At 45.3% G+C, this 69,892-nt stretch overlaps 25 non-coding genes across 25 annotated transcripts; 22 read left to right on the plus strand and 3 right to left on the minus strand.

Moving 5' to 3' along the window:
• Nucleotides 1-18,979: 18,979 nt before the first annotated feature.
• Trnat-agu (transfer RNA threonine (anticodon AGU)) lies at nt 18,980-19,053 on the plus strand. Its single transcript has one exon. It is a non-coding gene; the product is annotated as a tRNA-Thr (tRNA).
• Nucleotides 19,054-19,140: 87 nt separating this feature from the next.
• On the plus strand, nt 19,141-19,214 carry Trnat-agu (transfer RNA threonine (anticodon AGU)). The gene has a single exon. It is a non-coding gene; the product is annotated as a tRNA-Thr (tRNA).
• Nucleotides 19,215-19,295: 81 nt separating this feature from the next.
• Nucleotides 19,296-19,369, plus strand: Trnat-agu (transfer RNA threonine (anticodon AGU)). Its single transcript has one exon. It is a non-coding gene; the product is annotated as a tRNA-Thr (tRNA).
• An 87-nt stretch (nt 19,370-19,456) lies between these two features.
• Trnat-agu (transfer RNA threonine (anticodon AGU)) lies at nt 19,457-19,530 on the plus strand. The gene has a single exon. It is a non-coding gene; the product is annotated as a tRNA-Thr (tRNA).
• Nucleotides 19,531-19,617: 87 nt separating this feature from the next.
• Trnat-agu (transfer RNA threonine (anticodon AGU)) lies at nt 19,618-19,691 on the plus strand. The gene has a single exon. It is a non-coding gene; the product is annotated as a tRNA-Thr (tRNA).
• Nucleotides 19,692-19,772: 81 nt separating this feature from the next.
• On the plus strand, nt 19,773-19,846 carry Trnat-agu (transfer RNA threonine (anticodon AGU)). Its single transcript has one exon. It is a non-coding gene; the product is annotated as a tRNA-Thr (tRNA).
• An 81-nt stretch (nt 19,847-19,927) lies between these two features.
• On the plus strand, nt 19,928-20,001 carry Trnat-agu (transfer RNA threonine (anticodon AGU)). The gene has a single exon. It is a non-coding gene; the product is annotated as a tRNA-Thr (tRNA).
• A 230-nt stretch (nt 20,002-20,231) lies between these two features.
• Trnat-agu (transfer RNA threonine (anticodon AGU)) lies at nt 20,232-20,305 on the plus strand. Its single transcript has one exon. It is a non-coding gene; the product is annotated as a tRNA-Thr (tRNA).
• Nucleotides 20,306-20,386: 81 nt separating this feature from the next.
• Trnat-agu (transfer RNA threonine (anticodon AGU)) lies at nt 20,387-20,460 on the plus strand. Its single transcript has one exon. It is a non-coding gene; the product is annotated as a tRNA-Thr (tRNA).
• Nucleotides 20,461-20,541: 81 nt separating this feature from the next.
• Trnat-agu (transfer RNA threonine (anticodon AGU)) lies at nt 20,542-20,615 on the plus strand. The gene has a single exon. It is a non-coding gene; the product is annotated as a tRNA-Thr (tRNA).
• Nucleotides 20,616-20,702: 87 nt separating this feature from the next.
• On the plus strand, nt 20,703-20,776 carry Trnat-agu (transfer RNA threonine (anticodon AGU)). The gene has a single exon. It is a non-coding gene; the product is annotated as a tRNA-Thr (tRNA).
• An 87-nt stretch (nt 20,777-20,863) lies between these two features.
• Nucleotides 20,864-20,937, plus strand: Trnat-agu (transfer RNA threonine (anticodon AGU)). The gene has a single exon. It is a non-coding gene; the product is annotated as a tRNA-Thr (tRNA).
• An 87-nt stretch (nt 20,938-21,024) lies between these two features.
• On the plus strand, nt 21,025-21,098 carry Trnat-agu (transfer RNA threonine (anticodon AGU)). Its single transcript has one exon. It is a non-coding gene; the product is annotated as a tRNA-Thr (tRNA).
• An 81-nt stretch (nt 21,099-21,179) lies between these two features.
• Nucleotides 21,180-21,253, plus strand: Trnat-agu (transfer RNA threonine (anticodon AGU)). The gene has a single exon. It is a non-coding gene; the product is annotated as a tRNA-Thr (tRNA).
• Nucleotides 21,254-21,334: 81 nt separating this feature from the next.
• On the plus strand, nt 21,335-21,408 carry Trnat-agu (transfer RNA threonine (anticodon AGU)). Its single transcript has one exon. It is a non-coding gene; the product is annotated as a tRNA-Thr (tRNA).
• An 81-nt stretch (nt 21,409-21,489) lies between these two features.
• On the plus strand, nt 21,490-21,563 carry Trnat-agu (transfer RNA threonine (anticodon AGU)). The gene has a single exon. It is a non-coding gene; the product is annotated as a tRNA-Thr (tRNA).
• Nucleotides 21,564-21,644: 81 nt separating this feature from the next.
• On the plus strand, nt 21,645-21,718 carry Trnat-agu (transfer RNA threonine (anticodon AGU)). The gene has a single exon. It is a non-coding gene; the product is annotated as a tRNA-Thr (tRNA).
• An 81-nt stretch (nt 21,719-21,799) lies between these two features.
• On the plus strand, nt 21,800-21,873 carry Trnat-agu (transfer RNA threonine (anticodon AGU)). Its single transcript has one exon. It is a non-coding gene; the product is annotated as a tRNA-Thr (tRNA).
• An 81-nt stretch (nt 21,874-21,954) lies between these two features.
• Trnat-agu (transfer RNA threonine (anticodon AGU)) lies at nt 21,955-22,028 on the plus strand. The gene has a single exon. It is a non-coding gene; the product is annotated as a tRNA-Thr (tRNA).
• An 81-nt stretch (nt 22,029-22,109) lies between these two features.
• Nucleotides 22,110-22,183, plus strand: Trnat-agu (transfer RNA threonine (anticodon AGU)). Its single transcript has one exon. It is a non-coding gene; the product is annotated as a tRNA-Thr (tRNA).
• Nucleotides 22,184-24,843: 2,660 nt separating this feature from the next.
• Trnay-gua (transfer RNA tyrosine (anticodon GUA)) lies at nt 24,844-24,935 on the minus strand. Its single transcript is given in 2 exon segments — nt 24,844-24,879; nt 24,899-24,935. It is a non-coding gene; the product is annotated as a tRNA-Tyr (tRNA).
• Nucleotides 24,936-38,852: 13,917 nt separating this feature from the next.
• On the minus strand, nt 38,853-38,944 carry Trnay-gua (transfer RNA tyrosine (anticodon GUA)). The gene is given in 2 exon segments: nt 38,853-38,888; nt 38,908-38,944. It is a non-coding gene; the product is annotated as a tRNA-Tyr (tRNA).
• Nucleotides 38,945-45,418: 6,474 nt separating this feature from the next.
• On the plus strand, nt 45,419-45,510 carry Trnay-gua (transfer RNA tyrosine (anticodon GUA)). The gene is given in 2 exon segments: nt 45,419-45,455; nt 45,475-45,510. It is a non-coding gene; the product is annotated as a tRNA-Tyr (tRNA).
• A 3,321-nt stretch (nt 45,511-48,831) lies between these two features.
• On the minus strand, nt 48,832-48,905 carry Trnat-agu (transfer RNA threonine (anticodon AGU)). The gene has a single exon. It is a non-coding gene; the product is annotated as a tRNA-Thr (tRNA).
• Nucleotides 48,906-55,546: 6,641 nt separating this feature from the next.
• Trnat-agu (transfer RNA threonine (anticodon AGU)) lies at nt 55,547-55,620 on the plus strand. Its single transcript has one exon. It is a non-coding gene; the product is annotated as a tRNA-Thr (tRNA).
• Nucleotides 55,621-69,892: the final 14,272 nt, after the last annotated feature.

A 69,892-nucleotide genomic window follows, 5' to 3' on the forward strand; every position in this document is an offset into this window, starting at 1 on the left:
CTCATACCGGCGTGAAAAGTACCTTTAGATAGCGCAACTCACGTATGTGTATTCTGCGAGCGTGTGCTGTTTGAGCAGTTTTGGTTATTTTTGCCGCGAGCTGCAAGTGTCGGCAGTGCGTTCTCAGCTGTTCGAAGACCATCATATGTCGCATATTTTTGTTACATACGTCGATGTCAGAGTTCCAAGGGTATTTTAGCGTGCACCTGTACAAGCTCGTGCATTTATTGCGCGTGTAGGTGCTGTTGCGATCTACACGCAGGGTCAGCGGCACCTCTGAGCAGTTAGACGAATATTTGCGTGATGAGCACTTACGCGCGCTGAAGCACGACATACAGTGCTTCTGAATTAGTCATAGTCAGTATTTAATTGCTTTTATACTCGGAGACTAGCTACCTTTTACTAAGTAACCTTTATTCTTCCGTATCACGCCGCCGTTAAAATGTATGTCGAAGGCGTCCACCAAGGTTTCCTCGCACGATGTCCATTAATTCGCGAGTGACATGTCTCCCTTAAAATAGAAAAGATAATACTGTTGCGCCTCTGTATTGCGAACGTCCGCGTGTAGTTGGCACTACTCCTGAAGAGATTGTGCAGTACCTATTAAAAAAAAGGCATTGTTGTATGCCTTAGTGAAACAGCTGTTCTGCAGAAAATAAGGTGTCATTTTAATTACGATATTTTTGTCACGGCAGGACACAACTTGACTTTTTCGTGATTCAGGATTACACATAGCACGAACATGAGTGCAGCAGATAAATAAAAACTGAAAAAAGTGGGTGCCATGTGCACTCCTACTACCTCGTGTACCTGTAGTTGATTCCAAATCTACAAATTATGCGACCATTGATAAATGGTCAATCCATCAATGTTCGATCACAGTTGATCTGTTTTCGTTTACTGCCAGTCGCTTATTTGCACGATGTTTTGCAAGAATCATCGGTTAAACCCATCTGGTAACGCAAGCATTACCTGTAGCATGCAGTGGTTCTCAAGAAAGGGGGGGGGTCAGCGAAGCCATTTTTGGGGGTCCGCGAAACGCATCTTCGAAGAAAAAAGAAAATACTCCTGTTTTTGAAGAAACAGTATGTCCAATGACAGCGGCCCCCACTATTTTTTGTTTTGCTTCACCGCATAACGGTTATGCATTGCGGCGGAGCTGACTTATGCTTTTCATGAGATGGCTGTAAAGCTTTTACTGCAATTTTCTACCACATGTGCTTTTCCAGGCTTGCATATTTGAAGAGAAAGCGTAGCGAGAAACGGCTGAAATGTGGCAGCAGATCGCACAACTTAGTGACAAGCTGTTGAGATTGAATTGGCGTGGCACTTTAGTTTGACCATTCTTTGCCACGGAGAAACGCAAGGCACCTATTTCACGTTGCATGTTGTGCTAATTTGTAAGCCCTCCCCCTCCCCCCCCCCTTCCTTACTTCTCACTGCAAGGGGTCCCTCATCACTTCCACCAGTCCACAAGGGGTTTCCAAAACATCCATGGCTGAGAACCACGACCTGTATATCAGAGCCTGAACAATTTCTTTTACATGTACAAGGACTTTTTTGTTTGAATTCATTACAAATTCTTAAAACTTCAAATGATACAATAAATGCTGGTTGTAGCACTTTATTAGAATCAAAACAATAACATTCACAATGTCAATGTAAATTATACATTTTCATCTACCACAGAACCTATGCTCATTATTGAACAGATTAAACAACATACACAATGCAACCTGAGCACTAATTCACAGCAGTAAAATATTATGAAAGTATAGTTCGAAAATTCATCACAAAGCAAGACACATACACTTCGAAATGCCAGTATGCAAGTACAATCCAAAGACATGGCATGCACAGCAGTGGCGTAGCCAGGGGGGCACACCGGGCCTCCCTCGCCCCCCCCCCCCCCCCTCGGAATTTTTTTTGCTATGGCATACAGAGCCCAAAATGACAACTGAACACATCTGCCTGCCCGGCTCCCACTTCAAATCAAGGATACGACCCCCCCCCCCCCGAAAAAAATTTCTGCCTATGCCCCTGATGCACAGAGAACTTGGTGTCTGCTTACACATGAAGGCAACTCGATAAGTAATAAAGGCTTGCAACACTTAGGCATGGTGGTGTACCATTTTTCTTATATATTGCATTAGTTTGCCCTCAGGCATGAAAATATGTTACGCATGATTGTGCAGTTCAATGTTTTGCATAAAGACCTGTGGTGTCGACCATAGATCCATCTGCCAAGGTTTGTAAACACAGCCGCCTTTATTCACATATTTTTAAGAAATAATGTAAATTTATAAAGTTAAGCTTGGGAACATGGCATTATTTCGCAATCCTATTCACCCGTATTATTATGCATAAATAGTAGACCAAGGGTTACAATATTTACATGCCAGCTAGTGCCATGAAATGCGACCGGAAAATTGGTTCCTCGTCACCTTCAACAGCTCAATTTATGGCTCATGCAGAAGTGCCACATTGAAAATGAATCCGCAAATACCGTGACAGGAAAGTTACCTCGGAGTTAGGCAATAACATGCTTTGAATTAAAAATTGCCCATCAATACTGGTGGTGGCTTGGCACATTAGGGCCAAGGACTGGACATGCCATGAGGTTGAATAAAAATTGAACAGGGAATAAATAACGGCTGTAAAGCAGTCAAGAACCATGATTAGTAAATTAAACGAGTTTACATTCAGCATCTTTTCAAGCTATGTAAAATTTTCAAATGCACACTGTTATTGGAAAGTTTGGACTCAGCACCGTGCATAACACAGTGCAGCAGTCCAAGTGCTGACAATCCTAAATACTGAGAGATGTACAAGATCATCAGTATAGTATACTGTAAGGCACAGGAGTGTTCACAGAAGAGACCGTCTTGTAGACAAACAGGTGGGCCAGAACTGTTGCTACTTTGCCAAAAGTGTTCAGTCTTCCTGAAAAAGATATCAAGCAAAGAAGTCCATTAAGCTTTCTGCATCCATACAAAATACCCACTTGTCTTCTCTTACTGCAGACTTTTCCGAAAAAAACAGAAAAATATAAAATTAAGAAGCTGCCAAGTATTTTCTTGTGAGATATGCAATAAGTGTGCAGCACACTTTCATTCTTGTAATATCTAGAAAGACGCAGCATTATAATACAGAAAGACGAGGCTCAATTGCTTGTCCATGTTTTGCTGCCATGTTTTTATACACCTAGCAAAAGAACAAGGTACAATAGCTAGTGTGCAGTGTTGCTTGTTGTTTTGTGGAGGCAACTCCTATTACAAAATAATTCATTTATCCTCAAAACTTAGTGCATGTTCTCCCAAATAAATTATTTAAACTCTTAGGCTAGACGGGACAAAATATAGATATATAGTACTTATGAGGCGTGCCACAGTGGACAGCCTCGATTTTTTAGTTTACATTTAAATATAAAACTCTGTTTATGCCAAAGCAACATCTACATGTTGTCCTTCTCACAGCACTTCGGACTAAACCAGCTGTGCACATAGCACCTGCCTGTAAGCACTGCACCATCCTGCTTCTGCCAACTATGAAATGCGTGGATACTGAAAATTTTATATGCTGCTTACTGCTTGCTGTTACCTTAAATCTCCCCTAGCCAACACAAACTAGACAAGCAATTAATATAACTATCAAGTGGAAATGAATGTAAAAATTTTCCTAACAGTGATAACTTAAATCACAAGGCGCATGCAGCCCATCCTATGTTAGTCCTGTTGCGACTCACAACAGGACTAACATTTGTGTCGCAAATTGTGAACGGTTTTGCAACTACCGAACACAAAAATAAAGTTAAACACCATAATAACAATGCGCTAGTGAGCTTCAATGTATATCGATGTATATGCCACTTCATTGTAAAGGTAATGCATCACAATACTGATCGTTTGAAGCAAAACGGGAATGTGAACTAGTTGGCGGGTAATAGGCGAGGTTCAAGTTTAGGCAATAAAGCTTTCAGTTGTGAGTAAGCGCTCTTGATGTGCACTTTCTTGTCCTTGTCTTCTTACATTGCCGTTATATAAGTACTGACCATTTCGCCAGGAACACTATGAATCCCTCACAATACAGTCAATATCATTCTACAGGTGTCTATTATCGAGGCACTCCACTGTAAATTCAATATAGTGTTATAGGCGTGACAGAGTGCAGGTGCAGATTCTGCATACTGTATCGGATGATTGAGATAAGAGCTACCATGACACTGGACTCAAAATAGAGATACTCTCAATGTTTCCAATGTATCAATATCTTGCTTCATTAAACACTGATATGCATTGCACAATTCAGAAATGGATTCTATTTGATCACTCTCTCCTAACGAGATTACTGCTACCAACTCAGGTTCTGTGAAGCATCCAGATGAGCTTCAAGAGTTCTTACCAAGCTGCTGGTGTCCACAGCTGCATAGCGTTGCATGTGCCATCTTGGGCAGCATCTGCAAAGAAAAAAAAAAAGTACAGATTTTTTGCAGTGACTCACTATTTCATGCTGCACTAAACAGCTGTAAAGCACACCAATACCTAATCCAGATAACCGGCATAAATTCAGTTAGACGTCCATGGATGTAACAATTTTTTAACTCTAAGTTTATTATCCTAATGCACTCGAACACCAAGAACTAATTCAGTACATAATACAAAACTGGCAGTGTAGATAAAGCGTTTTTTTTAATCTCAGGGAAAACAGATTCCAGAGCTTTTTCATTGCTGCTCCCGTTTGATGTTAACACTGAAAGTGCTGCTGTGCTTCTTACGCAAAAGTGAGCTTAGAGACAGACTTTACGAGGCATCATACTCTTCTTTCCTGCTTTGTTCTTTTTCTGTAAAGTTTCTTTTGTATTATCCTTTATTCCTCGTACCTTCTTCCTTTGCACAGCATGGCCAGCCAGTTTGAGAAGTGGCTAACCTGCCTGTCTTCCCATCTATTTCTTTCTTTCCTTCTTTCATTTTAAGTCTTGCAGCATTTACAAATATACACACCAAGTTCAGTAGTGTAGTGTTGCCAACTGCACAAACATTCATAACCTACAGCCAACCACAAATTTCACTGCCTGTGCGAGACTAGAAAGCAAATACTTGTGGTTTCAAGTTGACTCCACACCTACCATTTCGTCAAAAACACAGCATTTGAGTTTCTGATAAATTAAGTTGTTTGCCGTGTATCATGCTAATGAAAGCTCAAAACAAAGCATGATACAGCAAGGAGTAGGTGCACAACAGCACATCCTTTGAGAATTTGCGATAGAGTCATCTGGTGACCTGCGTGCCATTGTCTACTGCTTCTGGTGCTGCACTAAACACAATATTCACATTCATCAAGAACCATGAAGGTAGGAAGCTTACATATGACTTAAAGAAGTAAACCATAAGAAATGACGAAAGGTGTTCTGTTCTTGCTGAACATTAGTTTTTTTTTAACTGTGATAATGTTTAATGGCTGCTTAGCCTTGCTTCAAAGCTTCATAATAGTCTTATGAGAGCCACATTTTTTTAATTATTGTCCCTCTGCCATCAGTATTGCATTGAGCTGACTTGCACTGATGTGACTGAATAAGCCTGGCACAGCTCGCACATCTTCAACTCGATGAGAATATCCACATGAAATTCAGGAAAGTTCAAGATGTCACTAATTATGTCACAAAATTGTCACGAATTAAGTGACAATATCGTAAAATGCACGTGCTTCACCATAAACGCTGTCACTTAGCAGACAACGTTCACATAATGTGGCCATAATCATATCTCTGCAGCATAATTTATTCGTTCTAGTCCAACCTAATGACGTTATTACCCTACATATGGTATGCTGTTTCTTTTTTTTGTCTTAGAGACGAACAAAGTGCGCAATGCAAAACTGTTATCGAAAAGTATTCCCACTTACTAATATTAGGGAGTTTTGGAAAAGCGTACGCCAGGCCCGTAGCCACCGGGGAAGGGGGGGGAGCGAAATTCTGATGGAGGGGGGTGTTTTACCGAAAATGAATTATGAAAATAGGCATTTTTCTAAAAAAGTGAAGGGCGCAACGAAGGGCACCGGAAGTTTCGCCCATCTGTTTTCTTTAACGTGCACTAACATCGCAGAGTACACAGGCGTTTAGCGTTTCGCCTCCACCAGGGGCGCAGCCAAGGGGGGGGGGGGGGTTCAACCCCCCCCCCCCGAAATATTTCAATTTTGCTTGCGTATATAGGCACGCACACATACAAACGCACGCACGAACATACATAAAGTATGGTTGAACCCCCCCCCCCTCCCCCGGAAAAAAATTCTGGCTACGCCCCTGGCCTCCACCAAAATGCTACCGCCGCGGCCGAGATCGAAGCCGCGACTTTCGGGTCGGCAGCCGAGCACCGCAACCATCGTACAACCGTGGCTGACAACTACAATAACTGAATCAACTGAAAACAAAAGTTAGCCTTAATGCACACATGACGGAGTGATAACCGCGGCCTCTCGCTTGTTTATATTTTCTGAAAGCACGCTGCCGCATTCACGCTTTATGGCAAGCAAAGAAATTGTATAGCACAAATTGTCTTCATTGAGGCGTACCCGCTCTTCGATAGACTGGCCGTGCGAAGCGTGTGCCTTACAAAAGCTTTTTGAAACGTGCATCAGGCATCACACGTATGTGCGCGTAATGCTTTTCCATTCTGCTTTTTATTGTACTTTCCACGCGACACACTGTGCAGCACTGCACACGTGAGCGACGCGAAACTGAGAACACAGAAGCACCACTTACCGTTCGCATTTCCGACTGTGCCTAACCAGGTGCTGGCCGAACACGAATACACGAAGGTGCAAGCACGCTTGAGTCTTCTGACCATCATGAAACCAACACGAACACGCTCACAGTACGCGATGTTGCACTGCCATCGCTAAATGCCGTTCACGTCCAGCGTTGAGATCAGAGTCGCGCACACACAGGACACGGGCACGCACAGCCGACACAGCTGAGCAATTCGGAAACTTCGATGACCGGGCAACGGGAGAAAATGGCGAAGGCAGCGACGGGCGACGGCGAGACTTCGACTTGAGCACGCACGCTTCTCCTCTCCTGGTGCGCGCGCGTGTGTGTGTGTGTGTGTCTGTTTTTTTTTTATTTTGTCTTTCCTCGCTCGCGCCTGCGTGCCTGCGTCGTAAGGTTGCGTTATCGTGTTTCTCTCGGCGGCTCATGTAACAGCCCTCCCGTTTAGCGGCTGCTTGAAGGAAGTCGCGTTTATATATATCTTTTTTTTTTTTGGACGCGATAGCGTCAAAGAGCTCGTCTCGCAGAAATTTCGGTGTCGGCGGCGTCGGCGTCATTGGTTCTGAGCGAAAAAGCAGCGTTGGTTGGTCGTGAGCGAAAAGTCGAGGTAGATACAAAGAGACAGAGGGCGTTTGCACTTTGGCTTCCCTTGCGGCACTGTGTATACGTCTCCATCGAGAAGCGCAGGCAAGCTAGCGATTGAGAAGGCGATAGTGTGTGTGTGTGTGTGTGTGTGTGTGTGTACGAATACCGCTGTCGCGTTTTAAAGGCGAAACTAAGAGTCCCCCCCCTTTTTCTTCCTTTTTTTTTCTCGTGCTTTCTCCACAGCATTTTATTGCGTACGCTGCGGCGTGCCGTCTCTAGTCAGTTAATAACTAGGACCTGACTCAGAGTGTGCGTACGTGTGAGTATAATCGCGTACATTTAATCGCGTACATTTATGATCGCAGATTCTTTGTGCATGTCAGCGGTTTTCGTCGCGATAAGTTGACGAGGAATCTATCGCCGTCACTTCTTCGATTGAGCTACTGCCAAACATATTAGACTGCACGAACTTTTCTTTACAGCTCGTTATATTTGGAGAGTTGCAAGACTAAAACAAGCTCTGAGACAAGCTTTTATATGGCAAGAGAGTAAAACAACCTTTTACTCTCTCGTGAGATGCGGGAGTGAAAACAGGCATTTTACTCTCTTTCGCCAGGAGGAGTGAAATGCCTTTTCACTCCCCCTGGCCAAAAGAGAGTAAAGCGCCTCCCTGAGAGAGAGTATAATGAGACCTGTGGGAGTAACACAGCTCTATAACTCTCACTGCAGGAGTTTCAGTTTTTAGAGTGTTGTTACAGTTGTTATGCTTATACTTGTCCGTTATGACGGAGAACGCACGCAGGTTTCACGAACCTGTGTGTATGTGTAGGAGCGGTTCATGACAGTTCTTGACCAAGGTCATCATCACCGTGATCAGTGAGCCCCAGCAGCTGGACCTGACTTGTTAATCGGATCCGTTCGTCATCGCGGCTACGAGAGGTCTAACTGCAGCGAAGTGCGAGGTATAGTACAGCTGGTGGAAATCCTGGATGCCTCTTACGATGAAATGATCTATGATGCCTCCTGTCCTTGATGTGGCAGCGAGGCCTTTTGATACCCTGTCCACATCCAAGGCGTCTTTCACGCAGTATAAGGACCAGGAAATGTTGGGTCTTAATAAATCAATGTTGAATTCAATGGTAATGATGACAGGCCTGGTTATCTCTTATAGGAAGCATTGATCCCGGTTTTTGCGTAATCCACGTGGTCCACGTTGCGGACCACGTGGACGAGTGGATGGTAGTTGAGCGTATTCCAGGGGCGTTCTGTCTTCAGCTTCCTCGCTTTCCTTGCGTCCGCAGCGGTGGTGTAGCGGTTACGGTGCGCGGCTGCAGGCCCAAAGATCACGGGTTCGATCCCGGCCGTGGCGGTCGATATTCGATGGAGGCAAAACGCTAGATGTCCGTGTACTGTGCGATCTCGGTACATAATAAATAATACCAAATGGTCAAAGTTTTCGGAGCCCTTCGCTACGGCGTCTCTCATAATCATATCGTTGGTTTGGGACATAAAACCCCAACAATGATTATTAGTTTCACTTTCCTTGCGCGTTAATGTGTGTGTCTTCGTGGTTACTGTGTTGGTTGAGACTCTGTATCACATGTGGCTCATACCCGCATAACATGAACTCTGGTATGCGGGTATGTGCCACACGTGACTGAGAGAAAGGGTTTCATGACGTATGCGACAGGTATTTTGCGTTATTCATGCCATGTCTAGTGAACCGTGTTCGTCATACACTGATCCCCTGCTACGCCAATTTGGGTATAGAAGTTATGGAGACGACCAAGAGAGCACCCAGACGTAGGCGGCTAGATAGATAGATAGATACGTAGATAGAAACGGCCAAAGTGCCTGAGGTTCGCCAAGAAATGCTTCACATTTAATAGCTCGCCGTTTTTTCGCCAGCGCGTACATGGCGTGTGGTCATTCTACTTCCGGACGCGCCAGCGAACGGTCGAATGATGAACGGCTCCGATGGAGCGGCGATAGCGGCCCGTGCCGGCCGCGGTAACAGGATGGCTGTCGAATAAGATAACGCTTACGAGATTATGCTGCCTAATCTGACCACTGGCCGTGTTGTTCTCAGCACGTTGTTTTTGCACGGAGACGTGCGTGAGCGGCCCTACAAGGCCGAAGACTTTCGAGACGCCCTCACCGTGGCTGGTGTGCTCCCTGACGTCGTGGCGTTAGGGGCGTACCAGATCAACCACATCTGGGCGGTGACCCTGAAATCCGGTGAAGCCACGAAGAAATTAGCAGTGGTTAAGGAGCTGAAGGTCAAAGGCAGCCGGTGCGTGGTTTTCGACCCTGAGGACCAGCAGGTCAAATTGCGCCTGCATTGGATGCTTCACGGAGTCCAAGAGGACGACATCCGGACCGCTTTCGCTGCCTTCGGGAACGTCACTGAGGTTACCCGAAAGCTTGGCGCGTACAAGGCATGCGAGAGAAGGGCTCCACCAAGAGGACCGTATTGTTGAAGCTGAAGCCGGGAGTAAAGGTCGACGACCTGCCCCACCAGGTTCGTGTCGCCGGCGAGTTGGCCCTCATGGTGGTGCCCGGCCGGGCAATGCAGTGCCTGCGCTGCGACGGCACGGTACATGTTCGCCGGGACTGCAGGGTGCCTCGGTGTTCGAAGTGCCGGCGTTATGGACACACGGACTCGGACTGCGTCCGTACCTGCGCGTCGGTGACCGGGTGGCCAAAGATCGACGACAACGAAGAGCTCATGGATGTCGCCGAGGCGGAGGAGGCAGCGAGGGGGACCGAGGAGGCAGGAAAGCGGGCGGGGTCGCAGGACACGATGGCGCCTTCCGGCAGTGACGCCCCGAAGGCGGATTGTCCTGTGGTCCAGCAAAGTGCAGGTGACGCGTCTGGGTCAACGGGCAACGAGCCGTCATCACAGGTCCTGCATGCAGCGTCGTCAGGAGGCGACACCGGCAAAGGTGTCGTTCCAGCACAGCAAAGGGCGGCGGTAGACTCGGCTGCGTCAACCGAGACGGTTGGGAAAGCGACCGACAGTCAACCAGCGGCCAAGGTCGCCGACATTAAGACCTCGATAGAGACACAGCCGGAAAAGAGTGGCGTGCACACGCCTACCAATGCCGCCGCCGCGTCAAAGCGTCCCCACCCCGAGACCAGCAACCACAGCACCCAACCGACGGCGCCTGGCATCGAGGAACCCCCGGTAAAGACAGCCCAAGTACGGCGGTCGACTCCGCGACCGCGCCCGAACGTGTCTTCCGACAAGCGCGGCGGCAACGCGGAGCCCGTAGGGCCAGTCCAAGTACCGGCGCCGGATGGCAGCGCCGGCGATGGCATCGTCTAGCCACGTGCTAGACGCGAGAGGTAGGCACCATGCTATTGGTTCCTTTTCCTGTCGTTAAAATGGCGCCTATGTACCTGTTAAAAGTCGCGACGATAAACGTTAAAGGGCTGGCAGGGAAAAGAAACAAAGCCAGCTTTACCGACTTGTAACCGAACGAGAGATAGACGTGCTGGCAGTTCAGGAAAACAAAAGTCGATGGAGAAGAGATCGGCAGCATGGTGCAACGTTTCGCGTCTAGATTTTTTGTTGTAGTCAGTCACGCAGTGGGCACATCGGCTGAATGCTTACTTTTTGTTAAAAAATTGCCGGGGCTTCAGGTGAATGCTCACTTTTCCTGTGCGTCGGGCCGGTGTGCGTTTCTTGACTTCTTGATGTACAACACCGAGTCGCGTATTGTGTACAGGCGCGTGCAAAAGTATACGGACCACGGGATCGCGTGGCAGAATGCATCGACGCGCCATCTACCGACGCTGTGCCTGCTGTCGAGAGCACCACTGAAGCAGCGGTGCGCATGCGCGTCCCTACATATCAGATGGCCTCTCATGTCGCTCTGTCTGACGTGGTTATGGCGCACGTAGACAAAACGTCAACTGGGTGTCGCTTTCGTTGCTCCATCTAATCTGCGCCGTTGTTTTATGAAGCGGCGGCCGCGGGGCCGGCTCAATTGCGCCGTGCGCGCGTCGCTTTTTACACCGGTCAATCAGCCTAACTAAGCATCGTAGAACCTAGTGAAACCAAGCATACCTGTTTAAGTTTCTCAACCCAGCTCGTCTTTGTCGCTTTAAGCCATGTTAAGCTTAGATGTGCCTACTTAAGCCAAAGTAAGTGTAGCCGAGGCGGCTGTTCAACATATATGTGTGCGTATAAAAGTTATACAAATCTTTATCTTTAGCGGCATTTTGTAACGTTTCACTCAGTAAAAAAAATTACGCCACAGTCACCTTCCCACCGCATGCTTCGCATCACATGGACTCCCATGGTACGTGGGATCTGCCGAATTTTTTTGTTTGTACATTGAAAGTTTATGCCTGAAAATAATTAATGACATTAGAATCAGTGGTTTTCAGTTACAGGCAGTCGAAGTAAAGCTGCTTGCATATGCAGATGATGTAGCTATTTTTGCAAAGGATCAACATAGTACCAAACAGGCTGTTGAAACGGTGCGTGACTTCAGCAAAAATACAGGGAGTGGTGTTAACCAGTCGAAGTGCCTAGGGCTCTGGCATGGATCGTGGCCAAAGAAGCCAGACTAATGTGCCTTGGGCGATGATCCCGGGCAAGAACCTGGGCGTCCCGCTCGACGGTTATCGCGACAGCAATCAGTATTGGGAGCGGCAGGCCAAAGACACACAAGAGAAAGCGGAGAAGTGGAAAGGAGCCGCCTTAGCGATCTTTGCTCGAGCCACCGTTTGCAACCTGATTTTTTATAAGCAAGCTCTGGTATGTAATGCAGGTACTGCATTGTTCTCGGACTAATGTGCAGAAGTTCCATAGGATTTTTGCCATATTTGTCTGGGCTTCTGAGTGGGAACGGTGCAGCCGTACCAACTTGTTTCGACGGGTAAAACGACGGGCCACTTGTTTTTACAGCAGCTTGTCAACCGGTTTTTGTTTTTTAGAGATATCACCGATCCTTTCCTGCGCACGCTATGTCAATTGAGATTGGGTAGACTTCTGCCTGAGTATGTTGTGTCAACCGAAGATTGCGTAGGAGGGATCGGTGGCTTTTATAGAGAAATAGTGTGTAGTGTAAGATTCCTTACTGTACGATTTTCGAGAGAGTACCTGCCCACTGTGAGACGGAAGGAACTTTACTTTGCACTATGTGATGTTGTCTTCCCAGTGCCGTTGTACAGGTCACTGTACAGTGGAAGCCCTGGTAGCAATGTCTTAAAGAGGGTTAAAAGAATGCATGTGCAGCCGGGAACTAAAACCTTTTTCTTTAAACTACATACAGGTACATTGCCGGTTAAACCTTTTTTAGAGAAACACGGATGCTTTATGCCATGGGGCACAAACTGTTTAATTTGTAAGCAGCCAGAAACTATAGATCATGTTTTCCTACATTCTTGGGAAGGGGTTTATTTTTGGGATGTTTTGCAAAGAACTATTAGGAAAGAATTGCCACTGAATCCGTACAACATTCGGTACTTGAATGTAATTTCCGAAGATCTACCATTTGACGCAGTCATGCTCATGGGTCTCCACTCTTTGTGGCGATCGAGAATGGCAGGCTACCACTTCGATAAAGATGCGCGGCCTGCACGAGCCTACTTCAGAGAAAACATTCATTGGTTTCTGGAGATACAAAAAGCTGCACCCGAACCATCCTACTGGCTCTCAAGAGTAGAGGCGCTGGTGCTTTTGCAAAAATTTTAACCTAATGATACCAGCAACATGCTGGTTGACTACCATTACCACATGTTCAGTGCACATTGAGTGTTTCTACAACCAGTGTTTTTGTGTTCTATCTGTACCAAAGCCAGGTAATAAAAAAAAAAACATGGCGTGTTTTTGAGTTGTCTAACGCAGGGCGCTGGGGAGCGAGGGGTCGCTGTTTCGAATCCCCGGTCGGGTGTTGCGGAATATTTTCTTCTGCTTTATTTTCCTTCGTGGCTTTTCTATATATAAACACACGCGTATACCTATACGGGACATGAAGGCGACGGCTCAGTGACGTTCTTACGGGGTTTTAATTACTCCAGCTGCCTTGACCCCACGCTTTGTTCAAACGATATTGCATGTGGAATAACATGGAGAACAGACATTGAAACAAGGGGTAGTGATCATTTCCCTATCCTAATACAGCATCCTAGACTACGCTTTTCGACTTACAGGAGTTCAGCAAAGATAACCAATTGGCAGGCATTTAGATATCACCTAACAAGTCAAGCTGATACTGTCACTGATACGGACACTCTGTTATCACTTATTGAGGACAAATTAAAAGTGTGTACAAAGTTTGTTAAAATTCCTGATGGTTACGCTGGGGTAGACTCTGAATACGAGAGACTTAGAGCAATACGCCGCAGAGCTTACCCCAGAATGCCACCCAGAATGCCAAATTACCCAGAATGCCAAAAAAACGCATGATCGTATGAGTCGGCAACTGGAACGACTAGGCGCAAAGCGCTGGAGGGAATTCTGTACTTGACTTACCCCCCTCACCCAAGAGTCAAAATTATGTAGTGTCTTGCGCCCTCTAAGTGGGTCAGTAACACACGAACAGCCGTTCAGGGCTCTGGCTTTGCTGCAAAATGTATCGGAAACGACCGTGGCAAATGAGTTTTGCCAGCTTATTACACGCCCAAGTGCAGCAGTGAGTACACCAGAGTACATAAAATCTGTAGAACAAGTCAAAGCACCGATCGCATTGGCTCTCCGCACACCTCATCATGACCTAGATCAGGAGTTTTCGCTAGAAGAATTAAAGAACGCGCTGGTATCGTGCCGTCAGAGGACAGCAGCTGGGCCGGATGGGGTCACATATGCTGCTCTGAGAAATCTGGGCCCGGTGGCCACAAATACCTTGTTAAAAGTACTAAATGATGCATGGGTACTTGAATGTCTTCCTCCTTCTTGGAAAGTTGCACCAGTCGTTCCGGTACTAAAACCTGGTAAAAGTCTCTTATCTATAGATTCCTTCCGTCCCGTTAGTCTGACTAGCTGCTTATGCAAACTTATGGAAAAGATGATTGACGCTAGGCTTCAACGGTGGACAGAATGCACGAGCGTACTCCCAGAAAATATGGCAGGTTTCTGAAGACGTCGGTGCACGATGGATGTCATTTTAGATCGTGTTACACATGTAGATCACGGGAGAAGTTGTGGAGAAATCACCATAGCAGTGTTGCTAGACATAAAGAGGGCATTTGACACAACAAGCCACATACATGTTCTGCATGGGTTAACTCAGTTGGGCATAGTTGGACGAACGCTGAGGTGGATCTCAGAATTCTTGGAAGACAGGAAAATTTTTATTTAAACAGCTGATGGCAAAAGCAAACAGCATAAAGTGAATCAAGGTGTTCCCCAAGGTAGCGTCCTCAGCCCATTTATGTTTAATTGTGTTATGGCTGAACTGTCACACATATTGCCCGCAACTTTGAATTATTCCATTTATGCTGACGATTTGTGCATATGGGCAACGGACTCGAGTATTCAAGTTGTTCAGCATACGCTACAAGCAGGCCTAACAGCAATTAATGAGTTTTTGAAAAGCAGAGGAATGATTCTCTCACATGACAAAACAGCTGTACTACCTTTTACGAGGAAGTTCCTCAAAAGATTTAAGCTCGAGATAGACTCCCACCGTTTACAACTTGTGCGACAGCACAAGTTTTTGGGGTTATTTTGGACAGGAGGCTGTCATGGGCTCCGCAAATAAAAGCATTAGAAGAGAAAGTCAATTCCTTAGTCATCGTTATTCGTCGATTTGCCGGAGTGAGATGGGGCAGTTCCAGTTCTTCTTTAATGCGAATTCATTCAGCAATAATTAGACAAAGAATTGCATACTCTGCTCCAGTACTATACGGTATATCTCGTAATTTGGAAGAAACTGTCCAAAGAATGATGGAAGCCTTCGCATATGTCTTGGCGTACCGCGCGCATCTTCTAGCGCCTTGGTCATTGCGGAGCCCCGTCAACCAACTTTCCAAGCGCTTAGATTTACGGAAACCTGTAGGCATTACCTTCGATTGGCGTCACAACACGCTAATAATCCTCTTTGCCGAGCGGTTCAGGAAAGAACCGCTGCCCGTAACCATGCAGATATAATGCAATGTAAAAATTTACTATCTCCTCATGAATACTGGTCGGCGTGCACAACTCACCCCCCGTGGCGACTTGCTATTCCAGAAATTATCACATCGATTCCGGGGATAACTCGAAAGTGTGCCATGCCCGTTATTGCAATAAAACAATTTACTTTAGCCCATCTTTACACACGTTACGCTGATCGTATTAGCGTTTACACTGCTGGGTCATGTCGAAAACAAAGCTCTACGTCAGCTTTCTATATACCTGAATACCAAGAGAGAAAAGCTTTTCGGCTCTGTCACTTTACGACGTCCACAACAGCAGAACTATTCGCTATACTTTCTGCTTTACGCTACATATGTAGAAAAACAGGGCCACTTAGCTGGGTAATTTTCAGTGACTCGCAATCATCATTAGTGTGTATCAAAGACATCAACTTCGACAAAACATATAACAAATAACATATGAAATTCGGAAGACATACGCCATAGCAAAAGAGTTACATCATGATATCGTTTTCCAGTGGATCCCAAGTCGCTGTGAAATCACCGGAAATGTCACAGCTGATTGTTTAGCACATAAAGCGCATCAAGATGGCGATTTATCCCTATTACCTCTCGCGGCGAGTGATGCACGATGTTTCTTGAACAAACTCTGTGGTCGATTATCCAAAGAGACTTGGTTCGCGAATGGAGCTCAAAACTCTCAACTATATACAATCGATCCTGGAATGGAATTTCAAATTCCGGTTAAAATTAGCCGTTCTGTAGAAACAGCAATTCACAGACTTCGTCTAGGCACTGCCTACACTAAGAGCTTCCTATATAGGATAAGAAAAAATAACTGCGCTACATGTACTTGTGAAGAGGCAGAAGAAGACATAGAACACCTCCTTCTACACTGCAAAAATTATGCTGTTCCCCGTAAAAATTCTTACAAACACTAAACAGATTGGACAGACGGCCGCTATCATTAGCAAGAGTATTGGGTCCATGGCCAACTGAAACTCTTCAAAACATTGCTGCACGCGCCCTAGTACAGTATTTAGAAGAGTCGGGAATATCAAAAAGATATGGATTCACATTTGCAATTATTCTTCAGATTGAGATACTTCTAGTCACATGTTTCGCGTTGCCTCTTGTGATTCAAGACAGCTGTGTTTAAAATGTCTTTAAACTGTGGGCAATGCCCAGTGACTTTTATGTGATGTGATGGCACTATGCAGAGGACTGTGGCACTGTGGGTTGAACTCTTCGGCAAAGTGCAAACGATTCTTGTGTGTCTTGTGTGTGGACATTGTTGTCATCACGTGTACATTACGCATGACGTGTGAACATTCCTTTTAAATGGACATTGCCGTGAGTGAGTGTACTTTTATTTATAAGTTCGTGACGCTAATTAATAAGTAAGGGAAGAGGAGTAGCCGGAGCCATGTATAGGCACCAACCTCTCCTTAAACACATTTAATAAAAAAAAAGGCGACGGCAAAAATCCGCCGATACTGTCCTTATAATTGCTATCGTAATAATAAGACGCAAGTTCAAACAATTGATCCGAGCACAAGATTTCGGCTAGGATGGTCAGCAGAGTGTTGAAAATAGTGGCCTTGCGTCTCAACAAATAGTCGATGGCCTGACCGACGAGTGGACGTAAGTTAGGTCCTGAAATTAGATTTTGTTGTTATCCCATGGTCATTTAGAATGTCCCATTTGGGGAGGATGGTGGTGGCGTCTTTTTGCCGTATTCTCCGTTTGGCAACATACATTGGAAACATGCTTTCTTGCGACGTCATTTCCGTGACAATTACGTCACTGAAGTGATGGTGGACCCCGGCATAAAACACTTTCGTGTTAAAAAGAGAACTTAACGTAATAGTATACGTTCATAGTTTGTCGAAGGACATAGAGAAAGTTGCCAAACAGCAGCAAGCCAACGTCGTGTTTTTCGTTGCTGTAAAATAGCCTATTACAACAGTCATAGGGCGTCAACACATCCAGCTATCCATCTTCCGTCATCATAGCTCCCGAGTAAAACACTCCTGAAAAAATTACGCGGTCAGGCATAAAGCTTTGTTAGTGAGAAGAAGAAGGATGAGAACTTGACGTAATAGTATACGTTCATAGTTTGTCGAATGACCTAGAGAAGGTTGCCAAACAGCAGCAAGTCAACCTCGTGTTTTTTGCTCCTTGTAGACTGTCGAAGCGTTGCAATGCTACGAAAACTCGGAAGCGCCAGCTATACACTACGAATCACGTGTCAAAATTAGGTAAATGTAACTCTCATGTCTTTTATGAAATACCGTTCAGTTGTGGGAGAGTAAACAATGGAGAAACCGGACGATGTGTTAATGATAGAGCAAGAGACCAGCAAAAGCAATCTGAAAAACGGGCGCAACTGCCATTCAGTCCCGTGCTGTAATGAATGCGCCTGTACGTACGTTCAGTGACGCTAGGTTCTTCAGGCATGTAGAAAGCAAGAAGAAAGAAAAAAAAGGACGCGGGAATCGTAGAAACCTCTATCACAGCCAAAGCAGAACATGAATGTGTCAAGGTAGAGTCACCCAGACTCACTAATCATCAGATAAATTTCTGCATAAACACATCTACGTATCGGCGGTGCGCATGTACTTCAATTTGTTTATTTATTGTTGGCGTATTTTCACATGGCATCGGCTGGTGTTCCTTCTGTAAGATTTTAAGTTGGCAGTTCAGCGCTCGACAAGTTGTGTATGAGAAAAATGTGTTTGAAACGTGATTTGTTCACGACCGCATATTTTCAATCTAAACCCTACGCATTCGATTTCAGACTCTTCCCCATCAGGTGACGCAACAGAAGAAAAAAAAATACATCAGTGCTTTCTATTTGTCTAGCACATAAAATGCCACTGTGTTTTGAGAGTTAACGTCATGAACCACACCGTGCATTTATCGCTTGCACCTAAAAGACTCAGGCTCATATGTTTGCTTTTCTCGTCACTGCATTTCTCCGAACAGAAGACAATCGCTCTTAAATAAGATGATACGAACGTGAGAGATAATACCTCCTGGTATGTCATTATCATACAATTAAATAACTTCTGTGCAGAATATTTCACTAGGACGCCGCTATTGTAAGAAACATTCCATTGCAGAAATACTACGAGGAGAAATAGATGTGCCGAAAGTCATTATATTGAGATCCGACACCCAGTTACACCGTCGCGTTGTCCTTGCAAGCACTCGCTTCGTATTCCAGCCACTCATTCAGCGCGCCAAGCACGCTGCCTGTTCATACGTGACTAGGTTTTCGATGCTCAATGTACTTCGACCGATAGCGGAGGAGTCTCCATGCGTTAATCGCCGCATGCTGCTCGCGACCGATACCAACGCTGAAAAGCCTCACTTCGTCGGCGCCGTGGCTTAGTTGGTTCAAGCGCCGGTCTAGTGAACAGCAAATTGTGAGTTCGAATCTCACCGATGCCTCGCGACATTTGTTTTGCCTTTTTTTATGTGGCTCACAGCAACTTACGCCGAATGCTGTTACCTTTGAAAAGGCGCACTTCAGGTGGCGCCGTGGCTTAGTTGGTTAAAGCGCCTGTCTAGTAAACAGGAGATCGTGAGTTCGAATCTCACCGGTGCCTCGCGACATTTCTTTTCCTTTTTGTTTTGATGTGGCTCACAGCACCTTACGCTGAATGATGTTACCTTTGAAAAGGAGCACTTCAGCCGGCGCCGTGGCTTAGTTGGTTAAAGCGCCTGTCTAGTAAACAGGAGATCGTGAGTTCGATTCTCACCGGTGCCTCGCGACGTTACTTTTTGTTTTTATGTGGCTCACAGCACCTTACGCCGAATGCTGTTACCTTTGAAAAGGCGCACTTCAGCTGGCGCCGTGGCTTAGTTGGTTAAAGCGCCTGTCTAGTAAACAGGAGATCGTGAGTTCGAATCTCACCGGTGCCTCGCGACATTTCTTTTCCTTTTTGTTTTTTTGTGGCTCACAGCACCTTACTCTGAATGATGTTACCTTTGAAAAGGAGCACTTCAGCCGGCGCCGTGGCTTAGTTGGTTAAAGCGCCTGTCTAGTAAACAGGAGATCGTGAGTTCGAATCTCACCGGTGCCTCGCGACATTTCTTTTCCTTTTTGTTTTTATGTGGCTCACAGCACCTTACGCTGAATGATGTTACCTTTGAAAAGGAGCACTTCAGCTGGCGCCGTGGCTTAGTTGGTTAAAGCGCCTGTCTAGTAAACAGGAGATCGTGAGTTGGAATCTCACCGGTGCCTCGCGACATTTCCTTTTGTTTTTATGTGGCTCACAGCACCTTACGCCCAATGATGTTACCTTTGAAAAGGAGCACTTCAGCCGGCGCCGTGGCTTAGTTGGTTAAAGCGCCTGTCTAGTAAACAGGAGATCGTGAGTTCGAATCTCACCGGTGCCTCGCGACATTTCCTTTTGTTTTTATGTGGCTCACAGCACGTTACGCCCAATGATGTTACCTTTGAAAAGGAGCACTTCAGCCGGCGCCGTGGCTTAGTTGGTTAAAGCGCCTGTCTAGTAAACAGGAGATCGTGAGTTCGAATCTCACCGGTGCCTCGCGACATTTCCTTTTGTTTTTATGTGGCGCACAGCACCTTACGCCTAATGATGTTACCTTTGAAAAGGAGCACTTCAGCCGACGCTTAGTTGGTTAAAGCGCCTGTCTAGTAAACAGGAGATCGTGAGTTGGAATCTCACCGGTGCCTCGCGACATTTCCTTTTGTTTTTATGTGGCGCACAGCACCTTACGCCCAATGATGTTACCTTTGAAAAGGAGCACTTCAGCCGGCGCCGTGGCTTAGTTGGTTAAAGCGCCTGTCTAGTAAACAGGAGATCGTGAGTTCGAATCTCACCGGTGCCTCGCGACATTTCCTTTTGTTTTTATGTGGCTCACAGCACCTTACGCCCAATGATGTTACCTTTGAAAAGGAGCACTTCAGCCGGCGCCGTGGCTTAGTTGGTTAAAGCGCCTGTCTAGTAAACAGGAGATCGTGAGTTCGAATCTCACCGGTGCCTCGCGACGTTACTTTTTGTTTTTATGTGGCTCACAGCACCTTACGCCGAATGCTGTTACCTTTGAAAAGGCGCACTTCAGCTGGCGCCGTGGCTTAGTTGGTTAAAGCGCCTGTCTAGTAAACAGGAGATCGTGAGTTCGAATCTCACCGGTGCCTCGCGACATTTCTTTTCCTTTTTGTTTTTTTGTGGCTCACAGCACCTTACTCTGAATGATGTTACCTTTGAAAAGGAGCACTTCAGCCGGCGCCGTGGCTTAGTTGGTTAAAGCGCCTGTCTAGTAAACAGGAGATCGTGAGTTCGAATCTCACCGGTGCCTCGCGACATTTCTTTTCCTTTTTGTTTTTATGTGGCTCACAGCACCTTACGCTGAATGATGTTACCTTTGAAAAGGAGCACTTCAGCCGGCGCCGTGGCTTAGTTGGTTAAAGCGCCTGTCTAGTAAACAGGAGATCGTGAGTTCGAATCTCACCGGTGCCTCGCGACATTTCTTTTCCTTTTTGTTTTTATGTGGCTCACAGCACCTTACTCTGAATGATGTTACCTTTGAAAAGGAGCACTTCAGCCGGCGCCGTGGCTTAGTTGGTTAAAGCGCCTGTCTAGTAAACAGGAGATCGTGAGTTCGAATCTCACCGGTGCCTCGCGACATTTCCTTTTGTTTTTATGTGGCTCACAGCACGTTACGCCCAATGATGTTACCTTTGAAAAGGAGCACTTCAGCCGGCGCCGTGGCTTAGTTGGTTAAAGCGCCTGTCTAGTAAACAGGAGATCGTGAGTTCGAATCTCACCGGTGCCTCGCGACATTTCCTTTTGTTTTTATGTGGCGCACAGCACCTTACGCCTAATGATGTTACCTTTGAAAAGGAGCACTTCAGCCGACGCCGTGGCTTAGTTGGTTAAAGCGCCTGTCTAGTAAACAGGAGATCGTGAGTTGGAATCTCACCGGTGCCTCGCGACATTTCCTTTTGTTTTTATGTGGCGCACAGCACCTTACGCCCAATGATGTTACCTTTGAAAAGGAGCACTTCAGCCGGCGCCGTGGCTTAGTTGGTTAAAGCGCCTGTCTAGTAAACAGGAGATCGTGAGTTCGAATCTCACCGGTGCCTCGCGACATTTCCTTTTGTTTTTATGTGGCTCACAGCACCTTACGCCCAATGATGTTACCTTTGAAAAGGAGCACTTCAGCCGGCGCCGTGGCTTAGTTGGTTAAAGCGCCTGTCTAGTAAACAGGAGATCGTGAGTTCGAATCTCACCGGTGCCTCGCGACATTTCCTTTTGTTTTTATGTGGCTCACAGCACCTTACGCCTAATGATGTTACCTTTGAAAAGGAGCACTTCAGCCGGCGCCGTGGCTTAGTTGGTTAAAGCGCCTGTCTAGTAAACAGGAGATCGTGAGTTGGAATGTCACCGGTGCCTCGCGACATTTCCGTTTGTTTTTATGTGGCTCACAGCACCTTACGCCCAATGATGTTACCTTTGAAAAGGAGCACTTCAGCCGGCGCCGTGGCTTAGTTGGTTAAAGCGCGTGTCTAGTAAACAGGAGATCGTGAGCTCGAATCTCACCGGTGCCTCGCGACATTTCCTTTTGTTTTTATGTGGCTCACAGCACCTTACGCCCAATGATGTTACCTTTGAAAAGGAGCACTTCAGCCGGCGCCGTGGCTTAGTTGGTTAAAGCGCCTGTCTAGTAAACAGGAGGTCGTGAGTTCGAATCTCACCGGTGCCTCGCGACATTTCTTTTGCCCTTTTATTTGATTGCAGCACATTACTGCAAATGATGGTACCGCTGGAAAATGATCCTCACGCCGTCGCCGAGGCTTACTTGGTTCCAGACTTGGCAGTAATGAAATACTTTTTTTGCTCTAACGAAAAATATAATGAAATAATCTTGTGGTCTCGAAACTGAGTAAATAACTGAATGATTTGACACGAGTAATTTCAGAAATTACTCATCACTCTCTCAATGACCCATGAATAAGACATAGCATGTGAGCTTCCCTTTTGGCATAAGAAATTGACAAAAAGGTAATGAACAGCAACAACTAGGTAATCTGAGTGTGAAACCTCAAGCGTGGGAAGTTGATCAAAGATCTCGGAAATTTAAATGTCCATGCGGTGTAAGTAACGTGTTCATAAATTAGGTTAGTGCATCAATGATGAACTTCCGTTGAGGTAATTTGAAGGTAATATCAATACTTCTCAAAAGTAATAGTAATACAAAGTGCTTCTTTTCGGCCAGCTGCAGTTTGTAACGTAATACATTTTTAATATTTCAGAAAAGCCCGGCCACGGAGGTCAAGTGGTTATGGCGCTAGACTGCTGTCCCGAAGGTCGCGGGATCGAATCCAGGCCGCGGCGGCCGCATTTTCGATGGAGGCGAAAATGCTTGTGACGAGTTGGCCTAGATTTAGGTGCACGTTAAAGAACCCCAGGTGGTCTAAATTTCCGGAGCCCTCCACTATGGCGTTTCTCATAATCATATCGTGGTTTTGGGACGTTAAACCGTAGATATCCATATTTGAGAAAAATAAATACCAATGTAAATAAATAATTTCAGGAGCAACTTGCCATCGGTGGTTCCTTCAATGAGCATCCGAATTTTGAGCGTGTCGGGCAAAGGATGGCTTGGCTTGTGAATGTGGTGATATGCCCGTGATAAAACGGCCATAACAAATGTCGGAAAGATCCCAAGAATGCCGTTTCACAATGCGATTACTGAGGGAATGGCGGGCAGCGACTCGGTTCACTCATTGGACAGCTGAGGTTGTAGGCGTCACCCAAGGCAACATTGTCTCCGAAGGTAATAGTCTCTAAATGTGACTTTTTATTAAACAGCGAAGCTGTTTTCCAAGTCGTTCCTTGTGAGTCGATCGCAGAAAACTATGATCACCTATATGGGTATGTGCCATCTTGAGGCTACCTGAGAAGGAACACAGTGAGAGAGAGAGAGAGAGAGAGAAAGAGAGAGAGAGGCAGGGGGATTAACCAGAATTGTAGCATCCGGTTTGCTACCCTACACTAAAGGGAGGGGGAAAGGGAAAGAAAGATGGAAAGGACAGCGGAGAGAAGAGCAGGGGCGCGATAAAAAAAAAGGTATAAACAAAAGGAAGCTGTAGAGCGGGAGTACTACAGCCTATTCAATAGGCCACTGGCACGCAAACAGAGAGACGGAAAGAGGGATGTAACGAAAAAGGCATATTCCTGCCGAAAAAAAAATCGTCACGAGGTGTGATTCGAAGGTGAGCAATTTGATCCGAAGGTGAGCAACTGAAGTTTATTTCAAGAAACACTTCCAATATATATGCATTAACGTAACACGTGGTACGCGAAGCCGAGTAAAATATGGCAACAACCATCTAATTGAAGCCTAGGTATGCTATCTGTTTGTCACCAAGTGCCAGGGAGGGTTCCGCAATGCAATATTTACCTGTCCTTCAGGCTTCAGTCTCCTGGCATGTTGTCTGATCCCTGTGTAAATACAACCTCGGTATCGGCAAAGCTTGCGCAGCAACCATATTCGCGGCAGTGCTTTGTTATGTTCGAGTGTGAAACGCTTCATATATTTCTCTGGTGCTCACGAAGACGTGTGTTCACTCATCGCCCTGTTTGGCCAACATAGGTAGCACCGCACGTAGAGGAATTCGATATACTTGTCTCAAAGCGAAAAATCCGTCCTAGACTGCTACTGGCTGACTGGTTCGGATGAATTGGTACCCACAAAGTGTCAGGTCTGTCGGGTTTTTATGCCGAGCGTTTCTGTGTAACTTGTCATTAGTCAGTAAAATTTGGATTGTTCAGGTCTTATTGAACAATGCAGTCACGCTTTCTGTGCCACGGTGCGCTAGGTTTGGTTATCACCATTGAAATCCAATGTTAAATATCTGAAATTACGTGCAATTTTTGACGGCATACAGCAGTGCCGTGAAATTTTTAATTGGAAAGTTGATAGAGAGTTTCTATTAATAAGGCATTCTAGTGTTATATTGAGCCAGGAGATAGTATACCTGTTTTGACGTAGAGTGTGTGTGCAAGAAGGCTACGGGCGGCTGACTCTCATAACATTCTTATAAAGAACTTGCACTGCCTAAAAAAATAATAAGGAAGTCCTGTACGCTCAAGCGCAACAGGCTAACTTTTGAAAGAACGTGGGAAGGGATTCTTCATCCTTGCACCTAGTTTTACAATACTTCGCGAAATTCGGTTGACATTAATATCAGGAACAAATAGATGTTTCCATTTGAAGGTTGTGGGAAGGTTCGGAAAGGAACGGTTATGCATGTGTAACTTTTTCGTAATATTTCTTTTGAAAAGTTTTGAGCTCGGGTGAAATAGCACAGATCAATAATGAAGGACCACAAAAATAAAGCAAAAAAGGAACAAAAAAACTCCGTCGAGCCGGATTCGAACCAGCGACCTATGGATGTCCGCATGTGTCACACCTCTACAGTCCACCGCTCTACCAACTGAGCTATCGACGGAACGCATTCACGAAGGCGGCAAGCTTGATATCGAGGGTTCCCCGCGCCGCGTGACCTACTTTACTGAGGCGTGCCACGCGCCCACTGTAAAACTGGTTCAGCCGCTCAGCCTGATGCTCGGCGCGCGTGCATCTTTGTTTGCACTGCGTCTTTCTCTTAGATGATAGAATATGCTGGCTAATATGACAAATATGGCCCCATGATATCCGACCGCCAAGTTTAGTTGCGGTTTGAATGATTACGCATGCAAGACACTGCAGTGAGCACTGGCGCAAAGCTCCTCCCCGATGTGCCGCGGAAGTTGCCTTCGGCGTTTCATCTGACTACGGGTCGAAGGCATACGTAACGATGACAACGGTTACCCTTTTGCTACCGGCTGGCGATAGCAAGCAATGACTGCTTGCCACATGAAGGAAGAACATGCGCCGATCCTCACCGTCTTGCATGTGTAATCGTGCAAATCGCATTTAAACTTTGCAGCGAGATATCTTGGGGCGCAGACATCCTAGAAGAATTCTTCCAAGTGGAACTGTGTAGAAACACGACTGCCTCCAACTTTTCAATACAAATATGCCCACTTGCTGCACTTATTAAAAGGAAGGCAGGAAGAAACCAGCGGATAGACAGGGAGGTTAGCTAGTTCTTTGACCGGCTGGCTACCTTGTGCTGGGGGAAGGAGTAAGGTGGATAAAAGATGATAGAAGAGAGATGTTTCAAAAAAAGGAGAGCAAGGAAAAAAAAGGAGAGGAAAAAAAAAGGAAACGAGAATATGACACTGCTTAGAGTCTGTCTCTAAGACCAGTTGTCCGCAAGAAAACTTATTAAAAAGTTGTTAGTTAATTGGGCAGCTGACAGCGATAATTATTGCCTCACTTTGTATCCTCCTGGATACGTAACTTATCTGCAAAGATGGCTTTCACGATCTTCCCAGTGCTGAATAATAACAAAACCATAAAGCTTAACCTTTAATACTCGGTAAACCTGTAGTGTGTTTGTTCTTTATGTAGGATGTTCATCAATATTTAGGCATGACAACTTTCTCGAAATAAATGGGCAGCCATGTGCGGCGGCGTTTCGTAAGTTACATGCCTCTGATGCTGTGCCATTTTCACTAATAGACCTTTCTCATATATATTTAGCGAAATCACTTCATGTCCACATTAATCCACTCTTCGGTTCTTTTATATCGTTTTGTCGTCGGTGAAAGTCGCGAAGCGCATGCAGGCTAAAATTGTATGCCTAGGAGGCATGCATGCATTACTGGAATTTTATCTGCTGTTTAAGGGTTAACAAAAGGTGATATTCATGAGGCAAGCGATACGAGGGCAGCGACGGCGTTCACAATCAATATTCTGATACAGAGCTTGAAATACCATGCGTGGTGACCGTCGCATTGCATCGCATAGCATAGGAATGTAAGATTACATGAGTATGGCGTAGCCCCTGCCGCGGTGTTCTAGTGGTTACGGTGACCGACTGCTGACCGAAGGTCAGCAGTCGGCTCTGTTAGGATTACACGCAGGACGCGACTGTTCAAGTTTCTTTGGGAGCTTACGCGAGCATGAGCGATAACGTTGGAATTTTCACTCATTTATAAAAGACGGCGTGTGAGTGAAAGGTGGGCCGATCGCGGAGGCAGTGCGAAGCAAATTGAGCTGCTGAAAGCGTAAATTGCATCCGATCATGAAGTCATTGCAAAACCAGGTTAGTTGCAGATAGCTTTCAAAGGGGGCCGCGGCAAGTTGAATACATCGACTTGAAAACAAAAGAAGAAGAAGATGGTTCTCGCCTTCGAGTCGACTGAGGCGGATGCATAACGGACCCTGTAAGCTTTTATTGAGTTATCATTTCCATCCACGGAGTAGCAACGAACGTTAATTGTCTCGTAAACAATGTTCGTTGCCTTGACAACAGGTCAGGCGGCAGTTCGTGTTCCACAGTGTCAACCTTCCTTGATAGAAGAACCCAACATACCAAACAGTACGTAGTGTAGGACCGGTGATCGGTTGACGCTATAGCCCGCTTCATTGCTGTTTCAAGTTTTAAAGACGAAAGTCTTTCTTGGGATACTTAAACGGAGAAATTTTGGTCTGTCTGTCTGTCTTTCTGTTTGTCGGCACGTCACTCGATTCAGTCACCCGGCCAAAGTTGAACCACTTGCCCAAGCGCCAGCCATCTTGAACGGCTGACTAGGTTCATACTTGTGTACATTGTTGATCAAAATTAAACATAACGCATATCTGAGGCGCAACATCACTAGGTAAGTATTAGGTGGTGTGTTTCTTTAATAGAAAATACATAGATGCGTAATTCTAGAGACCCTAGTTTCTTAAGCTGTGCTGAAAATGCGACTGCACTGAAACTTGTCATCCTCCGTGCCCTTTGCACGAGCTCATTGTTGTGTTTCGGTTTCGGTTCAGTATTGCACTGTACGAATGCCATGGGGCGCCGCTGTCTCATTCCTGTTTTACCCAGGCGACGTGTACATAGAAGAGTGTGTGGATAGTACACGCTGAGTGCGGACGTTTCTTCTGCTTCAGCGCTTCGCGCCAAACCGCGTGTTCGGGCTGGCTGGCGTCCCGCCGGTCGCGTTGGTCACCGCCGGTCTTCGCCTGCTGCTGCGCCGGGACTACCAGCCCGCAACACAGCACTCATGTTCCCCGACGTATTGCCAGATGGCGTCCATATCTCACGCAGCACCTCTTCTATGGTCTTTAAACGACATTTGTAGGGAAGCACGCAGATACGCGGCCAACTTTTCTGCCTTATGCACATCACATTCCTTCCCATTTAACTATTGGAAAAATATGGGCGTAACGGCAGCGAGGTGCGATTGTATTTCGAAATATCTCTACATGTTGTCAATTGGAAAAGAGATTTGGATTTTATTATGGGAGATAGGATGATAAGCGACGTGTGGGACCCTGCTTATGTTTCAAGAAGGAGTTTGCAGTAGGAAAGCGCACACTAGACGGAAATGAATGGCATAGACAACCGCTCACTGTCATCTGAAATCTCCGCACTAAATATATATATTGTTCCGTGGTAGCAAATAAGAAGAAGACGGCAGTCGCGCTGGTAGACACGAAACTCTGTTTTGGGCGAATCCTCTGCCCAGAAAACTAAGCAACGCAAAATGCAAGCAAGGGCATGTCTGCAGTGATAACGGCGTCGGTAATACAATGGCCGCCGGAACACGCCGTATTTTATAAATGAGTGATTGAAAATTCCAGCGTTATCACTCGTGCTCACGTAATTCGCGTCCAGCGCATGAACTTACTAGAGCAATCTGAAACAATCGCGAAGCTTTGAAAACATTGCGGCGCGACCTGCGCCGAGTGGTGCTAACCGTTTTCGTGGGTGAAACCCAATCACATGAAAAAGAAAAGACGAAAGAAGGGCACGTGGCAATAGGAATTTATGCTAAGGATTCGGCATTTCAGTACAGTGAACTCTTCATAATAATATCTGGGGTTTTACGTCCCAGAATCAGAATATGAATATGAGAGACTCCGTAGTGGAGGGCTCCACAAATTTCGATCATCTGATGTTGTGTAACGTGTCCTGACATCGCACAGTACATGGTTCTTTAGCATTTCGCCTCCATCTAAATGCGACCGCCGCGGCCGGGATCAAACCTGCGGCCTTGGGGTCAGCAGCCGAGCACCATAACCACTGTTCAGCGGCGGCGGATAGTATAGTGAGCTCTCGGTCACCCTGTCCGAATATGAAATTTGTATATGGGGCACAAAGGATAATTATTATTAACTAGTGGGGTACTACGTCCCAAAACCTCGTATGATTATGAGGGACGCCGTAGTGGAGGGCTGCGGAAATTTTGACTACCTGGGGTTTTTCAACGAGCAGCTAAATCTATGTACACGGGCCTCTATCATTTCACCGCCATCGAGATATTTGATCCCGCAACCTTTGGGTCAGCAGTCGGTCACCGTAACCACTGGAACACCGCGGAAGGGGCTACAGTCGAAACCCGCGATAACGAAATCCCAAGGGAACGAAATTCTCACCGCAACGAAATCTTTTCGGAGCACCGGCGAACGCCCATAGGAGTCAATGCATTTCGTAACTCGCGACTACGAAAGATATTCATACCGCAGTCTCTCATTAACGAAATTTTTTAAACACGAGTGCGCAAATAATCTATTCTCGCAACATTAACAACATTCGAAAACTGCTGAAATGCATTTATGCTACACTTAAATTGTGCAAAACTATCGCTACAGCGCACTTGAGGAGCAGCCGCCATCATTGTTTACAAAAAAACACAAAGCTGGCGACAATGATGATGATGATGATGGCTTGCCGAAACACCTGCTCGTTATCGCGGACTACGTAGCCAAATCCACATTCCTCATGGAGTTTCGTTCGTTGGCTTGGCTCTGTGCTCGGCTTTGTCGGCTTTGCGCGCACATGGTCGCGTGTGTGGAGCCATTTGTAGAGCGTTTGCTTGGTCGCTTGGTGCAACGTGAACTGTGTGTTGCGATCGCTTCGTTCGATTTCGCTTCCTACGAAGATGCCGCCTCCAACGAAAAAGCGGAAGTTGATCACGCTGGAAGATAAGGCTGCAATCATCAGTGAGGTGGAAAAGGGCAGGGAAAAAATGGACATCGCCGAAGAATTCGGCGTTGCGCGCAGCTCGCTGTCCACGATTCTGCGCCGATCCGCGCTGATCCAGCGGAGCTGGAAGAAGGTTCGCCCGTAGGCGCACTTGATGACGGCACTGGTGACAGCGCAATGTCGGCGTCACTGACCAATGCATGGGACGAACTTTGTGCCGTGGCAAACGAGATTCCCGATCGAGAGGCATGAAATTGCTGCATGGTAAGGCCCGCCAAAGCAAACTTACTGACTTTTGGAAATAAAATGTGTTTTTTGTAAATTCCATGTCTTTTCTGCCGCATTCTCGCGCCAACGAAATTCCCGCAAGAGCGAAATTTTGTGCTTTCCCCGCCGACTTCGTTATTGCGGGTTTCAACTGTATGTCATAATCTTGTAATCTGCCATTCCTATGCTTTGCGATGCTGTGCGGTGCTCACCTAGCATGATATTTCACGCTCTGTATTAGAACATTGATTGTGAATGCCGTCGCTGCCCTCGTATCGCTTGCCTCATGAATATCACCTTTTGCTTATTTATTTATTTATTTATTTATTTATTTATTTATTTATTTTATTTATTTAATATACCTCAAAGGGCCCAGCAGAGGGCTTTACATGAGGGTGTGGGCAAACAATGTAGGGTAATAAAACAATGATTCTATGGCATTTCTAAAGTTATCCGTGTTTTTTTTTATTTTATTTACTTTCATTTACACAATACTGCAGACCTTAATTGGGTCCATGCAGGAGGGCAGCACATAAATACATACATTCACAGAAACCACAACGAAATAAGACAAGTTTAAAAGACCAAAAAAAAGAATAACAATAACATCAGAACAAAACAAAAGTAATAATAGAGAACATAATGCGCACGCATGAACATTAGATAATACTCATACAAGATCTAAGACAGCAATAACACTTTTTAAATACTCAAGAACAGGAACAGTAAAATTAACGAACGAAGGGTTAATCAATGTGACATTGTTGATAACATTAAATAGCTATGCGTTCAATAGAATCTGCGTTTATTATTTCCGATACCTCCAGGTTATTCCAATCGTTTACAGTTCGTGGGAAGAAGGAAAACTTAAATAGGTTAGTTCTGGTGCTGTATGGCGTAAGAGAAAGATCATGACGATGCCTTGTTCGACGTGCTGTAAGTGGGGACACATAAGCCTGTGGGTTAAGAGAGAAGCAATTGTTTTTAAGTTGGAAAAGAAATTTTAACCGGTGTATTTTCCTTCGGAGTTGTAGAGTCTGAATATTATGATGTTTCATTAGGGCTGTGGGAGAGTCATTTATTCTATATTTAGAAAAATAAATCTAACTGCTCGGCGTTGTATCATCTCTAATGCATTAATGTTAGTTTTTGTGTAGGGGTCCCATACGATGCAAGCATATTTGAGTTTTGGTCGGATTAGTGATGTGTAAGCCAAAAATCTAGTGTCACGAGGAGCATGTTTTAGTTTGTGCCTGAGGATACAAAGTTTCTTGAAAGAAGAGTTACAGATGTTGGAAATGTGGTTATTCCAGCTTAGGTCACTGGTTATTGTGATTCCAAGGTACTTATATTGGTTTACTTTGGTGAGCGGTGTGGATCCTAGGCTGTAAATGAACGACAATTTGTTAACTTTTTTGTTACAGACATGTAAACAGTTTTTTCAGTGTTGAGTTCCATGCCCCACCGCTTGCACCACGACAAAATGTTTTGAAGATTAGAGTTAAGTATTAACTGATCATTAAGGGAACAAACTTCGTTAAACAAAACACAATCGTCTGCGAATAGCCTAATTTGTATTGGGGGACAAATTTCATTAACAATGTCATTTATATATATTAGAAACAGTAATGGCCCTAACACACTACCCTGTGGAACTCCAGAGGTTACGGAAAGTTCATTAGAAAAATAATTATCTATTGATACAAACTGCTTGCGATTAGACAAATAAGCTGCTACCCAGTTAATAATGTATGCTGGAAGGTTAATTGACTGCAATGTTTCTACGAGTTTACTATGAGGAACAAGGTCGAATGCTTTCTTAAAATCCAAAAATATAACGTCAATTTGGCTTGACTTGTCAAGAGTACTAGCAAGGTAGTGAATGATTGTCGTAAGTTGTGTTACAGTGGATAACCCTTTGCGAAAGCCATGCTGGTGAGGAGACAGTACATTGTTATCATTTAGAAACTTCGTTATTTCATTAGCAATAATAGTTCGACTAACTTGCAGCATGCAGACGTCAATGAAATGGGGCGATAATTAGTTAGTTGGGCTAAGTCGCCCTTTTTCGGAATGGGAACGACCCGTGCAGTTAGCCAGTCTTCAGGAACAGTAGCTGACGACAACGAGGAACGATAAATGATTACTAGAAAGGGAACTAGTGCTTCAGCATACCTGCGCAGAAAGGCATTAGGTATGTTGTCTGGTCCTGGAGAGGATTTAACTTTAAGGTTCAACAGCATTGACACAACACCTGGTTCTGATATGATATCAGGGTTCGAGTGACATGGCATGGGATCAGGGTTTATAGCGGTATCGGAATGAGAAAATACACTTTGAAAATAATGATTAAAGTGCTCCGCGATACATTTCTTATCGACGACGACGAGGCCTTTGTGAACAATTTGGTCAATAGAATTTGTTTTCTTGCTTAAAAAAGACCAAAATTTTTGGGGTGCTGTGCGGATGAAGTTTGGCAACGTGTGCTGAAAATACCAGCGCTTAGCTAGCCGTACTTCTTCATTTAGTTTATTTTGCATTTGGTGAACAATAACACGTGAGGCTCGTCGTCGCCTTAAGCGCTTTACTTTTCTTTTGAGGTGTAAGATCTCTCTCGTTAGCCAGGGAGTAGTCAAAGATGTTTTTTTAGTTTTGTTGGGAATGAAGTTGCTGAGGCAGTGAGCAATGAGTTGTTTAAACCAATTCCAAAGGACAGTAACATCGTTGCTACGAAAACCGTCAAGACTTAGTTCCAGGTAGTCTAAGACACTTTCATCTCTGGCACGAGAGAAATCTTTAACTGTGATCGTTTTGCACTTTCTGGTGTTAAGCACATCCAAGGAAAAAGAACAATATACTAAGTTGTGATCAGAAATCCCAGGATCAACCGACACGAAAAAGTTTTCTAGAGAACGACTAATAAACACGAGGTCAAGTATAGATGCTGTCGAACCACAAGTGCGCGTTGGCCGATTAACTATCTGACGTAGATTGTGAGACAGGATAATGTCCTGCAAGTAACGTAAATGTGAATGACTTTCGGTGCAAAAAAATCCGTTTTCCCAATCGACATCAGGTAGGTTGAAGTCCCCTATAAGAAGTACCTTATCATTTGTAAAGGACGCCATGTGTTCAAGAAGATCGCGAAGGAATTCAGGGGAAGAGTCCGGCGCTCGATAAACGGCAAAAAGCAAGAATGTTCTATCCCAGCAAGAAAACTTTATTGAAACAATTTCTAGCTTATCAGCCTGTGGTAGAGGAGTAGCAGTTATGGTGTGTTTTAACAAAACAGCCACCCCGCCCCCTCTAGTACTTCTGTCACGGCGATACACCCGATACGACGGAGGAAACACGATTGCATTTTCAATATCATCGTGCAACCATGTTTCAGTTATGACAATTACATGAGGATTATAACTTAATATAGTAGCCTCGAGGATTTCCGATTTATTAACGACACTGCGGGCGTTAATGTTTCGAACACGAAGTTCTTTAGAATCAGGGGAAGCCTGAACAGAGGAAAGTCAAGCATTTCTGGACTTGTTTTGACGACCGTGCATTTTTATCCTTGTGTTCTTACTCTCATCCCATGTGAAGAGTTCATTGTTAATACGCAGTTTATCATTAAGTAGGCTAACTTTCTTGCCTTGCTCTCTATCAGTTTCAGCGCTATCCCACAGGAGTTTACGTTTCCTTAGGGTGTTTCGCGAGTAATCGTTTTGGACTGATATGCGAGTACCTTTTAGTTTATGAGCATTTTTTAGGATTAGCTGCTTTTCGGTAACATCCTGAAAATAAATGATGACTGGTCTCATACTACCCGCGTTACCGAGGCGATGAATTCTGCCGACAGACTTGCAATCAACAGCAAGCTTCCTAGAAAAAACTTCCTCAAGAACCTTACTTTTAAGAATACTTTCAGTTTCGCCGTCATTCTCTGGAATACCAAAGACAACTAAATTGGATCGTCTGCTCTTATCCTCCAGGTCAGTCAACTTCGCTTCGAGGGATTTTACAGTACGTTCAAGGTCATCGACACGCGAGGCTCGTCTTTCTAGTTCAATTAGCCGGTCTCCCCAACTATCGATAACTTTTTCCATGTTACTTTGTTGTTCTCTGAGTGCAGCCACATCTGCTGTCAACTTTTTCTGGCCAGACAGCAGCTCCTTTAACATGGACTCGATAGAAGCGCCACCATTGTTAGTGGGACCGGGATTTAACTCGACGTCACCGCCCAATAACAATAAACACGCACAATAAACATCATAAGCAATAGAAGCACAGCGTTTGGGGCACGGCAACACCAAAAGACCGCGGCAATCACTCCTAATCGTGCTAGAACAGTTACTAACCTGCACGAGGTAGCAGAACGGTTTGAGCCACATGTTTGCTGATGGTCCGCCGTGCCCACAAAAGGCGTAGGTCTGGTGGTGGTGTCTTTTTAACCGATGCGTCGACGTCACGTGGACCATAAGTGGCGCCAGTCGTGGCGCGTCCCAAAATGGCGAAGATGAGGCGTTGAACCAGCAATGACGCGGCATCGGTGACGTAGTTGGGTCCCATGTACACTTGTTGAAGTCGAGCAGATATGGCTGGTCGATTGCTTTAGGCTTCGGTTGTTGCGGTATCCTTGATCCGGAGAGACCATGAACAAGCACCTGCACGAGGTAGCAGAACGGTTTGAGCCACATGTTTGCTGATGGTCCGCCGTGCCCACAAAAGGCGTAGGTCTGGTGGTGGTGTCTTTTTAACCGATGCGTCGACGTCACGTGGACCATAAGTGGCGCTAGTCGTGGCGCGTCCCAAAATGGCGAAGATGAGGCGTTGAACAATGACGCAATGACGAACCAGCAATGATGGATGACACTTGAGCGAAGATCGTTCCAGTCCCTGGCTGCCTGGGCGAAGATGGAGTGATGGTGGGCTGTGGTGCAAGCAGGGAGAGGGTAGACGGCCTTGTGGTGACATGTGCGGGCTGAAGTGCGATGGGTTGATTGAATGGGAGAGTTATAATGAAACGTATGATAAATTTTGTGATACAGTGATAGTCTAGACATCTTATGACGTAGTTCAAGGTCAGGTAGACCTGCTTCTCTTTTAAAGTTACTAATACTGGCATGACATGAGTAATCCGAGTAGATGAATCTAACTGCGCGGTTTTGAACTACTTCGATGGACTTAGGTTAATTTGAGGTGGGTCCCAAATGGCGGATGCGTACTCTAGTTTTGGGCGAATGAGTGTTTTGTAGGCTAGAAATTTGACTGATGGAGCGGCAAGATGTAAGTTACGACGAAAGTAACCGAGAGCTCTGTTAGCATTGTTAACTACTTCACTCACGTGAGAAGACCAGTTGATATTCTGTGAGATGTTAACACCGAGATATTTAACCCTTAAACTGAGCCCCGCCACGGTGGTCTCGTGGTTATTGCGCTCGACTACCCGAAGGTCGCGGGATCGAATTCCGGCCGCGGCGGCTGCATTTTCGATGGAGGTGAAAATGTTTGAGGCCCGTGTACTTAGATTTAGGTGCCCGTTAAAGAACCTCAGGAGGTCGAAATTTCCGGATCCCTCCACTACGGAAGGAAGGAAGGAAGGAAGGAAGGAACACAAAAAGGAGAAGGCAGGGAGGTTAACCAGACAGCAGTTACGGTTGGCTACCCTACGCCGGGGGAAGGTGAAGAGGAGTGAAAAGATGGGATAGAAAAAGAGAGAGAGAGGGGGGGGGGAGCTTGAAGAAAAAGGATCAATAAATGCGCTGACACGTACGTGGCGGTGGCACTGTACAACAGTCATAGGCGTTCACAAAGGCCCGTAGTCCTTAAGAAGCAGAAATGTGCTTCAACTCCCTTGTGGGCCGCCGAGCGATGGGGGCGGTGCTCCAGCAGCATCTGCACGGAGAGCGGTCGATCGTCTAGTCGTGGACATGAAGTGATTTCGCTAAAAATATAAGGGTAAGGTCTATTAGTCTAAATGACACGGCATCAGAGGTATTTAACTTACGAAAGGCCGCCACACATGGCTGCCCATTTATTTCCAAAAAGTTGTCATGCCTAAATATTGATGAAAATCCTACATAAAGAACAAACACACTACAGGTTTGCCGAGTGTTAAATGTTAAGCTTTATGGTTTTGTTATTATTCAGCACTGGGAAGATCGTGAAAGCCATCTTTGCAGATAAATTACGTATCCAGGAGGATACAAAGTGAGGCAATAATTATCGCTGTCAGCCGCCCAATTAACTAAAAATTTTTAATAAGCTTTCTTGCGGACAACTGGTCTTAGAGACAGAATCTAAGCAGTGTCATATTCTCGTTTCCCCTTTTTTTTCTCTCCTTTTTTTCCTTTTCTTGCTCTTCTTTTTTTTGTAACATCTCTCTTCTATCATCTTTTATCCCCCTTACCCCTTCCCCCAGCACAAGGTAGCCAGCCGGTCAAAGAACTAGCTAACCTCCCTGTCTACCGCTGGTGTGCAAGAAGGCTACGGGCGGCTGACTCTCATAACATTCTTATAAAGAACTTGCACTGCCTAAAAAAATAATAAGGAAGTCCTTTACCGGACTGCTGTCTGGTTAACCTCCCTGCCTTCTCCTTTTTGTGTTCCTTCCTTCCTTCCTTCCTTCCGTAGTGGAGGGATCCGGAAATTTCGACCTCCTGAGGTTCTTTAACGGGCACCTAAATCTAAGTACACGGGCCTCAAACATTTTCACCTCCATCGAAAATGCAGCCGCCGCGGCCGGAATTCGATCCCGCGACCTTCGGGTAGTCGAGCGCAATAACCACGAGACCACCGTGGCGGGGCTCAGTTTAAGGGTTAAATATCTCGGTGTTAACATCTCACAGAATATCAACTGGTCTTCTTTTTTTTGTAACATCTCTCTTCTATCATCTTTTATCCCCCTTACCCCTTCCCCCAGCACAAGGTAGCCAGCCGGTCAAAGAACTAGCTAACCTCCCTTAAGTCCTTAAGTCCTTAAGTCCTTAAGAAGAAGAAACTAGTGGGCCGCATTTTCGATGGAGGCGAAAATGCTTGTGACGAGTTGGCCTAGATTTAGGTGCACGTTAAAGAACCCCAGGTGGTCTAAATTTCCGGAGCCCTCCACTATGGCGTTTCTCATAATCATATCGTGGTTTTGGGACGTTAAACCGTAGATATCCATATTTGAGAAAAATAAATACCAATGTAAATAAATAATTTCAGGAGCAACTTGCCATCGGTGGTTCCTTCAATGAGCATCCGAATTTTGAGCGTGTCGGGCAAAGGATGTCTTGGCTTGTGAATGTGGTGATATGCCCGTGATAAAACGGCCATAACAAATGTCGGAAAGATCCCAAGAATGCCGTTTCACAATGCGATTACTGAGCGAATGGCGGGCAGCGGCTCGGTTCACTCATTGGACAGGTGAGGTTGTAGGCGTCACCGAAGGCAACATTGTCTCCGAAGGTCATAGTCTCTAAATGTGACTTTTTATTAAACAGCGAAGCTGTTTCCAAGTCGTTCCTTGTGAGTCGATCGCAGAAAACTATGATCACCTACATGGATATGTGCCATCTTGAGGCTACCTGAGAAGGGAACACAGTGAGAGAGAGAGGAGAGAGAGAAAAAGAAAGAGAGAGAGAGATAATAAAACGAGAGAAAGGCAGGGAGGTTAACCAGAATTGTAGCATCCGGTTTGCTACCCTACACTAAGGGGGGATGGGGGGAAGGGAAAGAAAGATGGAAAGGACAGCGGAGAGAAGAGCAGGGCGCGCGATAAAAAAAAAGGTATAAACGAAAGGAAGCTGTAGAGCGGGAGTACTACAGCCTATTCAATAGGCCACTGGCACGCAAAAAGAGAGACGGAAAGAGGGATGTAACGAAAAAGGCATATTCCTGCCGAAAAAAAAAATCGTCACGAGGCGTGATTCGAAGGTGAGCAATTCGATCCGAAGGTGAGCAACTGAAGTTTATTTCAAGAAACACTTCCAATATATGTGCATTAACGTAACACGTGGTACGCGAAGCAGAGTAAAATACAGGGGACTTTGGCGGCAACAACCATCTAATTGAAGCCTGGGTATGCTATCTATTTGTCACAAAGTGTCAGGGAGGGTTCAGCAATGCAATATTTACCTCTCATTCAGGCTTCAGTCTCCTGGCATGTTCTCTCATCCCTGTGTAAATACAACCTCGGTATCGGCAAAGCTTGCGCAGCAACCGTATTCGCGGCAGTACTTTGTTATGTTCGAGTGTGAAACGCTTCATATATTTCTCTGGTGCTCACGAAGACGTGTGTTCACTCATCGCCCTGTTTGGCCAACATAGGTAGCACCGCACATAGAGGAATCCTATATACTTTGGCTCAAAGCGAAAAATCCGTCGTAGACTGCTACTGGCTGACTGGTTCGGATGAATTGATACCCACAAAGTGTGAGATCTGCCGGGTTTTTATCCAGAGCGTTTCTTTGTAACTTCTTATTAGTCAGTAAAATTTGGATAGTTCAGGTCTTATTGAACAATGCAGTCACGCTTTCTGTGCCACGGTGCGCTAGGTTTGGTTATCACCATTGAAATCCAATGTTAAATATCTGAAATTACGTGCAATTTTTGACGGCATACAGCAGTGCCGTGAAATTTTTAATTGGAATGTTGATAGAGAGTTTCTATTAATAAGGCATTCTAGTGTTATATTGAGCCAGGAGATAGTATACCTGTTTTGACGTAGAGTGTGTGTGCAAGAAGGCTACGGGCGGCTGACTCTCATAACATTCTTATAAAGAACTTGCACTGCCTAAAAAAATAATAAGGAAGTCCTTTACGCTCAAGGGAAACAGGCTAACTTTTGAAAGAATGTGGGAAGCGATTCTTCATCCTTGCACCTAGTTTTACAATACTTCGCGAAATTCGGTTGACATTAATATCAGGAACAAATAGATGTTTCCATTTGAAAGTTGGGGGAAGGTTCGGAAAGGAACGGTTATGCATGTGTAACTTTTTCGTAATATTTCTTTTGAAAAGTTTTGAGCTCGGGTGAAATAGCACAGATCAATAATGAAGGACCACAAAAATAAAGCAAAAAAGGAACAAAAAAACTCCGTCGAGCCGGATTCGAACCAGCGACCTATGGATGTCCGCATGTGTCACACCTCTACAGTCCACCGCTCTACCAACTGAGCTATCGACGGAACGCATTCTCGAAGGCGGCAAGCTTGATATCGAGGGTTCCCCGCGCCGCGTGACCTACGTTACTGAGGCGTGCCACGCGCCCACTGTAAAACTGGTTCAGCCGCTCAGCGTGATGCTCGCCGCGCGTAAATCTTTGTTTGAACTGCGTCTTTCTCTTAGATGATAGAATATGCTGGCTAATATGACAAATATGGCCCCATGATATCCGACCGCCAAGTTTAGTTGCAGTTTGAATGATTACGCATGCAAGACACTGCAGTGAGCACTCTCGCAAAGCTCCTCCCCGATGTGCCGCGGAAGTTGCCTGCGGCGTTTCATCTGACAACGGGTCGAAGGCATACGTAACGATGATAACGGTTACCCTTTTGCTACCGGCTGGCGATAGCAAGCAATGACTGCTTGCCACATGAGGGAAGAACATGCGTCGATCCTCACCGTCTTGCATGTATAATCATGCAAATCGCAATTAAACTTTGCAGCTGGATATGTCGGGGCACAGACATGCTAGCAGAATTATTCCAAGTTGAACTGTGTAGAAACACGACTGCCTCCAACTTTTCAATACAAATATGCCCACTTGCTGCAGTCATTAAAGGGAAGGAAGGAAGGAAGAAACAAGCGGAAAAACCGGGAGGTTAGCCAGTTCTTTGACCGGCTGGCTACCCTGTGCTGGGGGAAGGAGTAAGGTGGATAAAAGATGATAGAAGAGAGATGTTTCAAAAAAGGAGAGCAAGGAAAAAAAGGAGAGGAAAAAAAAAAGGAAACGAGAATATGACACTGCTTAGAGTCTGTCTCTAAGACCAGTTGTCCGCAAGAAAACTTATTAAAAGTGTTAGTTAATTGGGCGGCTGAAGCGATAATTATTGCCTCACTTTGTATCCTCCTGGATACGTAACTTATCTGCAAAGATGGCTTTCACGATCTTCCCAGTGCTGAATAATAACAAAAACCATAAAGCTTGACTTTTAATACTCGGTAAACCTGTAGTGTGTTTGTTCTTTATGTAGGATGTTCATAAATATTTAGGCATGACAACTTTCTCGAATAAATGGGCAGCCATGTGTGGCGGCGTTTCGTAAGTTACATGCCTCTGATGCTGTGCCATTTTCACTAATAGACCTTTCTCATATATATTTAGCGAAATCACTTCATGTCCACATTAATCCACTCTTCGGTTCTTTTATATCGTTTTGTCGTCGGTGAAAGTCGCGAAGCGCATGCAGGCTAAAATTGTATGCCTAGGAGGCATGCATGCATTATTGGAATTTTATCTGCTGTTTAAGGGTTAACAAAAGGTGATATTCATGAGGCAAGCGATACGAGGGCAGCGACGGCGTTCACAATCAATATTCTGATACAGAGCGTGAAATACCATGCGAGGTGACCGTCGCATTGCATCGCATAGCATAGGAATGTAAGATTACATGAGTATGGCGTAGCCCCTGCCGCGGTGTTCTAGTGGTTACGGAGACCGACTACTGACCCGAAGGTCAGCAGTCGGCTCTGTTAGGATTACACGCAGGGCGCGACTGTTCAAGTTTCTTTGGGAGCTTACGCGAGCATGAGCGATAACGCTGGAATTTTCAATCACTCATTTATAAAAGACGGCGTGTGAGTGAAAGGTGGGCCGATCGCGGAGGCAGTACGAAGCAAATTGAGCTGCTGAAAGCGTAAATTGCATCCGATCATGAAGTCATTGCAAAAGCACGTTAGTTGCAGATAGCTTTCGGAGGGGGCCGCGGCAAGTTGAATACATCGACTTGAAAACAAAAGAAGATGGTTCTCGCCTTCGAGTCGACTGAGGCGGATGCATAACGGACCCTGTGAGCTTTTATTGAGTTATCATTTCCATCCACGGAGTAGCGACGAACGTTAATTGTCACGTAAACAATATTCGTTGCCTTGACAACAGGTCAGGCGGCAGTTCGTGGTCCAAAGTGTCAACCTTCCTTGATAGAAGAACCCAACATACCAAACAGTACGTAGTGTAGGACCGGTGATCGGTTGACGCTATAGCCAGCTTCCTTGCTCTTTCATGTTTTAAAGACGATAGTCTTCCTTGGGATACTTTAACGGACAAATTTTGGTCTGTCTGTCTGTCTTTCTGTTTGTCGGCACGTCACTCGATTCAGCCACCCGGCCAAAGTTGAACCACTTGCCCAAGGGCCAGCCATCTTGAACGGCTGATTACGTTCATACTTGTGTACATTGTTCATCAAAAAGTAAACATTACGCATATCTGAGGTGCAACATCACTAGGTAAGTATTAGGTGGTGTGTTTCTTTAACAGAAAACACATAGATGCGTAATTCTAGAGACCCTAGTTTCTTAAGCTACGCTGAAAATGCGACTGCACTGAAACTTGTCTTCCTCCGTGCCCTCTGCACGAGCTCATTGTTGCGTTTCGGTTTCGGTTCAGTATTGCACTGTACGAATGCCATGGGGCGCCGCTCTGGCATTCCTGTTTTACCGAGATGACGTTCACATAAAACAGTGTGTGGAGAGTACTAGTTGAGTGCGGACGTTTCTTCTGCTTCAGCGCTTCGCGCCAAACCGCGTGTTCGGGCTGGCTGGCGTCGCACTCATGTTTCCCGACGTATTGCCAGATGGCGTCCATATCTCATGCAGCACCTCTTCTGTGGTCTTTAGACGACATTTTCAGCGGAGCACGCAGATACGCGGCCAATTTTTTGTGCCTTGTGCACATCACATTCCTTCCCATTTAACTATTGGAAAAATATGGGCGTAACGGCAGCGAGGAGCGATTGTATTTCGAAATATCTCTACGTGTTGTCAATCGGAAAAGAGATTTGGATTTTATTATGGGAGATAGGATGATAAGCGACGTGTGGGACCCTGCTTGTGTTTCAAGAAGGAGTTCGCAGTACGAAAGCGTACACTAGACGGAAATGAATGGCATAGACAACCGCTCACTGTCATCTGAAATCTCCGTACTAAATATTTATATTGTTCCGTGGTAGCAAATAAGAAGAAGGCGGCAGTCACGCTGGTAGACACGAAACTCTTTGTTGGGCGGATGCTCTGCCCAGAGAACTAAGCAACGCAAAATGCAAGCAAGGGCATGTCTGCAGTGATAACGGCGTCGGTAATACAATGGCCGCCGGAACACGCCGTATTTTATAAATGAGTGATTGAAAGTTCCACCGTTATCACTCGTGCTCACGTAATTCGCGTCCAGCGCATGAACTTACTAGAGCAATCTGAAACAATCGCGAAGCTTTGAAAACATTGCGGCGCGGCCTGCGCCGAGTGGTGCTAACCGTTTTTGTGGGTGAAACCCAATCACATGAAAAAAAAAGACGAAAGAAGGGCACGTGGCTATAGGAATTTATGCTAAGGATTCGGCATTTCAGTACAGTGGACTCTTCATAATAATATCTGGGGTTCTACGTCCCAAAATCAGAATGTGAATATGAGAGACGCCGTAGTGGAGGGCTCCACAAATTTCGATCATCTGATGTTGTGTAACGTGTCCTGACATCGCACAGTACATGGTTCTCTAGCATTTTGCCTCCATCTAAATGCGACCGCCGCGGCCGTGATCAAACCTGCGGCCTTGGGGTCAGCAGCCGAGCACCATAACCACTGTTCAGCCGCGGCGGATAGTATAGTGAGCTCTCGGTCACCTTGTCCGAATATGAAATTTGTATATGGGGTACAAAGGATAATTATTATTAACTAGTGGGGTACTACGTCCCAAACCATCGATATGATTATGAGGGACACCGTAGTGGAGGGCTGCGGAAATTTTGACTACCTGGGGTTCTTCAACGAGCAGCTAAATCTAAGTACACGGGCCTCTATCATTTCGCCGCCATCGAGATATTTGATCCCGCAACCTTCGGGTCAGCAGTCGGTCACCGTAACCACTGGAACACCGCGGAAGGGGCTATGTCATAATCTTGTAATCTGCCATTCCTATGCTTTGCGATGCTGTGCGGTGCTCACCTAGCATGATATTTCACGCTCTGTATTAGAACATTGATTGTGAATGCCGTCGCTGCCCTCGTATCGCTTGCCTCATGAATATCACCTTTTGCTTATTTATTTATTTATTTATTTATTTATTAATTTATTTATTTATTTATTTATTTATTTATTTATTTAATTTATTTAATATACCTCAAAGGGCCCAGCAGAGGGCTTTACATGAGGGTGTGGGCAAACAATGTAGGGTAATAAAAGAATGATTCTATGGCATTTCTAAAGTTATCCGTGTTGGAATGATGTATGACACTTGAGCGAAGATCGTTCCAGTCCCTGGCTGCCTGGGCGAAGATGGAGTGATGGTGGGCTGTGGTGCAAGCAGGGAGAGGGTAGACGGCCTTGTGGTGACATGTGCGGGCTGAAGTGCGATGGGTTGATTGAATGGGAGAGTTATAATGAAACGTATGATAAATTTTGTGATACAGTGATAGTCTAGACATCTTATGACGTAGTTCAAGGTCAGGTAGACCTGCTTCTCTTTTAAAGTTACTAATACTGGCATGACATGAGTAATCCGAGTAGATGAATCTAACTGCGCGGTTTGAACTACTTCGATGGACTTAGGTAATTTGAGGTGGGTCCCAAATGGCGGATGCGTACTCTAGTTTTGGGCGAATGAGTGTTTTGTAGGCTAGAAATTTGACTGATGGAGCGGCAAGATGTAAGTTACGACGAAAGTAACCGAGAGCTCTGTTAGCATTGTTAACTACTTCACTCACGTGAGAAGACCAGTTGATATTCTGTGAGATGTTAACACCGAGATATTTAACCCTTAAACTGAGCCCCGCCACGGTGGTCTCGTGGTTATTGCGCTCGACTACCCGAAGGTCGCGGGATCGAATTCCGGCCGCGGCGGCTGCATTTTCGATGGAGGTGAAAATGTTTGAGGCCCGTGTACTTAGATTTAGGTGCCCGTTAAAGAACCTCAGGAGGTCGAAATTTCCGGATCCCTCCACTACGGAAGGAAGGAAGGAAGGAAGGAACACAAAAAGGAGAAGGCAGGGAGGTTAACCAGACAGCAGTTACGGTTGGCTACCCTACGCCGGGGGAAGGTGAAGAGGAGTGAAAAGATGGGATAGAAAAAGAGAGAGAGAGGGGGGGGGGGGAGCTTGAAGAAAAAGGATCAATAAATGCGCTGACACGTACGTGGCGGTGGCACTGTACAACAGTCATAGGCGTTCACAAAGGCCCGTAGTCCTTAAGAAGCAGAAATGTGCTTCAACTCCCTTGTGGGCCGCCGAGCGATGGGGGCGGTGCTCCAGCAGCATCTGCACGGAGAGCGGTCGATCGTCTAGTCGTGGACATGAAGTGATTTCGCTAAAAATATAAGGGTAAGGTCTATTAGTCTAAATGACACGGCATCAGAGGTATTTAACTTACGAAAGGCCGCCACACATGGCTGCCCATTTATTTCCAAAAAGTTGTCATGCCTAAATATTGATGAAAATCCTACATAACAAACACACTACAGGTTTGCCGAGTGTTAAATGTTAAGCTTTATGGTTTTGTTATTATTCAGCACTGGGAAGATCGTGAAAGCCATCTTTGCAGATAAATTACGTATCCAGGAGGATACAAAGTGAGGCAATAATTATCGCTGTCAGCCGCCCAATTAACTAAAAATTTTTAATAAGCTTTCTTGCGGACAACTGGTCTTAGAGACAGACTCTAAGCAGTGTCATATTCTCGTTTCCCCTTTTTTTTCTCTCCTTTTTTTCCTTTTCTTGCTCTTCTTTTTTTTGTAACATCTCTCTTCTATCATCTTTTATCCCCCTTACCCCTTCCCCCAGCACAAGGTAGCCAGCCGGTCAAAGAACTAGCTAACCTCCCTACCTATCCGCTGGTTTCTTCCTTCCTTCCTTTTAATAAGTGCAGCAAGTGGGCATATTTGTATTGAAAAGTTGGAGGCAGTCGTGTTTCTACACAGTTCCACTTGGAAGAATTCTTCTAGGATGTCTGCGCCCCAAGATATCTCGCTGCAAAGTTTAAATGCGATTTGCATGATTACACATGCAAGACGGTGAGGATTCGGCGCATGTTCTTCCTTCATGTGGCAAGCAGTCATGCTTGCTATCGCCAGCCGGTAGCAAAAGGGTAACCGTTATCATCGTTACGTATGCCTTCGAGCCCGTTGTCAGATGAAACGCCGCAGGTAACTTCCGCGGCACATCGGGGAGGAGCTTTGTGCCAGTGCTCCACTGCAGTGTCTTGCATGCGTAATCATTCAAACCGCCATTAACATTGCGGCGGGATATCACGGGGCCATATTGTCATATTAGCCAGCATATTCTATCATCTAAGAGAAAGACGCAGTTCAAACAAAGACGCACGCGCGCCGAGATCACGTTGAGCGGCTGAACCAGTTTAACAGTGTGCGCGTGGCACGCGTGGCACGCCTCAGTAAAGTAGGTCACGCGGCGTGGGGAACCCTCGAAATCAACGCTTGCCGCCTTCCTGGGCGCGTTCCGTCGATAGCTCAGTTGGTAGAGCGGTGGACTGTAGAGGTATTACTCATGCGGACATCCATAGGTCGCTGGTTCGAATCCGGCTCGACGGAGTTGTTTCTTTTTTTTCTTTGTTTTTGTAGTGCTTCATTATTGATCTGTGCTATTTCACCCAAGCTCAGAACTTGTGTAAAGAAATATCACGAAAAAGTCACGCATGCATAACAGTTCCTTTCCCGACCTTCCCACAACATTCGAACAGAAACATCTAATTGTGCCTCATATTAAAGCCAACTGTATTTCGCGAAGTATTCTAAAAGTAGGTGCAAGAATGAAGAAGCGCTGGAAAACCCACTCCACAGTGACGACTTGACCGCCAGTAACTTTTATCTATTGCCGAATTTGAACAAACACGTCGAGGGAAAGAGGTTTGATTTCTTGAACTCACTTAACACCCACAGAGTGGCTTAGCAACAAGGAAGAAAGTTTTTTTTTAGCAGGGTATCGAAAGCCTTCCGGAAAAATTGGAGAAGTGCATCAGTGTGCGGAGAAATTATGTTCAAAAATAATTTTTTTTCTAAGGCCTGGCAGTATATTCCTGATATGCAAGTTGCAAAACGTTTTGCTCGCCCCTCGTACGTAACAATATTGGCACTAGAGGGTATGCGCATATTACCTACATGACTGACGGTTATAACATGAAAATCATGCCATATCCACGAAGTGAATGATGATTGAGAAGCTCGCTCGGAGATAGTCGTCTTTTGCCTGCGTTAATGTCATCATCAAGGCGCTCGAAGAACAAGAGGAAGAAGACTTCTCTTTCGCCCTAGCGTGCGCATGCTACAGTTGGCTATGCTATATGTGGTTTTGCCTGCGTTAATATCACCATCAAATCGCTTCGATGGACAAGAGGAAGAAGACTTCCCTTTCGCGCGAGCTGCGCCTGTAGCGATCGCCTCTGTAACTAAGGTTACGCTTACGGCGCGGGACATTGCCCCAGCTTAAGAACCTGGCGAGGCAGCTCCTAATAACGTAAAAAGCCTGTCGTGTACTTCACGAAATTCTTTCCCCCAGTGACGTGTGCCACATGATAACAAGGGCCATGGTATGCGAGGACATGTGTGTGAGTATGACAGTATGTGTGAGGACATACGTTGGAAATTTTAAGGTGAGGGTGTTAAGGATCTCTTCTCGCAAAAAAATGTAATGTTGGCGCCCGCGGCGTTATCGGTGAGTGAAAGATCTCGACAAATGCAAAGGATCAGGACTCGAGCCGCAATCGAGCGAATACATTCTGCGTGCCAGTCAAGCATTGTACCGCAAAGCCACGCAAGCTCTTGAATCTGCTTTGGTAAAAGACCCCATGCCCGCGTTATTTCGGGGCAATGTCAATTTGTGGTTGCTATGTTGGGTATCAGCATTGATAAGAATGTAACAAAGATTATATATGCACTACCACGACTCAGCAAGCTTTGCTCGAACCAGGAGGATAGCATAAACGAGTGCTATGTACGATATGCGCATCATCGCACCGTAGCGTGCACTCTTCTTCGATAAAACTGACACGTGAGTGCAGAGGTACGTCGGAACATAAGCTACCGTTGAAGGGCTAATGTTGTCGACGTGCCAGGTAAGCCCACGATATGCACACGACTACTTCAGTCGCACAAACATGTCAATCCAACGCGTAACGTTCGGCTCAAAGCGAAAAAATTCCGGCAAGTCCCACACGTTGTGGGAATCGATTTCATGCGAAGCAGTCAGCGAGTAGCTGCCTATGCCGCATCTTTTTCTTCTTTTTTTTTCTTCATCCAAGAATTACGAGCTAGATCGACGTCTTTGTGTAATTTGAGTAGTTGTGGGCATATCGAGGGCTTTCTAGGCGCGTAGAATTCACTGACGCGCCCAGGGTGTCTTATGATCCGATGTAAGATCCCTACAAGCTCTTAACAACATAGCGTGCACTTCGTTTTATCGAAACGGAGTGCGTGCTAAGATGCTATGAGGTGCGTGTTATGAGTAGCGGTCGTCGGCGTATTCCGCCAGGGTCCACCATCACTTGACTATAGCTTGCATCATCATAATATTTGTTACGTTGTCATCAAAACGGTTAGCCAGCACTGCAACCACACATCATCTTGCCCCGACATGACAGCAGTATAGGGACACTTAAAATGCAGCATAGGCAGCTAGATTCTGACTTCTTCACAAGAAACCGATTCCATCAATGCCTGGGTTCTGCCAGAATTAAAAAAAAAATATTCTTCTTTGGCCCGCAGCTCTTTTTTTGAGAAGGTTAATAGTATTACATGTGCGATTCGAGAATTTAAGGGACACTAAAGAGAAACAATGAATCGGTTTAGATCGATAAATTGTGCTCTGAGAACTCTAATATCGTTAATTTCGCCATCATAGGTTTATTAATAAAGGAGTTTGATTTTTAAATTTCGTGGCGAAATCTCCCCGCGTGACGTCACCAATTTCAAAGCATATTTATCGTATTTTGGCACCATTGAGTCAACAAAATTACCCCAAACTTGGTATGTAAAGTCTATGGCCCCCTCAGAGGACAACGTACTTCATTTTTACCGATTAGGAACCACGTAGTCCCTAGTAGGCGCCGTCAAAACATTTGACGTCACGGCGAATGGTGCGAGAACTACAAGGTGGCGTCGCTACACACATTTTGTTTTTGCGCGTTTTCTCGCTTACTAAGCGTCTTCTCGCAGCAAGCTTGGTGTTTTTGGTATCGTGAAAGAGTACTTTACTAACATGAGAAAAATCGTTTTGCTTTTTAGCGTCCTCTTAAATGCGGACTTGAAATGATGGTTTCTTTGATGTGGCGACCCCACATATGCTCATCCCTATAAGACGTGCTCCAAGTCTTTGTCTCAGGGTGCCAACGTGCCTCTTCATCTGGCTCGTAGCCCTGTACGTGCTATTCTCAGTATATATCAGCTTAACTTCAAACCAAAAAAGAATAATGAAATCCAAGTTCTAATTAAGTCAAAAACTATTCAAACATACTGGAATACGAAAAATGCCAATATTGGCTATCGCAGAAAATATTTTCAAGCTTGTTGCACAACAAACATTGTACAAAAAATTTTGCTTAAATTACACCATTGCATTAAAGTACAACGTCTCGATTTATTTCCCGCCTTTCCTAACATCGCGAATTGCCGCGTACTGACAACGATAATATGCTCATATTTCCAAACAACAATACCGGCCCTGTTATATATATATGTGCCTATAACCGCCGCTTTAAGAGACATTGCCATTCCGCCTCGAACGCGCTCGATAGCGAGAGCGCCATCAATCAAGCAAGACAGTGCACCGGAAGGATCGCTTTTCAGCGGTGGCATAACTTGGAGTAATGTGCTATGGGCCACGTGCAAAAAAAAAAAAAAGGAAAATGAAAGATTACCAGGCACCGGTGAGATTCGAACTCACGATCTCCTGTTTACTAGACAGGCGCTTTAACCAACTAAGCCACGGCGCCGACGAGTACGCTTTTTATCGTCGTTCGTATGAATCCTGTGATTGCATCATTCAGATACCTGCGCGATCGGTCGAAGTACATTGAGTATTGCCTTCACGTATGTACGCGAAGCGCGCTTAATGACTGGAATAAGTGGCTGGTACGCGAAGGGGATGTTTCAGGCATAAGCGAGCCCTTCTGCGACCACCTATAACGCGTGATCTGTGCAATGTAGACAATTTGACCCAGTGTCGATAACCAGAATTACGGCGTCGGAATATATTTCTCACAAAGCCATTTGCGTACCGGATTGTTGCCCGCGGTAGCTTTTCCGTAGACGTGTAGTATACGAAAAAAAAAATACTCCTCGTCCTTTCCTGCATTTTTCCTACTCGTCTTTTCCTACAACTACATTTTTTACATAATAACGACCAACTAGAAGTGGTTTTCGCTGATCTGTCTGTCAACTTATTCAAACGTTATTCTTGTGTCAGGGGGAAATCAACCCCGACCAAATACAGTTAGAGCTATTTATGTATACACCGTTTACCGTTGGTGCACATCCCTGAGGTGCTCCTGCGTGGCGGAGGCTTGTTCACTGCCACCCGCGAGATTGCGCAAACGGCCAAAGAGCACGCTTTATAAAGCAGGGGCAGCGATGGATTTTTTTCAGTGGGGGGCGCACCCACGACCAGCGACTCCCTTCGGAAAGGGGGTGGGGGTGCAGAATGGCGGGGAACTCACTCAAGCTTTTTGTATGAGTGAGTTCCAAAAGCGGACATGTTGAACATGTCTGCTTCTGGAGGCATAGAGGAGGAGGGGTGGGTGAGAGGGGGACTGCGCCCCCGTACGCGCCGGTGGTGCCGCCCCGGTTGTCTATCGACTACGTTTCTCTCCTTTGATGTACAGGGCGGGGTCGCCCGTGCTCACGCGCCAGAGTACGCAAAGAATCGTTGGACTTGCACGGAAAGGCTAGATTCCATTTTATGCTCACATGATTTTTTTCAAGGCCGACTTGCAGGCTAGGGTTCCGGCTAGATATGGAAAAAAAAATTGGTCAAAGCTCCGTGTAAAGGGCTCCTGCAGAAAATGAAAGGTTGTACTAAAGAGAAAGAGACCGTTAGCTAAGATAAACGCCAGGTTATGGCCTGCATTCATCGTATCTCGCACAACATTAAAAAGAAACTGGCGAGTCATTACGATGTCCATGTCGTTCCTTCGGCTGCCTGTAAGCTAAGCAGTGTGTACCCTTTGGTGACAGAAATTAATAAGGGTAGGCCTCGTTGCTCAACAAAACGTGACTAGAAATTCAGCGCCTGTGTTTGTGGTGTAGTGTATGCAATTACCCTCACATGCGACAACCCCTACATGAGAGAAACCAAGAGGCGTTTCAATGAAAGAACACGTGAGCATAACTGGAATGTAAAGAGGAATGCAGGCGGCACTTTGGCCCTGCATTCCAAAGAATGCAAAAACAAAGGCGAGGGTAAGAAAAAGATTCCTTGCAAAGCGATATTAAAAAAGACTTCCTTTTTGTATGTTTTTACAACTGCCGTGCTCAGGCCCAACGTTTATAGATACTTTTTCAGTTCCGTATCTCCTCGCGGCGCGCGTAGGGAGGAGGCGGCCTGCCGCCGCACCCGCCACCACAGCGCTGCAGTCGCGCTTTGCGCTAGGAGGGCGAGGGTCGTCTGCTAGCACGAAGGGCTTCTTCGCATGAGCTATTGCACACGGCCGAATGAGAATTGCGCGAACACTGTACTTGGTCTTTACTCTCCTTACTTAACATTAATTGGACATTTACTTCAATTTGCGCGCGTTATATTGCTCACAAACTTGAAAAGACCTGTACAGACACGCTTCGCAGGCGTCAGTTTTGGGCAATGACAACGTGCTCGCTTCGCTCTGCGCCTTTCCATGTCCGTTTCGTTAAGACCACACTAGTTTGGCTATTGAGCATGCTCCAAAAATACGAATTTCAAACGTAGAAAACTAAGGGTTACATAGCATCTCTCAAACGCGGGGAAATTTACAACATTTTGTAGTACGAATCAAACATTGCTCTATCAATATACTCGAATTATTCGCCGAGAATTTTCGCGGTTGGCAAGCGTGTCCCGGATTTCGCGAGAACTGACGGACACATATCATTTCAGTAATTCTAGTGCGTTCATTAACATGAAAAAATGTGGTCTAGCCAAGAGCACACCATGTTCTGTGCGTAATAATTTTGCAACTTCGCGTTATGTGATGTTTTCGAAAGCCTTGCATTGTACGAAATGATTATGCGCATTTGTATTGTTTCAAATGCATTTTGGTCAATTAATTCGAACATGGTGGCATCGCAAAAAATATTACATTGTGAAAGCAAACCGAGATCCTTGGTATGCAAAATGAACGTGGAAATTTTTTACACGCGTAGATACTGCACAGCATTGTTGGCAGGCAGTAGCATAACCAGGCATTATATTCGAGGAGGGGGGGCAGGCCCGTAGCCAAGGGGGGGGGGGGCATGTCCCCCCTCAAAAATTTTGATATATGTGTTTTTACCAAAAATAAATAATGAAAATAGGTGTTTTTCTGAAATAGTCAAGGTTTTCAGCAAGTACCCCCCACCCCCGAAAAAAAATTCCAGGCTACGGGCCTGGGGGGGGGGGGGGGGTCAATCACATTTTTTGTGTGTTCGTGCGTGTGTTTGTATGGGTGCGTGGATATATACACATGCAAAATCGAAAATATCGGACGAGGAAGTTTGACCCCACCCCCTTCCTGGCTACGCTTGTGTTGGCAGGTTTGCTGCCAGCTAATTTTTAAAACTTGCTTTCTTGCGCTCTCTCTATGCCCTAATGGTACTGCTGTTTTCTAAGCATTTGGCTTGCGCAAAGAAGTGCATGGGAGTAAATAAAAGTGAAGCCAACAGTGTTTGTGCCTCTCGTTATAAGAGCATTCAGCACACCCCAAAACAGGTCACCAAAAAATGTGTCCTTGCTAGCATGCTTGATAGCACGCTCTACCGTACGTGCTTACGTGCAAGTAGTTTCTCTGAAAGGCTACCACTGACACATTCGCGCACAGTGACCAGCATGGACTCAAGCGGCGGGTAATCCCGCCTGCCAAGGGCATCGTATTTGCAGACCTCGCAACACGTTGTTTTCTTCAATTTGAAAGCCACGTAGCCTGCCAGGTAACAAAAGGCCGTTGCTTCTGGTAATGGTGCACAGTACCCACGGTCGTCAGAAGCACCTGAGAGGTCGCGGAATGGCATGGACATAAGCTGTTGGCCCATTTTCTCTTTCATCGCATTTTGAACGAGGACCTCACGACGCTTTTTTTTTTTTTTTTTGCACAGATGCTTTCAAATGCACTAAGGAAGGTACAAGTGGCTAAACTTGGTCGCTATAGTATATGGTCTTGCATGTTTTGCTCCGCGGTTTATCGGCGTGAGAAATAGCTCGCACCCAGCTTTCAAGATGCTGCGGATCGGGCGGCGGCGCAAAAAAGTGCCGTTTTTGTACCCATTGGCACAGCCGGGCACGAAACAAGTTGGCATCGCAAAGCTTGAAAACTGCTTGACTTCCTGTGGAAAGGAATGCTCGGTTGTCTGAATTCACCGAAGTCGTCGAGAGTAACCTCGCGCATGCACAGCCAACACACCCAGGAAAAACATTCCATGACAGCCTCGCACGCGGCGAAGCAACTACGGGAAAGAACACGTGTGTCCGCGCGCACGACAGCGCTATTCACGACTGTGGCGCCCTCTCACAGCCTGGGTAAAAGCGGCGGCCGCCTTCGGCGGAGGAGTTACGGAACTGAAAAAGTATCTATAAACGTTGCTCAGGCCGATCCTTGAAAAAAAATTAATAATTGAATAAAGACAAAGAAGCATTAAAACGTGTTTGATAACACAAGTGTTCATGGCGTTTCCTCAAGTTTTTTTAGTTTTTTTTTGTTTCCGTTGGCTTCACATTTACCTTGGCTGACTGTTGATCCTCATTCCGCGCTCCTTGTTGCGCATTTTCTTGTTACCATCGCTGAATCTTGTTGAACTGTTTTATGTTGTTTTACTCGGTTGATTGGTTCTTCGCTCGGTCATTGCCTTGTAAACGGCCTTCGCTCATGTGTTGTTATGATACGCATAGATTAGTTCTCGTTTCACCTGATAATCATCTGTTTGCAACTTTTGTGAGTGAGGTATTCTGCAGAATTCTTTTCGATGGTTGCCGGCACGTGTATTTATGACGACACGGTCACGTGGTTAGGTTATCGCTTGAAAAATGTTTACGCTTTGGTTTTCAAAAATAAACAGCTGTCGGTCTGCGCCAGCTGTCAGCCTGTCCTCGCTTTTAACTTCGCTCAATACCCGTTGTGTGGTAAAAGCATTTGCAGCTGCTACGTATTTTTCAGTCGTGAACCCTCCTCTCTGTAAAGCCTAGGGGTAGTAATAAATAAATAAATAAATAAATATAAACTTCTCCTGGGGATACAATGTAAAGAGCATCAGTGCACTGCGTACCGCTCTACTGCGCACTTTAGTCTTCAACCACGGAAGGTGGAACATGCCACAGTTTCGAGAAGTGACGAACGCATAAAGAACATACACTGTTCTTTGACGAACATACAATGTGCGCAGTAGAGCAGTGCGCAGCGCATTGACGCTGTTTACATTGTACACGCGAGAGAAGTTTATTTATTTATTTATTTATTTATTTATTTATTTATTTATTTATTTATTTATTTATTTATACCCCTAGGCTTTACAGTGACGAGGGCTCACAACTGAAAAATACGTAGCAGCTGATAATGCTTTTGCCACACAACGTGTATTGAGTGAACTTAAAACTGCGTGAAAAAGCGAGGACAGAAAGAAGGAAAAAGCCAGACACCACGGGCGCAGACTGACAGCTGTTTATTTTTCAAAACCAAAGCGTAAACATTGTTCAAGCGATAACCTAACTACGTGACAGTGTCCTCACAAATATACGTGCCGGTAACCATCGAAAAGCGTACTGCAGACTAACTATGTCACAAAAGTATCGAAAGTGAAAAGTGACCATTAAGAAACGCAAGTTTTACCTGTAAAAGTGATAAAAATGGTTTGTGGACACACTTGTCGGTAGTTTTAATGACGTGGAATGCATCGACGATCTCCCTTCCGGTTTGTTGACTGGATCTGGACAGGAAGGGAGTCCTTTCTAATATCGCTTTGCAAGGAATCATTTTCTTACCCTCGTCTTTGCCATTTCATCATTTACAATGCAGGGCCAAGGTGCCTCTTGCATCGATTTTAGATTGCAGTTATGCTGACGTGTTCTTTCATTAAAATGCCTCCCGTGTTCTCTAATGTAGGGGTTGTCGCATGTGAGGGTAATTGCATACACTATACCACAAACACAGGCGGGTGAATTTCTAGTCATGTTTTGTTGAGCAACGAGGCCTACCCTTATTAATTTGTGTCACCAAAGGGTACACACTGCTTAGCTTACAGGCAGCCGAAGAAACGACATGGACATCGTAATGACTCGCCAGTTTCTTTTTAACGTTATGCGAGATACGATGAATGTAGACCATACCCAGGGGTTTATCTTTGTTTATGGTATCTTTCTTTTTAGTGCAACCTTTCATTTTCTGCAGGAGCCGTTCACACGCAGCTTCGATCAATTTTTTTTGTGTATCCTGCCGAAACCCTAGTCTGCAAGTCGGCATTGAAAAATATCATGGGAGCATAAAATGGAACCTAGCTTTTCTGTGCAAGTCCAACGGTTCCTTGCGTACTCTGGCGCATGAGCACGGGCGACCACGCCCTGTAGATCAAAGCAGAGAAACGTAGGCGATAGACAAGCGGGGCAGCACCACCGCCGCGTACGGGGGCGCAGTCCCCCTCTCACCCACCCCTCCTCTATGCCTCCAGAAGCAGACACGGTCAAAACAAAAAGCTTGAGTGAGTTTCCCGTCATTCTACACCCCCCTCCCCTTTCCGAAGGAAGTCGCTGGTCTTGGGTGCGCCCCTTGCTGAAAAAATCCATCGCTGCCCTGCTTTATAAAGCGTGCTCTTTGGCCGTTTGCGCAATCTCGCGGGTGGCAGTGAACAAGCCTCCGCCACGCAGGAGCACCTCAGGGATGTGCCCCAACGGTAAACGGTGTATACATAAATAGCTCTAATTGTATTTTGTCGGGGTTCCTTTTCCCCTAACACAAGACAAACTTTTGAATAAGTTGACAGACAGATCAGCGAAAACCACTTCTAGTTGGTCGTTATTATGCAGAAAAATGTAGTTGTAGGAAAAGACGAGTAGGAAAAATGCAGGAAAGGACAAGGAGTCTTTTTTTTTTTTCGTATACTACACGTCTACGGAAAAGCTACCGCGGGCAACAATCCGGTACGTAAATGGCTTTTTGAGAAATATATTCCGACGCCGTAATTCTGGTTATCGACACTGGGTCAAATTGTCTACATTGCACAGATCACGCGTTATAGGTGGTCGCAGAAGGGTTCGCTTATGCCTGAAACTTTCCCTTCGCGTACCAGCCACTTATTCCAGTCATTAAGCGCGCTTCGCGTACATACGTGAAGGCAATACTCAATGTACTTCGGCCGATCGCGCAGGTATCTGAATGATGCAATCACAGGATTCATAAGAACGACGATAAAATGCGTACTCGTCGGCGCCGTGGCTTAGTTGGTTAAAGCACCTGTCTAGTAAACAGGAGATCGTGAGTTCGAATCTCACCGGTGCCTGGCAATCTTTTTTTTTTTTTGTGGCCCATAGCACAGTACTCCAAGTTATGCCACCGCTGAAAAGCGATCCTTCCGGTGCACTGGCTTGCTTGATTGATGGCGCTCTCGCTATCGAGCGCGTTCGAGGCGGAATGGCAATGTTTCTTAAAGCGGCGGTGATAGGCACATATATATAACAGGGCCCGTATTGTTGTTTGTAAATATGAGCATATTATCGCTGTCAGTACGCGGCGATTCGCCAAGTTAGAAAAAGCGGGCAATAAATCGAGATGTTGCAGTGCAATGCAATGATGTACATTATGCATAATTTTTTGTACAATGTTTGTTGTGCAACAAACTTGAAAATATTTTCTGCGATAGCCAATATTGGTATTTTTCGTATTCCGATATGCTTGGAAAGTTTTTGATCTAATTCGAACTTGGATTTCATTAGTCTGATTTGGCTTGAAGTTAAGCCCGTATTGAGAATAGCACGTACAGAGCTAGGAACCAGCTGAAGAGGCACGTTGACGTCCTGAGACAAAGACTTGGAGCACGTCTTATAGGGCTAAGCATATGTGGGGCCACCACATCAAAGAAAACATTATTTCAAATCCACTTCCTAACTGTCGAATCGCGCAACATGTAATACTATTAAACCTCCCAAAAATTAAGGGTGCGGCCAAAACACAGGCAGTTTTTTTTAAAAATCCGGCATATCCCACGAATTGAGGGATCTGTTTCTTGTGAAGAAGTCAGCATCTCGTTGCCTATGCTGCATTTTAAGTGTCGCTTTACAGCAGTCATCTCGGGGAAAGATGATGTGTGGTTGGAGTGCTGGCTAACTGTTTTGATGAGAACGTAGCAAACTTTATGATGCTGCAAGCTATAGTCAATTGTTGGTGGACCCTGGAGGAATACACCGACGACCGCTACTCATAACACGCACCTCATCGCATCGTAGCACGCACTCCGTTTCGATAAAACGAAGTGCACGTTATGTGGTTAAGAGCTTGTAGGGATCTTACATCGGATCATGAGATACTATTTAAGCACCAGTGAACTCTACGTGCCTAGTAAGCCCTCGATATAACCACAACTACTCAAATTACACAAAGACGTCGATCTAGCTCGTAATGCTTGAATGAAGAAAAAAAACGAAAAAAAAAATGATGCGGCATAGGCGGGTACTCACTGACTGCTTCGCATGAAATCGATTCCCACAATGTGTGGGACTAGCCGGAATTTTTTTCGCTTTGAGTCGAACGTTACGGGTTGGATCGACATGTTCGGGCGACTGAAGTGGTCGTGTGCATGTTGAGGGCTTACCAGGCACGTCGACAACATTGGCCCTTAGATGGTAGCTTATGGTTCAACGTAACGTCTGCACTCACGTTAGAGAAAAGACGTGAGTTTTATCGAAGAAGAGCGCACGCTACTTTGTTACATTCTTTGTTACATTCTTATCAATGCAGATACCCAACACAGCAAGCACAAATTGACGTTGCAGCGAAATGACGCAGGCATGGGGTCTTTTACCAATGCTGTTTCAAGACCTTGCATGGCTTTGCGGAAGAATGCTGGACTGGCACGAAGAATGTCTAGGTTCGATTGTGGCTCGAGTCCTGATTTCTGTTCTTCGCATTTGTCGGGTTTTCCACTCGCCGATAACGCCGCGGGCGCCGACATTAGATTTTTTGCGATAAGAGATCCTTAACATTCTCAAGTTAAGATTTCCAATGTATGTTCTCGCCGTACCTAGGGTGATATAAACTGTCAATCAACTGTGACATATACTCGCATACCACGGCCCTTTCAATCATGTGGCACACGTCACTGGGGGAAAGAATTTCGTGAGGTACACGACAGTATTTTCACGTTATTCATGCCATAACCTGTCAACCATGTAGGTCATATGTGCATGCCCTCCAGTGCCAATTTTTTTACACACGAGGGGCCATGAAAAAGTTTTGCAACTCGCATATCAGGAATACAGCCACAGCTTAGAAAAACTTCTATTGTTGAGCATAATCTCCCCGCACACTGATGCACTTCTCCGATTTTTCCAGAAGGTTTTGGATACCGTGTTAAAAAAACGCTTTCTTCCTGGTTGCAAAGCCACTCTGTGGGTGTTTGAAGCGAGTTCAAGTAATCAAACCTCGTTCCCTTGAGGTGTTTGTTTAAATTTGGAAATACATAAAAGTCACTGAGTGTTAGGTGGTCACTGTGGAGTGGGTGGTCCAGCTGTTCGAAACCACACTCTCGAATGTCAGCCTGGGCAACACGACCTTTGAACCTGGGCGTTGTTGTGCAGGAGGAGGACACCTCTTCTCGCTACACCTCGGTGTTTTTCCACTATGGCTTTAAGCAGTTTTCGAAGAACGTTGGCGTAGTATTTGCCTGTCCCACTGTTTTCACGATACTCTATGAGCAGGATCCCCTTTGCGTGCCAGTAAAGTGTCGCCATCACTTTCCTCCCTGAGCGTTGCGTCTTCAACATTTTCGGGGAAGGGGACCCCGGATGCCACCTACGCATAGACTGGTGTTCGGTTTCTGGGTCCCAGTGATGCAACCACCCCTCATTCCCAGTCACAAGGCGGGAGAGAAAATCTTCTGGGACGCTTGAATAGAGGTGCAAAAGAGCCCTGGATGAATGAACCCGGTGGTGTCCGTCTTGTGCAGAGAGGTTTCATGGCACCAATCGCGCCCAAACTTTGAACGTACCCAAAACATCCTCCATGATAGTGAAAGCACTGTCATAAGAAATGTTCCATTCTCCACCAATTTCAGACACCTTTATTCGGCGATTATTCATGGTAAAACAGCCTGCAGAGGCTTAATTGTCAAAATCGGTTAAAGTGGTCCGCCTGCCTGATCTCGGCTCGTCTTCTACGTGCACACGGCCATGTTTAAACTCAATCAACCACCGAGTCACTGTAACATATGAAGGACATTCGCTGCCATACACATTCAGTATTCTACTGCGAATTTCTCTGCAGGAACTTCCTTCTTTGCATAAAAATTTTACACCGCTCCGGTACTCGAGCTTGAAATTGTGGGAGGACGCCATGTTTTACTAACTGATGCAGACCAAATAACGAACTGCAAGGCTTGAATTTCAGACCATGCTCGATGTAGAGATGACCTTAACTAAATGTAGTGAGAGATAAATGTGAGATATTTGGTTATAGCCAAGTTGGAAAACTTTTTGATCGCCCCTCGTATCAAGGTTAGGAAGGAACCCTAAATATATATACAGAGATAGAAACTGCCAAAGTGCCTTTGGTTCGCTAAAAAATGCTTCGCGTTTATTATATTTTTAGGGGAGGCGGGGGAGGCATTTTTTAACAAAGTTCTCGGTGCGATTATTACATGGTATGCGGCCATTACAAGAGTAAATGCGGTATGCTGCATTTACAAATCAGGATGCGGTGTCTGTTACCATTAGTCTATCACCACTGAAAGAGCAAGTCGTTCCACCTACAACACGTTTGAAAGCGTGAGTGCAATCAACCAAGCCTGCACCGAACCGCAGCGATGCCTACACTGCAAACAGGCTTGAACCTTTTAGGGAGTTTTGGGCTCGTTGCGCAGCGTGCATCCTAAAGGTACTACGCAAAACCCCCTTCGAAAGGAGGTTCAAAAGGAGGTTCAAAGGAGGGAGTGATTAGGCGGAACTAAGGAGGTAAATTTGTGTTTTTGTTGAACTCATTTTGAGGGCTTGAACGGAGCGCATTGGAAGTTTTTCTGGTTCTTTTGAGCGCTTTTAAAGCCTCCTTTTGGAGGTAAAGTTGATGTTCTTATGTAACCAATTTTGGGGGCTTGAACAGAGCGCATTGAGAGTTTTTCTGCTTTTTTGAGAGCTGTTAAAGCCTCCTTTTATACGAGGCCCTTGAGGGGTCGCGAAATGAAAAAAAAAAGTATATTTTAGGCACTATATTACGTTTACCGGCCAATTTCCGCTACTATTCATCACTAGGACATAATAGAAAATGGACATCAAAGTATTTATGCACAACCTTGACATTTGCATACGAGTACGCACGACACAGGAATCGAACTCGCGACCACACGCACTTAAAGCAAGCACTATAACCATTACACCACAGCGCCACCACTTGCAAGCTTGCTTTTTTCGTGGGCTTATATATGTACCAATGTATGTACAACGCGGCTGGTAACCCGCCGGCACAACTTCGAACTTCTGTTCTTGTACCATCGGCGTAGCTCTTGCGGAAGGTCAATACATAATTTGTGGGGCGTCATGCAGGCCGAGCCGATCGACGTAAACACCCTCGGCTCCGAATTCTCCGGTTCACCGTGTCGTGCCGCTATAAAAATTATAAACGTGTACCCTCTTCGCTCGCGCTAAATTCGTGAATACCAGCGTGACAAAGGTATCTTCAGATGAGCGAACGTATGTGCATTCCATGCGCGTATGCTGTGGAGCAATTTTCGTTATTTCTGCAGCCGCGAACTGCGCGCGTCTAGATGCGGCAGCGTGTTATGAGCGGTTCGAAGACCGCCTGCGTTCTCATATGAAAGTTACAAACGCAGATGCCTGACTTAGAAGAACATTGTAACGCGCCTACATTAAGTGCATTTAATGCGCGCGTACTGCCGCTAGCTGCACGCAGAGGCAGCAGCGCGCTCTGAGCAGCTGAACAAAAATCTGTTTCCGCAATTAGCGCTTATGCGCAATGCACTCTTTAGCGCGGACCGCCTGCGTTCGCATATGAAAATTACACACGCAGAAAATTCCAGAGTCACAAGGACATTGTAACGCGCATACATAAAGTGCGTTGAATGCGCGCGTACAGCCGCGAGCTGCACGCAGCTAGGGGCAGCAGCGCCTTCTGAGCAGCTGAACGCTTATCTATTTCCGCAATTAGCGCTTATTCGCAATGCACGCTTTAGCACGGCATTCAGTGATTCTCTATAACGCATATTCAGTATTTATTTGCTTTCATACTCGGATACTACCTACATTTCTTACTAATTAGCTTTTATTGTTAAGCATCACGCCACCGCGTTAAAGCGAATGCCTAACGCGTGCCCCAATGTCAAGGACAACCTCCCCAGTTTACCAGTGACAGGTCTCCCACAAAACAAAAAAGTTAATGTACTTGCACTTCTCTCTTGTGAACGTCCATGTGTACTTCGCCCTCCCCTCAGACAGATGATGCAGTACAAATTAAAAAAAAAGCATATATCCTCTTCCTCAATGGAACAGCTGTTCTTGAGAAAATATGGTTCTGTTGAATGACTTCACCACAGCAGCAGAGAGGTTGGCTTGTTTGCAATTCAGAATTTCACAATCGTAACACAGAAACACGAGGACTGTAGCAAATATGCAGAAAACTGGAAAAAACTATCATATGTGCACTCCCTCGTCCACCTGCACACTACGTTAAACTTTATTTATACAACAGCAACCTTCAATTATGCTACTATTGATAAAAGATCACCCAATCTACGTTAGAACACAGTGATGACTTTCTGTCTTTCTGTTGCCTATCTTCTACAACGTGTCATAATCTGTGAATCATCTGTTCAATGTGTTTGGTAATAAAACACACGCAGTTACATTAAGCAGGCAGTGTTTCAGCAATTTGTTTTGCAAGCACAAATTCATTTCTTCAATTTGCATGCACGACAAGTAGTCATACTTCAGTTGATACAAGAACCAGTGGTTGCAACATTTTATTGGAATCAAAACAGCAGCACTTCTCGTGTCAATGTAAGGATATAGGTATATATTTCCATCGTCGTGCAGAGAACCTACTCCCAAAACTGAACACGTGGAACAACATATACAGTATAGCCTCAGCACTATACATAATTCACAGCAGTAAAGCAATACGAAAGTAGGGTGTAAAATCTCATCATGATGCGCACTAACGTGTGCACTTCACCGTGCCAGTATTAAGTATAATCCAAAAAAATAAGCTACCCAAGGAACTTGGTGTCAGCCTACACACGAAGGCAACTAATTAGTACAATAAGGCTAGCACCACTTTTGGGAAATATGAAACCGTGTAGACAGGCAGTTGTACAGTTTTTTATTGCATTAGTTTGCTCTATGGCATCAAAACATGTCGCAGATGATTTTGGAGTTGAGTTTCCTACAAAAAAGCCCAAAATAGACCTGTGGTGTTGACTGTAGGTCCACTTACCAAGGTGCATAAAAGCATTCAGCAATGCCCACAAAATTACAAGGTTGCCTCCATATGTTGCTGTACATATTTACTCACAGATACCTGGAAGCCATCGTAAATTTCTGGAAGTGTGCTTGGGCACTTGTCGGCATAATCACATGAATGCAGTGTACCAATACTTCTAATATGCATAACAGGTACAGCCATGCTTCAATGTTTTTATGCCAGCTAGTGCCATCTGTAACTCAAAAGTTTATCCTTAATTCCTCACTTGATGGCTTACGCATAATTACCACATTGAAAATAATCCAAGCACCATGGCTGCAACGTCAACTTGCAATTAGGCAATCACAGGCACTAAATAAAAAAAATCCTGTAAATAGTGACTGGTCGCTTTGCACATTGGATCCTAGGACTTGCTATGCCATGAGGATAAATAAAAATTGACCACACATATATAGAGACTGTGAAACAGTCAGGAGTTCAGTTCATAGGTAAGGAAAACGTGAAAACGAAATCAGAACACATAGCAACAAAGGGGACGGAACGACACATTACTAACAACTGAAGTTGAACATGTACCTGGCTTTTTTAGTCATGTGTGTTTTCTTTCTGTGGTTTTGATTACACTTCAGTTACTAGTAGCGCACTGTCCTGTCTGCCCCCTTCATTCCTCTATGGATGTGTGATTGTTTAGTCTTGTAATTTTTTCGTACTGTGTGTTTACATCTTTCTGTGGTTTCGATTAAACTTCAGTTGCTAGTAGCGCGTCATCCTGTCCCCTTCATTTCTCTGTGCTGTGATTTTTTAGATGCGAAGTATCTTAAGGCGGAGCTCAATCCGGTGGTGGTGGTGTGCGTCGTGACCACCCTTACTGCGCATGCGCATACCCTCTCCACACACTTCCTCTCCACTCACCCTCTCCACTTTCCCTATCCCCTCCCCCTCTCCCATACCCCTTTTCACTTTACCTCTCCACCTTCCCTCTCCCATACCCATCTCCCTCCCCCTTTCCACTCTTCCTCTGAAACGCGGGCTAGACATGCCGAAATTCTCTCCTGCGCAACGCCGCGGTGAGCTCGAGCGCATGCGCGTCCCCTCCCCTTCTCTCTCCTCTCCTACGCTGCCCCCCTCTCGCCCGCCTGTCGACCGCATTCCCCGCTCGCCCTGTGAGAATTAACGGCCAGGCTAGATGGAAGATACGACGCGCGTAGCGTCCCTCTTCCCGTTCCACGACGCGAGGTCGGTAGCATGCCGAACGATCGCCAACGGAACGCGATCGTGCAAGTGCTCCGGCTTCGCATCGCCTCATGGTCCCCTTTAGCGGGAGATGGTGTAATTTTTTTGCACCCTCTTTAACTATGAATATACACCAACTCGCCCAACTGCCCCTGTTAAGATTTATGTTTGCTGAATAACACTGGGTCCACTCAGCGTCTTTTTAAACAATGCGAAATTTTCAAATGCACACGACATCAGAAAGGTTGAACGCAGTATTGCGCATAACACTCTGCATCAATACCAGTGTTGGCCTAAATGTGGTAACATGTACGAGCTGTTCGACATAGTGTAAAGTGAGGCACATCAGGGTGTTCCCACAATCATGGGTGTCGGCAGGGGTTTGCACAAAGGGCACCTGCCGCCATCAAGACATACCAGCACTTGACCCCACCCAAGCTACACCAATGCTCTCCTGCTCACCAGGCCGACACGTTACGCCGCCTTGCACCCCCAAGACAAAATCCTGCCGACACTCACGCCCACAATACACTTGTCTTGAACACAGACTCGTGGGCAAGCAACACTTGCTGCTTTGCCAGAAGTGTATTCCTGAAAATTACACAAAAAAGAAGTCCACTAAGATTTCTGTATACATAAAAATGAATGTCTTACAGAAGATTCGCACTTGACTATCCTTATTGCAGACATTTTTTCAAAACACGAAATAAATACAAAATTGAGATGCTGCTAAGTATTTCCTTGTGAGCGTTTCACTTCGTGTGCACAGGGCGAAAAACAAACGGATGTAAAAAAAAATGCGAAACACCACCAGAAGTGTACTCTTGCCATTTTTACCATTATGTGGGTAGTTTTTGATGTCAGTAAAGTTATCATTATAAGTACACTTTAAAAGGGTTGTGAATGTTAGCAAGGTCTTGATTAACCGCACCTACTCTGTTTGGGAGTGAATATTGGGCAACTTGGCACTGAACCATGGCAAAAATAAACAGCACACTTCTAATGAGGATAAACTAAGGCCTGGGCACAATAACAGCGCTTTCACCTTGTCAAATTGTGTCAACAGTCATGATACTATGTATTGACCTTGAAAACTATGGCAACATAATGCGAAACAGCAAATTAACGAGAGGGAATAAACAAGATGATTCAACAATCTGGTTCAACAGACTCAACAGCCGACTTATGTCAATGCGATTAAATTAGCCTTGCACATCTCCTAATGGCTAAGAATATGCACATGTAACCTTGGCAAATTCCACTGTTGATACGTGACCAATGAAGTTGCATTCCTTCCATGCCGTTGAATGGCCGGTCTTTCTTTTCTGTTTTCATTGTTTTCTGATTTTCATTGTTTTCACTAGCGTAAATGTTTACCCTTTTTGATTTTGTCACTTTGCAGATGGCATACTTGTTTTGCCTTTGAATGTGCACGTTTCTTCTGCTTTGTCTTTCCTGTTTCTTTTTGTATGCGTATATGTTTTGCCTTTGAACGTGCACACGTTTCTGTTGCTCTGTCTCTATTTTTGCTTTACTGGGCCTTGTGCACTTCTCAAGCTACCATTGTCGCTTTTCACTTGAGGCCCATTTCCTGTATTTTGCTGGAATAAACATTTATCCATTCATTCAATACCATAAAACGCATGTGCTTCACAATACACACTGCACTTAGCAGATGTCTGTCACATGATATGTCCGTCATTGTATAGCTTTAACATGATTTATTCGTTCTAGCTAACTGAATCCAAGCTAATGATGTTAATGTACCTTGATATGCTATTTCACTGTTCCTTGATACATATGTATGAAGGTACAGTGCTTATGTACCTTAATATGCTATTTCGGGAGACGGGCAGAGTGCCCAATGCAAAATTGTTGCCGAAAAGTCTTTTCACTTCCTGACAATCTGTGCTTCGGTGGGTTCTCACAGTTGCATGGTGGGAGAAAGATGTCCAGGGTAGTTGCCTGCATCCAAGGTAGATGCTGCAAAATGAGAGCGCACGGTCTTGTCACATGTCAATGTGCGCAAATTGACACAATGGTGAAGGATTAAAACAAACAAATGAAGTTGGAGAAAAGAATAAATCGAAAACAAAGCTGTCCTTTATGCACATCCCTTCATGTGACAATGTGATAACCGTGGCCTTTTGCTCTAATGTATATTCCCTGAAAGCATCATGCCTCATTCATGCTTTATCGCAGGCAAGAAAATTATATCGTGCCAGGGGCGTAGCCAAGGGGGGGGGGGTTGGGGGGGTTCAAACACCCCGAAATTTTTCAGTTTTGCTTGCGTATATATACACGCACACAGACAAACGCACGTACGAACATACATAAAGTATGGTTGAACCCCCCCCCCGAAAAAAATTTCTGGCTAGGCCCCTGTATCGTGCAAACAACTTTATCAGGGCGCATTCCTGGGTCGATTGACTGGTCGTATGAAGCATGAGTGATATTCACAGAAGTTCCAAAACATGCATCACACATCATTGCTATCTGAGTTTAACGACTTAAATGCGAAGCATTTGTTAAACACTTCTACGACTTTGAACGGATCTATCTACCTATCTAGCCGCCTACGACTCATGGCTCGTGTCGTTGTTTCGTTAATGGGATGTATGCCAAAATTCGTGTGGCATGACACGACTGCATGAAGAACATGAATGATAGGTCTTAACTTGAAAATCATGCTATGCATTTCATTAACCACATGATTTACACGTCACTCCCTTGGTTCTCTTGCGACTGTTTCGATAACTTGATATTTACCAAAATAGGTATGGCGTCACAAGAGTGTATGACGCACATAAACGACAGTTTCTAACGTGCAAATCATGAGACGCTTGTCATGTATGGCGTTATTTTGACAACATGGTCTCGGGGGCGCTAGTGACCTTTCGCCTGCTTCATATACACCAAAATTGGTATTGTGCAGTGTGACTGTACGTCCAACATAAATGACAGCTGGGTGATTCCACGTAAGATCGAACAAACGATGGCTGTTCGACCTCTCAAATTTAGTTCAAAATTTTATATATTATTGCCTGATGAGTGGAAAGAAGAGATCCGCAATTTGTTTTGCTGCCAAAAATTTTTTCGAACCACAGGAAATCAATAATGACGAAGAGGTGGAGTGGAGCGCTCATCCGCTCTGCTGTTCTGGCCAACTTTCGTTATGAATTGCACAAAATATATTAAAGTTAGGTAGCTGAAATTTATTTACCTAAATATATGCATGTTTTTGCTTCTGCTCAGCTATTTTTAGTTTTTATGTGTAGTTTAGATGTTTTTATAAAAAACCTCAAATGTGGACCAATCGGCAAAATTTTCTTTACTTTGAAGGTCTTTATCTCAAAAACGCCTTGTAGCAGAGCGACAAAAATTCTTCATTACGTTCTTGGCATACTTATCTACTCAACTGCCAAATCTTGTATTTATATAACTTTTCGGGAAAGAGATATCATCGGGCTAAGTTCAAGAAAACACCGAACAATGAAAACTTCTGACGACAATTAAAAAAAAAAAACCCATTTTTTAAATTTCTTAAACTTTGTCCACTTATTCTCCTCCACATCCGCTTTCACAATCATTAAAAACATGTTGCATAATGTCGTTGCACTAATAGTTACGGCCCCTCCAATGAGACCCTTAGGCAAGGATGGGCAATTCCGACTTCTTGCCCAGCAGGTGTATAAAATGCAGGCAGGATTGAATTTCTTTTTATTAAAAGGTCAGCAGGTACCTAAAAAGGTGTCGCCGGCACTGAAGACGTTAATTTTGAAATTATTTGGTCACTGCAGCGGCCACGAGCGCGGAGCTACCGAGTAGACGCGCGCGCACCCGAGATGCTCGTTGTAAGAGACGGCGCAGTGAGAGCTCGTTTTCGCGTCCTCAGACCGATTGAGTTCGAAACAGCAGCACCTCTCGGGTGTCTTGAACGCACGTGCACCGGTAGTCGCAGTGATCTGGTTAATTGCGTCGCTTTCTTTTTCAGGGGCATAAGAATGTCATCGTTAAACTGTGCGTTCCGTGAAGATCTTTCATTGCAGTGGTAGCAAAAGCACGCGTAGTACAAGTAGTCCGTCTCACTGACAGTCACTGATCTTTCGGGCGTTAAACGTTCCTTCAAAGCATTTATGTCTAGGTCGGTAACTCTCCGAAATTTTGGCTTCTTTGCAATAATTAAAGGAGTACTGACACGATTTTGAGACATCGCAAAAGGGACATTTTTTGCTTCGTTGGTATGCAGTGTCCACGCTGTCCACACACTGGAGTCGGAGAACACGTATAAAATAATTTTATTTGACTTTGAAGTTTTCGTCGCTGAGCATTTGCAAGCCAGCCACTCTGCAAGGACATTATCCCGACAAGTCAAGACAGTTCCTCCGAGTTCGCGAGTTCTGCGTCCTGCATGCAGCCTAAATCGTAGAAATCACTGTCAGGGTCACTGGACGACAATTCACTCGTCGTTGTCTGTTGCACCACGAGCAGATGACGGATTTCCCGCTAGTACGTCGCGAATTTCTGTATCTCCGTGACGTCACACTGCTATGAAACGACACTGAGAAGCCACCCCCCTCGATGTCGAAACCGAAAAGTGTCTTTTTAAGGTGGCGCTAATTAAAATATATAGGATGCATTACCAGGCACCACAATAGTCGTTTTAGGTTTCTCGACACCAGTATTTTTATTTAGAGCAACAATCCGAATTTTTTTAAAATTCGTGTCAGTACTCCTTTAAGCTTCTTGTGCTTCGAAAGGTAGTCTCCACAATAGACTCATTCAGAGCTATACTTTCTCGTCATGAGACGCACAGGAGGAGTAGAGTAAGAGCAAAGCACAAGAACTATCCGCGCCGAATGAAGTGTGAACAGCGCACCGAACGCGCGGCCAGTTCACGCCGTCTGCTGCCGACATCTAATATAGACAAGCGCATCCGGTTACCGATAGTTTTGCTTTTCTTTCCTTTGACAATCCATATTTTGCTTTGCCACTGGAGCGCCACGTTCATGCTTTCCACTGATCGCAACTGGCACAGCGCAGTTTCTGTGGCAGCAGCGTGCGTGAAGCGAGCGCTCATAGCTCCCTTATAGAGTTTTCATCTTGCTTCCATCTCCGCCGTGTTATCAGCGCCTAGCTAAGATGCGAACAGAGGCCGGATAGAATAGCGAAGCTACAGTGCACGTGCGTTCAAGTCACCCGAGAGGTGTTACTGTTTCGAACTCAATCGGTCTGAGGACGCGAGAACGAGCTCTCACTGCGCCGTCTCTTACAACGAGCATCTCGGGTGCGCGCGCGCCTTCTCGGTAGCTCCGCGCTCGTGCCCGCTGCAGTGACCAAATAATTTCAAAATTAACGTCGTCAGTGCAGGCGACACCTTTTTAGGTACCTGCTGACCTTTTAATAAAAAGAAATTCAATCCTGCCTGCATTTTATACACTTGCTGGGCAAGAAGTCGGAATTGCCCATCCTTGCCTAAGAGTCTCATTGGAGGGGCCGTAACTATTAGTGCAACGACATTATGCAACATGTTTTTAATGATTGTGAAAGCTGATGTGGAGGAGAATAAGTGGACAAAGTTTAAGAAATTTAAAAAATGGGTTTTTTTTTTAATTGTCGTCAGAAGTTTTCATCGTTCGGTGTTTTCTTGAACTTAGCCCGATGATATCTCTTTACTGAAAAGTTATATAAATACAAGATTTGGCAGTTTCGTAGATAAACATGCGAAGAACGTAATGCGGAATTTTTGTGCCTCTTCTACAAGGCTTTTTTGAGATAAAGACCTTCAAAGTAAAGAAAATTTGGCCGATTGGGTCATTTTTGAGGTTTTTATAAAAACATGTACACTACATATCAAAACTAAAAATACCTGAGCAGAAGCAAAAACATGCATATATTTAGTTAAAGAAATTTCAGCTACCTAACTTTAATATATTTTGTGCAATTCATAACGAAAGTTGGCCAAAACAGCAGAGCGGATGAGCGCTCCACCCCACCTCTTCGTCATTATTGATTTCCTGTGGTTCGAAAAAATTTTTGGTGGCAAAACAAATTGCGGATCTCTTCTTTCCACTCATCAGGCAATAATATATAAAATTTTGAAATAAATTTGAGAGGTCGACCAGCCATCGTTTGTTCGATCTTACGTGGAATCACCCAGCTGGCAACATGAAAATAATGACATGCATGTCATGTACACACTCCACGCTCATGGTGCGCTCGCGGCCGGTTCGCTAGCTTGACATACACCTAAATTGATATAGCGTGACGTGATTGTGCGACGAACATAAATGACATATGGTCACATGAAAATAACGACATGTCTGTCATTTACGGCATGGAGCCTGGTGCACTCGCGTCCGGTTCTCTAACTTGATATCATACCAAGATTGGTATAGCGTAACGTGACTGTATGACGTACATAAATGACAGCTGGTAACATGGAAACAATGACTGACATGCGTGTAATGAACGGCATGGGTTACATGCTACGCTCATGGTGCGCTGGCGGGCATTTCGCAAGCTTGACATGCCGATCTTACTTTACCTTTTTTTTTTGCACTTCATTGCACTTTACAAGCGATGCAATGTGCAGAAGGTCATCTACAGGTGCATAAGCGACGATAAGGGCTCGCAAAGAGAGAGAACATCAGTATTACTTACCATTTTTGTTCCTGACTGTGCCGAGCACGCAGGGTGCCCATCATCTGCTTGGTAATGCACAGGGGCACGCTCGCTTGAGTCGACAGGCCGTCGCGATTATCGCACTCGCAGCGTAGCATGTTGCACTGTCGTCAAACCACGCATATCACATCCAGCGGCGAGAACACAGTCAGGCTGCAGGCACAAAACGCGCACACACGACCGACACAGCTGATCACTTGAGAAGCGGCGTT

This window comes from Rhipicephalus sanguineus, chromosome 6, assembly GCF_013339695.2.
Source record: "Rhipicephalus sanguineus isolate Rsan-2018 chromosome 6, BIME_Rsan_1.4, whole genome shotgun sequence".
Lineage (NCBI taxonomy): Eukaryota > Metazoa > Arthropoda > Arachnida > Ixodida > Ixodidae > Rhipicephalus > Rhipicephalus sanguineus.